The sequence below is a fragment of the Trichosurus vulpecula genome, chromosome 2 (genome assembly GCF_011100635.1).
Source record: "Trichosurus vulpecula isolate mTriVul1 chromosome 2, mTriVul1.pri, whole genome shotgun sequence".
Taxonomy (NCBI): Eukaryota; Metazoa; Chordata; class Mammalia; order Diprotodontia; family Phalangeridae; genus Trichosurus; species Trichosurus vulpecula.
This window is the reverse complement of record NC_050574.1, coordinates 396,432,193-396,504,281: the sequence shown is the minus strand read 5'-3', so window position 1 is coordinate 396,504,281 and position 72,089 is coordinate 396,432,193. Positions and strand designations below refer to the sequence as shown.

The following is a 72,089-nucleotide window of genomic DNA, read 5'->3' as shown; positions in this document are numbered from 1 at the left end:
AGTTCTAAATACTCCTCTTTATATCTGTTTTCTAGAGATGATATAGCCCCATATTGGCTCTACAATGTGTAATCTATGTATGAAAACCAAGACGGCCAACTTGAAAGAGGTAAATGTTTAACAGATAAAAGGAAATCATTATTTTACACAGCAGGTTGCAAATTTAGGTGATGATTGTCATAAGAAGTTATAGAAACCAAAATTATAAATAGCTTCAAAAGAAGATTAAATAAATTCATTGATGAGAAATATCTTGTAATGTGGCATATAAAATGGATAATTTAAATTGCATCAAATTAAAAAGATTTTGCACAAACAAAACAAATTCAGCCAACATTAAAAGGAAAGCAGAAAATTACTGGGGGGGGGCAGGGGGGGAAGTGGAATTACAGGAAGTTTCTCTAATAAAGGCCTCATCTCTCAAATATATGGAGAGCACAGTTAAATTTATAGGAGTATGCTGAAAACTAAATATGTTAAATAAATAAATTTTAAAAAATAGGGATAATAACAGAAAAAAATAAATAAATAAATTTATAGGAGTGTGAGTCAGGGGCAGAGCCAAGATGGTGGAGGAGAAGCAGGGATCTGATTGAGCTTTCCCCCTAAACCCCTTGGAATACCTGTAAGAAATGGCTCTAAACAAGTTATGGAGCAGCAGAAGCCACAAAATGACAGAGTGAAGCAGATGTCCAGCCCAAGACAATCTGGAAGGCCAACAAGAACGTTCTATCACACCATACTTGGAGCAGAGCACACCCCCAGGTTGGCCGTAACTGCATAGACAGAACTAGAGCAGGCCTCAGGCCACTGAATCACTGGTAGCTATGGTGGTTTTCAGACTTCTCAACCCACAAACACCAAAGACAGCTTCAAAGGTCAGTGGGAAAGTTTTCTCACCTAGGTGGGAGAAGAGTGTGGTCTGGACACAGCCCCAGCCCCAGCCCCAGTTTCAGGGAAGCGGCAGCCACTGCTGCAGTGACAGCTGCTTCTAGAGCTCTCAGCCTACAGACAGTGGGAGAACCGAGTGGCTGATCTGGGTTGCAGTCCTGGGTGGTGGTCCTGGGGAAAGGAAGAGCACTGGCATGGTGGAGCTGGTAGCAGCTGTGAGAGAGGGAACCCTCCTCACAGGTCCAGGGCAGAAAAGAGTATTTATAGTTGCTCACATACTGGAACACAGGCCAGGAGAGGAGTTAAACACCTCTCTTTTAATCATAGTACTTTGGATGAACTGAGAATTTACAGGTCCCTAGAGATATCTCTGAAAATAGCTGCACAAAACCCCTGAACCTTGGGGCAGTACACCCTCTACTTAATAAAGAGCTCAAAAGTCAAATAATTGGTTGGGAAAATGAGCAAACAGGGGAGAAAGAATAAAACTATAGAAAGTTACTTTCTTGGTGAAAAGATGTTTTCTTACATACTTACTGATGAGGAAGATCAAGGCATGCAGCCAAAGGAAGACAACAAGTTCAAGTCTCCTACATCCAAAGCCTCCAAGAAAAATATGAAATAGACTCAGGCCATGGAAGAGCTCAAAAAAGAATTGGAAAATCAAGTAAGAGAAGTGGAGGAAAAATTGGGAAGAGAAATGAGAGTGGTACAAGAAAATCATGAAAAACAAGTCAACAGCTTATTAAAGGAGACCCCCCAAAAATACTAAAGAAAATAACACCTTTAAAAATAGACAAACCAAATGGAAAAAGAGATCCAAAAAGCCAATGAGGAGAAGAATGCCTTGAAAAGCAGAATTGGCCAAATAGAAAAGGAGGTCCAAAAGGTCACTGAAAAAAATCATTCCTTAAAAATTAGAATGGAACAAAAGGAAGTTAATGGCTTTATGAGAAATCAAGAAATTGTAAAACAAAACCAAAAGAATGAAAAAATAGAAGATAATGTGAACTATCTCATTGGAAAAACAACTGACCTGCAGAATAGATCCAGGAGAGATAATTTTAGGATTATTGGACTACCTGAAAACTGTGATCAAAAAAAAGAGCTTTGACATCATCTTTCAAGAAATTATCAAGGAAAACTGCCCTGATATTTTAGAACCAGAGGGTAAAATAGAAATTGAAAGGATCCACCAATCACCTCTTGAAAGAGGTCCCAAAAGGAAAACTCCTAGGATTATAGTAGCCAAATTCCAGAGTTCCCAGGTCAAGGAGAAAATATTACAAGTGGCCAGAAAGAAACAAGTCAAGTATTGTGGAAACACAATCAGGATAACATAAGATTTAGCAGCTTCTTCCCTAAGGGATCAAAGGGCTTGGAATATGATATTCCAGAAGTCAAAGGAGATAAGATTAAAACCAAGCATTACCTACCCAGCAAAACTGAGTATAATATTTCAGAGGAAAAAATGGAATTTCAATGAAATAAAGGACTTCCAATCATTCTTGTTGAAAAGACCTGAGCTAAATAGAAAATTTGACTTTCAAATACAAGAATCAAGAGAAACATGAAAAGGTAAACAGGAAAGAGAAATCATAAGGGACCTATTAAAGTTGAACTGTTTACGTTCCTATATGGAAAGATGATATTTGTAACTCAAGAGACCTTTCTCAGTATTAAGGTAGTTAGAAGGAAGGAATACACACACACACACACACACACACACACACATGCATGCACGTATATACATATATGTATCTGTGTGTATATGCATGTGTATATATGTGTGTGCATGTGTATACATATGTGTGTGTACATATGTGTGCATGTGTGTGTGTGTGTGTGTGTGTATCGACAGAGGGCACAGGGTGAGCTGAATATGAAGGGATGATACCTAAAAAATAAAATCAAGTGTTGAGAGGAATATTCTGGGAGAAAGAGAAAGGGAGAGGTAGAATGTAGTAAATCATTTCACATAAAAGAGGCAAGAAAGAGCTTTTACAATGGAGGGAAAGAGGGTGGAGGTGAGAGGGAATAAATAAGCCTTACTCTCATTGGATTTGGTTTAGGGAGGCAATAAAGTACACACTCAATTGGGCATGGAAATCTATCTTACCCTACAGGAAAGCAGGGGGGAAGGGGATAAGAAAGGGGAGATAATAGAAGGTACAGAAGATTGGGGGAAGGGGGAAGCAAACACTTTTGTGGAGGGACAGGTCAAAGGAGAGAATAAAATAAATGGAGATCAGGACAGGATAGAGGGCAAATATAGCTAGTCTTTCACAACATGACTGTTATGGAAGTCTTTTGCATGACTACACATGTATAACCTATAACAAACTGCTTGCTTTCTCAATGAGGGTGGGTGGGGAAGGAGGAAGGGAGAGAATGTGGAACACAAGGCTTTAAAAATGAATGTTTGTAATGGCAAGCAAAGGAGGACATTTTGCTGTTTTTTCTTTTGAAGTGCTTCTCAGCACTAAGGTAATCACGTGCCTTTGATTGAGTCTTGCCTTTGAGTCAAGAGTCCTTGGTTGGACACATTATACATACTCTAAGGTTAGCATTTTGCTTTGGGGCTCAGTCATTGGAAGAGTGTTCATGTGATTTGGCCAGACGAGACTCTAGGTAGCTGTTAAGGAGCTCCCAGGCTTTGAAAACCCAGATGTTGGTGCTTCTCTCTCTGGTAACTATATGTATTGCTATAGTCAGACAGTTAGAAGGCTGTCTGTTGATTTTTTTTTTTGTAATTTCTGTTTGTATTTGCTCTGAAGCTCAGGGTGCTGACTTTTCCCCCTGGACTAAGTGAATGATATATGTATGTTTAATTAAAATAAGATTGTTGACTTCTGAAACAGCTATCTTTCCTTAGTAGAGCAGATCTAAGAATCTGCACTAGCAGCCATCCTGGGTATGCCAGTGTGGTTGCTGTTACAATGTTAAAAATTGTTTTTACATGCAACTAGGAAATAATGTATATAGGCAATGGGGTATAGAAATCTATCTTGCCTTATAGGAAAATAGAAGGGAAAGGGATAAGAGAAGTGTGGGGGGGGGGGTAATAGAAGGGAGGGCAGAATGGAGGAAGGGCCAGTCAAAATACACATTGTCCTGGGATGGAAGAGAGAGGGGAGAGAGAGGGAGAAAATTTGGAATTCAGAATCTTATGGAAGTGAATGTTGAAAACGGAAAATAAATAAATTTATATAAAAAAAGAATGAGTCATTCCCCAAATTGATAAATGGTCAAAGGATATGAAAAGGCAGTTTCCAGATGAAGAGATCAAAGCTATCTGAAGTCATAAAAAATTCTATGAATTATTATTGCTTAAGGAAATGCAAATTAAAAACAACTTTGAGACACCACCTCACACTTATCAGATTGGATAATATAATAGAAAAGGAAAATGATAAATGTTCAAAAGATTGGGGAAAATTGAGACACTCATGCACTGGTGGTGGAGTTGTGAACTGATTTAACCATTAAACCATTCTGAAGAGCAATTTAAAACTGTGTCCAAAGGGTTATAAAACTGTGCATACCCTTTGATTCAGAAATACCACTGATAGGTCTGCACCCCAAAGAAACTTGTTAAAGTTAAAGTACCAATATGTACAAAAGTATTTATAGCAGCTCTTTTTATGGTGGCAACAAATTAGAAATTGAGGGGATGACCATTAATTGGGGAGTGGTTGAACAAGTTATGGTATATGATTATGATGGAATACTATTGTACTATAAGAAATGATCACAATGCTTTCAGAAAAACCTAGAAAGACTTACATGAACTGATACCAAATGAAGTGCGCAGAACCAGGGTAACATTGTGTGTGATAATAGCAATATTGTACAATGACCTACAATAGCTTAGCTATTCTCAGCATTACAAAGATCCAAGACAAATCTGAAAGAATTATGATGAAAAATGCCATCCACTTGCAGAGAACAAACTGATGGAATATTAGTGTACATCAAAGCATATTTTTTAAAGTTTATTTTTCTTGAGATTTTTTGTCTATTTTCTTTCACAACATGACTAACATAGAAATATGTTTTGCATGCTGCACGTGTAATAATGTCTATCAAATTGATTGCCTTCTTAATGATGAAGAAAGAGAGAGAAGGTGGGAGAGAATTTAAAACTCAAAACTGTAAAAAAAATTGAAGTTAAATAATTAGTTTTATATGTAATTGGGAAAAATAAAAAATTTTTAAAATCTTTTTAAAAGTGGGGGGTGGGGTGGTGCTAGAGCCTAGATGGTGGAGTAAAGGCAGGGACTCATTCTAGTTCTCCCCCAAACTCTTCCAAATACCTTTAAAATTACTCTAAACAAATTCCAGAGCAAAAGAACTCACAAAAGACACAGTGAAACAAATTTCCAGCCCAAGACAAGCCTAGAAGGTGGATAGGAAAGGTCTGTTGCACCAGGGTTAGGGAGGGGTTCAGTCCAGCACAGCACACATCAGCACAAACTAGGTCCAAGAAAGTCTGAAACAGTCCTCAGGGCAACTGAGTCACTGGCAGCAGTGGCAGTTTCCAGACCTCTCAGCCCACAGAGAGTAAGGAGGTCAAACAACTGGTCAGAAGAAGATTAAAGGGGTCTCTTTGCTACCATTGGGACAGCAGTCTGCTGCTTTGCCCATATTTAGATATGAGTAGCAGTCCTAGGTTGAGGAAGAGCACTAGCATAGCAGAGCTTGTGGCAGCAGTGGAGCAGAGACCCTCCTCACAGTTCCAGGGCAGAAAGGAGTGCTTGTGGTTGTTCACAGACCAGAGCACAGGCCAGGAGTGGTAAACACACCTCTCTTTAGATCATACCACCTTGGAAGAATTGAAAACTTATAGGTCCCTAGAAGTATCTTTAAAAATAGGTGCACAAAACCCCTGAAGCTTGGGACATTGTGCCCTCCACCCTTGAAGTAGAGCCCTACCTTAACAAATAGTTAAAAGTCAACTAACAGGCTGGGGAAATGAGCAAACAATGGAAAAGAAACCCTCTGACTATTGAAAATTATTATGGTGATTAAACAGGGGGCGGAGCCAAGATGGTCCCATGAAAACAGCGTCTTACCGGAGCTCTCTCACAAGGTCTGTCAGATTCCTATAAAAAAGTGAATTTGAGCAGATTTGAGAGAGTTAGAAACTGCGAGCAGTCTGCGTGGGGCAAATTTCCAAGCCAGGAGAGTCTGAAAGGTCGAAGGCACGAATCTGTAGGCTCAGAGAGTGCTCAGTGCGGAGCTGCTCCAGACCAAAGTGGAAGCAGCGGGAAATCCACGTGGGAGACAGGCCGGGAGAAAGCTGGGCACCCGGAACCTGCGGCGATCCCCAGGCCTCCCAACACAGGATGGCAGTCTGTGGAGGCGACAAGAGGCAGCGCAACGCCACCAGCCGAATCCCGAGGCTTGCAGCTCGAAGGAATGAAACGCGGTGTCTTGAACTTCAGGGAGACATAATGGCCAGGTAAACGGCTGTAATCCCTCCCACCCTCACCCAGAGAATTCCTCAGGGGAAAAAAAAAGAACGCTGGAACAGAGGAGAAAGAAGTGGGGCTTCAGTGGTCAAATAGTAGAAGTTCATTAGTCCCAGAGGGTCAGAGCTGGCAGGGGTCAACACCAGGAGCCCAGACATAATCTTGCTCCCCCAAGGGAAGTGACAGACATCAGCTCAAACAACAAACAGCTGAGACCATTGCTGAAGAGCAACAGTGCTGGAGAGCACCCATAGGGAGTGAGACGCCAGGGAGCCAGATCCCTCCCCCACACCTCAGGAAACTGAAGGCTATAATTCTAGACTCACAATCCCCAGAATAAGAAAGCTGGGACAGAGAGCCCTGAGCCCCAAAGGCAGATATTTGTTGTAAAGCCAGGAAAAGGCAAACCAGCATGAAGAAAAACACAAAAAAACTGAGTACGATAGATTCTTTTTATGGAGACAGGCAGGATCAAAACACCAATATGGAAGAAGACACCAATGACACTGTAGATACATCTGATATCTCAAAAGGTAATGTGAACTGGTCTCCAACCCCAAAAGCACTGCTGGAAAAGCTAAAGGAGGATTTTAAAAACCAAAATAGGGAGCTAAAAGAAAATATGGAAAAAAAGATTGGCGAAATGGCTACAGAGATTCAGAATCTAGAGAGAGAAAACGACACCCTGAGAGGCAAAATTAACCAACTGGAAAAGGAGACTCAAAAGCAAAATGAAAACACTAACTCATTAAAAATTAGAGTTGAGCAAGTGGAAGCTAATGAATCTATGAGGCACCAAGAAGTAGTAAAACAAAATGTAAAGAATGAAAAAATAGAAAAAAAATGTGAAATATCTGATTGGGAAAACAACTGACCTGGAAAATAGATCCAGGAGAGACAATTTAAGAGTTATCGGTCCACCAGAAATCCATGATGAAAAAAAGAGCCTTGACAGTATCTTCGAAGAAATTATCAAAGACAACTGCCCAGAGGTCCTAGAACCAGAGGGCAAAATAATCATTGAAAGAATTCACCGATCACCCGCTGAAAGAGATCCCAAACTAAAAACACCAAGAAATATTATAGCCAAATTTCAGAACTATAAACTAAAGGAGAAAATACTGCACTCAGCCAAAAAGAAGCAATTCAAATATCGTGGAACTACAGTCAGGATCATGCAGGATCTCTCAGCTTCCACATTAAAAGACAGGAGAAATTGGAATATGATATTTCGAAGGGCAACGGAGCTGGGACTACAACGAAGGATCAACTGCCCAGCAAAACTAAGCATACTTTTTCAGGCAAGGAGATGGACATTCAATGACATAAGGGAATTCCAGACCTTCCTGATAAAAAGTAAAGAATTCAACGGAAAATTTGATCTCCAAATACAAAACTCAAGAGAGACATAAAAAAGTAGCCAGGGGGGGAAAACTCCCACAAACCTTATTAACCAATAAGGGCAGGTGGTTGCATCTTTATGTGGGATTATATCATTTTATGTTTGTTTTATATATATGTCAGTCTTGAGAATGGTACAGCTATTATAACAATTGAAAGGGATACACATAGATTGTGAATGCCTGTATAAATTAACTGATGTAAAGATAAAAAACATAAGTAAGAGATGTAAAGGGAGGGCTATGAGAGAAGAGGTAAGGAGGTAGTAGAAAAGGGTAAATTACACCAAATGAAGAGGCACAAAAACATATTATAGTAGAGGGAAAGAAGGGAGGGAGAAGAGCAGAATTTGAGCTTCACTGTCATCTGATCTGGTTCAAGAAGGGAATAACATACCCTGATAAGTTTAGAAATCAAACTTGACCTACGGGAAGTAAGAGGGGAAGGGGGGGGGGGAAAGGAGGGGGTGGTCAGAAGGGAGGGGAGAAGTAGCAAGTGGAAAACTGTAAGATAAGGGAGGGGAAGAAAGAGGGAGGGTAAACTGAGGAAGGCGTCAGTCAAAAGCAAAACTTTGTTGAGGAGGAGAAGGGGAAAGGGAGAAATAAAAGCATAAACAGGGGGAAATAGGATGGAAAAATAGACACAGATAGAAATCATAACTCTGAACGTGAATGGAATGAACTCTCTCATAAAACAAGCTGATAGCAGAATGGATTAAAAACCATAATCCTACAATATGCTGTTTACAAGAAACACATTTGAAACAGGGGGATACACACAGGGTAAAGGTAAAAGGCTGGAATAAAATATATTGTGCCTCAGCTAAAGTAAAAAAAAGCAGGTGTAGCAATCCTAATCTCAGACAAAGCAAAAGTAAAGGTAGATTTAATTAAAAGAGATAAGGAAGGACATTATATCCTGCTAAAAGGCACCATAAACAATGAAGCCATATCATTGTTTAACATATATGCACCAAGTGGTAAGGCATACAGATTCTTAGAGGAGAGGTTAAGGGAGTTACAGGAAGAAATAGACAGCAAAACTATAATATTGGGAGACCTCAACCTCCCCCTTTCTGAACTTGTTAAATCTAACCTCAAAATAAATAAGGAAGAAGTTAAGAAGGTAAACAGAATTTTAGAAAAGGCAGATATGATAGACCTCTGGAGAAAACTGAATGGGGATAAAAAGGAATATACTTTCTTCTCAGCGGTACATGGCACATACCCAAAAATTGACCATGTACTAGGGCATAAAAACCTCACAATCCAGTGCAGAAAGGCAGAAGTAGTCACAGCACACTTATCAGATCATGATGCAATAAGAATTATTTGTAACAAAGAACCATGGAAAAATAAGCTAAAAATTAATTGGAAACTAAATAATCTAATTCTAAAGAATGAGTGGGCCAAAGAACAAATCAGAGAAACAATTAATAACTTCATTCAAGAGAATGACAATAACGAAACAACATACCAAAACTTATGGGATGCAGCAAAAGTTGTTCTTAGGGGAGGTTTTATATCCCTAAATGCTTACATGAATAAATTAGGGAAAAAGGAGGATCAATGATCTGGGCATACAGCTGAAAAAGCTAGAAAAAGAGCAAATTGAAAACCCCCAATTAAATACCAAATTAGAAATACTGAAAATCAAAGGGGAGATTAATAAAATTGAAACCAAGAAAACTATTGAATTAATAAATAAAACAAAGATCTGGTTTTATGAAAAAAAAAACAATAAAATTGATAAACCTTTGGTCAATTTGATTTAAAAAAAGAAAGAAGAAAATCAAATTACCAGTATCAAAAATGAAAAGGGTGAGTTCACCTCTAATGAAGAGGAAATCAAAACAATAATTAGGAATTATTTTGCCCAACTGTATGCCCACAAATTTGACAACCTTAGAGACATGGATGAATATCTACAAAAACATAAACTGCCCAGGTTACCAGAAAAGGAAGTAAAATTTCTAAATAACCCCATCTCAGCAAAAGAAATTGAGCATGCCATCAATTAACTCCCTAGGAAAAAATCTCCAGGGCCAGATGGTTTTACACGTGAATTCTATCAAACATTTAAAGAACAACTAATTCCAATACTTTGCAGACTATTTGGGAAAATAGGTGAAGAAGGAGTGCTACCAAATTCTTTTTATGACACAAATATGGTACTAATGCCCAAACCAGGTAGAGTCAAAACAGAGAAAGAAAATTATAGACCAATTTATCTAATGTATATTGATGCAAAAATTTAAAATAAAATATTAGCAAAAAGATTGCAGCGACTTATCATGAGAATAATACACTATGGCCAGGTAGGATTTATTCCAGGAATGCAAGGCTGGCTCAATATTAGGAAAACTATTAGCATAATTGACCATATCAACAACAAAACTAGCAGAAACCATAAGATCATCTCAATAGACGCAGAAAAAGCCTTTGACAAAATACAACACCCATTCCTATTAAAAACACTAGAAAGCATAGGAATAAAAGGAAAACCTTCCTTAAAATTATAAATAGCATCTACCTAAAACCATCAACAAGCATTATTCGTAATGGGGACAAGCTAGATGCATTCCCAATAAGATCAGGGGTGAAACAAGGATGTCCATTATCACCCCTATTATTCAATTTGGTACTAGAAACATTATCTGTAGCAATAAGAGAAGAAAAAGAAATTGAAGGAATTAGAATAGGAAAAAAAGAAACTAAATTATCACTTTTTGCAGATGATACGATGATTTATTTAGAGAATCCTAGAAAATCAAGTAAAAAACTACTTGAAATAATAAACAACTTTAGCAAAGTTGGAGGATATAAAATAAACCCACATAAATCCTCAGCATTCCTATACATTACTGACAAAGCCCAACAGCAAGAGATAGAAAGAGAAATTCCATTCAAAGTTACTGTAGACACTATAAAATATTTGGGAGTCTACTTGCCAAGACAAACCCAGGGCCTATATGAACATAACTATGAAACACTTTTCACATGAATAAAGTCAGATCTAAATAAATGGAAAAATATCAGTTGCTCATGGTCAGGCCGAGATAACATAATAAAAATGACAATTTTACCTAAATTAATCTATTCAGTGCCATACCAATCAAACTACCAAAAAATTATTTTACTGAGCTGGACAAAATAGTAACAAAATTCATCTGGAAAAACAAGAGGTCTAGAATATCTAGGGTATTAATAAAAAGAAATGCTAGAGAAGGTGGCCTAGCCATACCAGATATTAAACTGTACTACAGAGCAGCAGTCATCAAAACTACCTGGTACTGGCTAAGAAACAGAGATGTGGATCGGTGGAATAGGATAGGAATACAAGATGGAGAAGTCAACGACTAGAGCAATCTACTCTTTGATAAACCCAAAGAGGCCAGCTTCTGGGCTAATAATTCACTATTTCACAAAAACTGTTAAGAAAATTGGAAAATGATAGGGCAGAAACTGGGTATAGACCAATATCTTACACCATATACAAACTGTTAAGAAAATTGGAAAATGATAGGGCAGAAACTGGGTATAGACCAATATCTTACACCATATACCAAAATAAAGTCAAAATGGGTTCATGATTTAGGAGTAAAGGCTGATACTATAAGTAATTTGGGAGAGCAATGAATAGTTTATTTATCAGATTTATGGAAAAGAAAAGAATTCATGACCCAAAAAGTGATAGAGAGCATTACAAAACGCAAAATGGATAATTTTGATTATGTTAAATTGAAAGGTTTTTGTAAAAAAAAAAAAAAAGCCAATGCAACAAAAATTAGGAGGGAAGCAGAAAATTGGGAGAAAATCTTTACAATTTGTATCTCTGATAAAGGCCTCATTTCTAAAATATACAGGGAACTGAGCCAAATATATAGGAATACAAGCCATTCCCCAATTGAGAAATGGTCAAAGGACATGAACTGGAAGTTTTCAGAGGAAGAAATTAAAGATATCTATAGGCATATGAAAAAAATGCTCTAAATCACTACTGATTAGAGAAATGCAAATCAAAACAATTCTTAGATACCACATCTCTCCTGTCAGATTGGCTAAAATAACAAAGCAGGAGGATGATAAATGCTGGAGAGGATGTGGGAAATTTGGAACATTGTTACATTGCTGGTGGAGTTGTGAGATGATCCAGCCATTTTGGAGAGTAATTTGGATCTACGCCCAAAGGGCCACAAGAATGTTCATACCCTTTGACCCAGCAATACCACTTCTAGGGTTGTATCCCAAAGAAATCACACAAGAGGGAAAGGGACCCATATGTACAAAAATATTTATAGCGGCTCTTTTTGTGGTAGGCAAGAATTGGAAATCAAAGGGATGCCCGTCAATTGGGGAATGGCTGAACAAGCTGTGGTATATGAAGGTAATGGAATACTAGTGTGCCATAAGAAATGGGGATGATACGGACTTCATAACAACCTGGAAAAACCTACATGACATAATGCTGAGTGAGCGGAGCAGAGCCAGGTGAACATTGTACACAACCACAGATATATGGATTCCATGAGGACCAACCCTGACAGACTTCGCTCTTCTCAGCAACACAAGGTACAAGGACAACTCCAAAGGACTCATGATGGAGAATACTATCTACATCCAGAGAAAAAACTATGAAGTTTGAATGCAGATTGGGGCACACTTCATGCTTGCCTTTTTTTCTTCTCTTTTGTTTTTATTTTGGGGGGTTTTTTTGGTTCTGTTTCTTCTTTCTCATGATCCATTCCATCGGTCATAATTCTTCTCCACAACTTGACTAGTGTATAAATTAATTTAATGTGAAGTTATACGTGGTAGTTATATGAGATTCCGTGCTGTCTTGGGGAGGGAGGAGGGAGGGAGGAGAGAAAATCTGGAACTCAAAATTATGTAGAACCGTGTGTTGCAAACTAAAAATAAAGAAAAAAATAAAAAAATAATAATTTTATAATAAAAAAAGAGATTAAAAAATTTGGAAAATGCAGTGATAGAAAATAAACAGGAAGGAGAATAATTTTAAAAGATGAAATTATGAAAGAAATTTTATCAATGCAATCTGAGGAAGATTTAGGAAGCAGAGGTTTAAATAAAAGCTAGAAAACTCTTTGTAAAAAAAAAGAAAGTTATTATGGTAACAAGGAAAATAAAAATACACATTCAGAAGAAGACAACAAAGTCAAAGCTTTTAAGCATCCACAGCCTCCAAGAAAAATATGAATTGGTCTCAGACCATGAAAGAGCTCAAAAAGGATTTTGAAAATTGAGTAAGAGAAGTAGAGGAAAAATTGGGAAGAGAAATGAGAGTGATGCAAGAAAATCATGAAAAACAAGTCAACAGCTTGATAGAGACACACACGAAAAAACAATGAAGAAAGTAACACCTTAAAAAAGCAAACCAGAAGAGAAATGATCTTGTGAGGAGAACTCCCCTGAACACTCAAAGCAAGTGCTTAATAAATGCTTGTTGAATTCAATTGAGGTGGCCAGTCAAGATGGCAGAGTGAAACCAGGGACTCACCTAAGCTCTTCCACAAACTCCTTCAAATACCTCTAAAAAATGAATTTGAACAAATTCTAGAGCAGCAGAATCCACAAAGAGACAGAGTATAGCATCTTTCTAGCCCAAGACAACCTGGAAGGTTGACAGAAAGGATCTGTTGCAACAAACTGGGAGAGGAGCACAAGCTAGCACACAGGCTGGCCCAGTGTACACTCAACTATAGCAAAGCTGAGGCAGAACACAGCAGACTGAATCACTGGCAGCAGTGGTGATTCCCAGACCTTTCAGCACAGGAGAGGGGTCTGTGAGAACTGGGTGAGAGAGAAGTGCAGTCCTGTACAGGGCCTGAGGCAGCAGCCGCAGCTACTCCTGGGGCTATTGGCCCATAGACTGACTATTTGAAAGTCACCTATTTAAACTTCCAGGAGCCAAGATGGCTGAGTAAGCAGTAAGTCACTCTCACCCTCCCTTGTTGACTTTGAAAAACCCAGACAATATTGCCCCAGGAAAAATCCTGGAACAGTAGAGCCAGCAGAAAGACAGGGTACAGCAGTCTTTTAGCTAGGGAGGCTAGGGAGATTAACAGGAAAGGTAACTCTTGCTGTGACTGAAGGGGACCAGTACAGAATGAGAGTGTCCCAGCAAGCCAGCAGCAAGCCCCGCCTCAGCAGACCAGCAGGACATCCTGAGCCCCAGGGTGGAGGAGCAGGCAAGCACCAACACCAGGCACACACCACCTCCAGCTCAGCACCAAGTAAACTACCAGACCACTACGACATCCAACCACCAGCACCTGAGACCTCAGAAAACCAGTAACCAGGCCTTTATCCCCCAGCACAAAAAGTCTGAGACAGTGCCCCCTGGTTCTCAGAAGCAGAGATCATATTTGAAAGCCAGAAAAAAGGCAAACAACACGTGCAAGAAGAATCCAAAAAGAAAAATCAATGACCATAAAGAAATATCTTGGTGACAGGGAAGATCAAAAACAAACTAGGCCAAATGATAAAAGAGGTCCAAAAAGCCAATGAGGAAAAGAATGCCTTACAAAGCAGAATTGGTCAAATGGAAAGAAAGGTCCAAAAGCTCACTGAAGAAAATAATTCCTTATAAATTAGAATGGAGCAAATGGAAGCTAATGACTTTATGAGAAATCAAGAAACAATAAAACAAAACCAAAAGAATGAAAAAATAGAAGACAATATGACATATCTCACTGGAAAAACAACTGACCTGGAGAATAGATCCAAGAGAGATAATTTAAAAATTATTGGAATATCTGAAAGCCATGATGAAAAGAAGAGCCTAAACATCATCTTTTAAGAAACTATCAAGGAAAATGGCCCTGATATTCTAGAACCAGAGAGTAAAATAGAAATTGAAAGAATTCATCAGTCACTACCTGAATGAGATCCCAAAATGAAAACCGCCAGGAATATTAGCGCTAAATTCCAGAGTCCCAGGTCAAACAGAAAGAAACAATGCAAGCCAGAAAGAAACAACTCAAGTACTGAGGAGCTACAGTGAGGATAACACAAAATTTAGCAGTTTGTACATTAAAGAATTGGAGGGCTTGGAATATGATATTCTGAGACCAAAGGAGCTAGAATTGCAACCAAGAATCACCTACCCAGAAAAACTGAGCATAATCCTTCAGGGGGGAAATAGACATTCTATGAGATAGAAGACTTTCAAGCATTCTTGATGCAAAGACCAGAGCTGAATAAAAAATTTGACTTTCAAATACAAGACTCAAGAGAAGCATAAAAAGGTAAACAGGAAAGGGAAATCATAAGGGACTTATAAAAGTTAAACTGTTTATATTCCTACATGGAAAGATGGTATTTGTAACTCACAAGACCTTTCTCATTGTTAAGGTAGCTAGAAGCAGTAAATATAGACAGAGGGTAGAGATGTGAGTTGAATATGATGATACCTAAAAAATAAAATAAAGGGGTGAGAGAAGAATGGACTGGATGAAAGAGAAAGGGAGAGGTAGAATGGGGTAAATTATCTCTCATAAAAGAGGCAAGAAAAAGTTTTTACAGTGGAGGGCAAGAGGGGGAGGTAAGGGGAGTGAGTGAACCTTACTCTCATCAGAATTGGCTCAAAGAGAGAATAACATACACACTCAATTGGGTATAGAAATCTATCTTACCCTACAGGAAAGTAGGAGGGGAAGGAGATAAGAGAAGGAAGCAGTGGTGATGGAAGGGAAGGTAGATTGGAGGAGGAGATAGTCAGAAGCAAAACCCTTCTGAGGAGGGATGGGGTGAAGGGAGAGATATTAGAATAACCTGGGGGTTGGGATAGGATGGAGGGAAATACAGTTAGTCTTTCACAACATGACAATCATGGAAGTGTTTTGCATGACTACACATGTATAACCTACATTGAATTGCTTGCCTTCTCAGTGTGAGGGTGTGGAGAGAAACAAAGGGAGAGGATTTGGAACTCAAAGTTTTAAAAAGTGTTTTTCCATGTAACTGAAGAAAAATAAAATGCCAAATATAAAAATTAAAAAGAAATATCTTGCAATGGCCCAAATGCATGCTGAACTTTTCCTTAATCTCTGACCTATACAAAGCCCTACTGTTCTTTAATATTATAATTTTAGTTATAAATGATAGCAAAGATAAAATATTTTAGAAAGATTAAAAAGATAATGGATCTTGCTATATCCTAGAATGTCATCATATGCCACTCACTCACTTCTCAATCACTCAATACCAGTCTGGATTCCTTCCCTACCACTCAAATCAAATTATTCTCTTTAAGTTACCTCAGGAACTCTTAACTGCTAAACTCAAAGGCCTTTTCTCAGTCTTCATCCTTTTTGGCCTCTCTGCAGTACACAACCCTCTTGACTACCTGCCTCACCAGGGATAATTTTTGTGACACTGCTTCTCCTTTGTCTTCCTCCTACCTGTATGTATGAACTCCAGCTCCAGCTCAGGCTCTTTAAATGAGTTATTACCCATATTCTCTATTCTAGGAATGGAGGTGCCACAAGGTTCTATTGAAGTCCCTCTTCTCTCATTTCTCTACACTATTAGGGTTATCATCAGCTCTCCCAATATGTGATTATATCATGTTCTATCTACCATTTTTATCATTGGCCTGGATAAAGGCATAAGAGGTATTCTCATCAAATTTCCAGATGACATAAAACTGGGAGGCATAGCTAACACACTGGATAACCAAGTCAGTATCCATAAGAATCTTGGCAGAGTAGAGTATTGAGGCGATATCCTCAAAAACAATTAATAAAAAGTATCATTCTATTAAAATGAATATTTTTTTTATTTTTAGAGGCCATTATTTATTACTAGGATAATGATGGCAATGGAGAAGTGCCATATGCCACAGTGGAAAAACAAATCTGGAACCTTCCATTTGTTTAGTGAGTCCTGCAACACATCATTAATTTCCTTTTCTCACAACTTCTCTTTAGTCATTTTGCTTCAGATATGGTGTCCTAGTTCAGTATCACCGAAAAAAAATGTTACTTTCCAATACTTCTCACAGTTTACTAAACATAGACCTCAAACTTTTTTTTCCTCCTGGAACTCTCAGAATAGTACACTGGACAAAACTGACATTGTGGGAAGGTGATTTTTTTAAGTAGTCTAAAAATATTTTTAAGAAAAAAAAATTATATCATGGCAACTATTCAATGGTTGACACTCTACTAGGGACTGGTCCAAATCCATGTCATCTTCTACTGGACTAAATACTGTATTTGGATCACTGGGTCTGCTGAAAGATATACAGGACTACATGGAACCAGACAGCTCCTTCTTGGCTATTCAACTGAGCAAACTCTGGAATGCTGGCAATTCCAACAGTGTTTGGAATAAACAACACTCAAGAAATTTGCTCCAGAAATGCCTGCCTGAAATAATGGAGTATAAATAATCTGGCTATAGAGTATAAAGCACCCACTAATGAAAAATCCATGTCTCATTGAGGGGATCATCTAACACAGGCTACTTTTAAATCCACTGGTCAACCAACCACTGTCCAAGGAATGGCATAAAATCATCCTCATGGGAAAACAATTTGAAGTGAGAAGTGTCTCTAAAGAACATTTCCATAAGATGGCAGAGTAAAGGCAGGGATTTGCCTGAGCCCTCCCTCAAACCCCTCCAAATATCTTTTTTAAAATGACTCTAAACAAATTCTAGAGCAGCGGAACCCACCAAAAGACAGAGTGAAACAAATTTCCAGCCCAAGACAAACCTAGAAGGCAGACAAGAAATGTGTGTTGCAACAGGGTGAATGGAGTGGGTTGACTGAGCCCCAGCAAACCCAGAGCAGGCCTCAGGGCAAATGAATCCCTGGTGGCAGTGGCAGTTTCCAGACCTCTCAGCCCACAGATGCCCAAGACAAGTTAGAAGGTCAGCAGGAAAGGTCTGTTGTACCTGAGTGAGAGTGGAGCACAGTCTAGCACAGTCTGTACCAACAGAGCCCTGGCCCCAGTAAAACAGGAGCAGTGGGAGTGACTAAATCAGCAGCAGTAGTGGCTGCTTGGGGAGCTCTCAGACCATAGATGGTAAGGGGGGCAAACAACTGGTCAGAGGGAGATTACAGAGGTCTTTTTGCTAGCATTGGGACAGGACTCTGTTGCTTTGCCCATATTTAGATATCGGTGGCAGTCCCAGGTTGAGGAGGAGCACCAGCATAGCAGAGCTTGTGGCCATAGCAGAAGGCCTGTAACAACAATGTTGCTAGCAGCTGTTGTAAGGGTGAAAAGACCAACAACACCAGCACACAGAAGGGCTAGTTCTTTGATCTGCTTTTCTAAGGAATGTACCTTTAAGGGGTTAACAGTCTCACTTTAATTAAACATACATATATCATTCACTTAGTTCAGGGTAAAAAGCCAGCATCCTAAACTTCAGAGCAAATAGAAACAGAAATAACAAGCCTTCATAATACAAACAGAACAAGCACAAATCATTAGACAGGCTTCTATCTGTCCATAGCAATACATACAGTTACCAGAGAGAGAAGCACTAACATCTGGGTTTTCAAACCAGGGGGGGTTCTTAACAACAGCTTCCCAGAGTTTCATCTGGTCAAATCACAGGACACTCTTTCAGTGAGTGAGAGTCCCAAAACAAAATGCCAACTTCAGATCTTATATATACCCTTCTCAGGGTCAGAGGGCATCAAAACCATGTAAGTCAAACCTATGCGAATTAGGCTTTCTTGTTTCTTAAGCAGGTGAAAGACTCCTGACTCAATCAAAGAAACAAAGGACAATAAAAAGTCCACTTTGCTTGCAATTACATTTAAAAGGCAAGACTCATCAAAGATACTTGACTACCTTAGCATTCTAAAAGAGAAAACAAAAAAGTCCAACCCTAATTACCATAACAGGGTCTACCCTCCTCACAGTTTCAGGGCAGAAAAGAGTGTTTGTGGTCACTCACAGACCAGAGCATAGGCCAGGAGAGTGGTAAACATCTTTCCTTAGATCATACCAACTTGGAAGAACTGAAAACTTACAGGTTCCTAGAAGTATCTCTGAAAACAGCTACACAGAACTCCTTCTACCCTGGAAGTAGAGCCCTACCTTAACAAACAGTTAAAAGTTAAGTAATAAGCGGGAAAAATAAGCAAATAACAGAAAAAAAAGACTATGCAAAGCTACTGTGGTGACAAGGAAGATCAAAACACACATTCAGAAGTAGACAACAAAGTCAAAGCTCCTACATCCAAAACCTCCAAGAAAAATATGAATTGGTTTCAGGCCACGGAGGAGCTCAAAAAGGACTTTGAAAATCAAGTGGGAGAGGTAGAGGAGAAATTGGGAAAAGAAATGGGAGTAATGAAAGAAAATTATGAAAAATGAGTCAACAGCTTGGTAAAGGAGGCACAAAAAAATACTGAAAAAATAACACCTTAAAAAACCGACTAGGCCAAATGGTAAAAGAGGTCCAAAAAGTCAATGAGGAAAAGAATGCCTTAAAAAGCAGAATTGGGGGCAGAGCCAAGATGGCACTGTGAAAGGAGAGAACTACTGGAGCTCTCTCACAAATTCTATCAGATATGTCTAAAAAGGTGAATCTGAGCAGATTTGAGAGTAAGAAGCCACTAGTAGACTGAGAGGGGCAGGAGTGCTGGGTGCATGGAACAGCACCAGACCACACCAACTGGGAACAGCAGAAAAACCCAGCCAGTGTGCCAGTCTGGGAGAGCTCCAGGCAAGTGAAAGGCCAGAACAGGACAGAAGTACCACCTATGGCAGCAATTGAGCCCCAGGCCTCTCAGCCCAGGACATGAGTCTGTCAGAGCTACAGGAGACACCAGAGCAGAGCCTGTGGCCATGAGAGGAACTACCCCAGAGGCCTCCAACCCACAGTCGAAAGGTTTGAAACTTGCTTTCTTGAACTTCCGGGAGCCATGATGGCCAGGTAGATTGTCTCTCATCCCTCCCTTCCTCACCCAGAGGAACCAGAAGTGGGGCCTTTTTGCTAGAGAAATTGGGGAGAGGGCCCTTTTTTTGCTGGCAGAATGAGACTAGTACAGGAAGAGAGGTGTCCCAGCAAGCCCCACTTCAGCAGAACAATGAGAGTTACTGAGCTCCAGTGAAGTGGAGCTAGCAAATGTCAACACCAGGACCCCAGACATGCCTTTGCACAGCCAGGGGAAGTGGTAGACACCAGCACAGACAACAGCCAAGACCACCCCTGCTGTAGAGCAGTCCTGCAGAAGAGGAGAGTTCCAGCAGCCAGACCACCCCTCCTCCATACCTCACAAAACCAGAGGCCATACCACACAAAGCCAGTGAACAGGCCCACAGTTCCCAACACAAGAAGCTTGGAACAGAGCTTCCTGAGCCCCAGAAGCAGAGAACCACTTTAGAAGCTACATGCCAAAGAGATCACACAGATGGGAAAGGGACTCATGCACAAAAATATTTATAGCAGCTCTTTTTGCCATAGCAAAGAATTGGAAATCAAGGGGATGCCCATCAGTTGGGGAATGGTTAAACAAGTTGTGGTATATGAATGTAATGGAATATTATTGTGCTATAAGACATGGGGAAGACACAGACTTCATAATAACCTGGAAAGACCTACATGATATGATGCTGAGTGAGTGGAGCAGAACCAGGAGAACATTGTACACAACTACAGATATATTGATTCTGTGATGACCAACTTTGATAGACTTGGCTTTTCTCAGCAATACAAGGTTCAAAGGCAACTCCAAAGGACTCATGATGGAAATAGCTGTCTACATCTAGAGAAAGAACTATGGAGTCTGAATGAAGATTGAGGCAAACTATTTACTCTCCTTTTTTCCTTCTTTTTTGTTTCTTTTTTCTCATGATTCATTCCATTGGTCATAATTCTTCTTTACAACTTGACTATTGTGTAAATAAGTTTGATGCAAAAGTATATGTGGAAGATATATCAGATTCCATGCCATCTTGGGGGAAGGGGAGAGGGAAGGGAGGGGAAGAAAATCTGGAACTCAAAAACATGCAGAACTGAGTGTTGTAAACTAAAAATAAAAAATCTTAATTTAAAAAATAAAAAAACCTAACTAAATAAATAAAGCCAAATTGGCTAAATGGAAAAGGAGTTCCAAAAGCTCACTGGAGAAAATAATTCCTTAAAAATTAGAATGGAGCAAATGGAAGCTAATGACTTTATGAGAAATCAAGAAACAATAAAACAAAACCAAAAGAATGAAAAAATAGAAGACAATATGAAAAATCTCATTGGACAAACAACTGACCTGGAGAATAGATCCAGGTGAGATAATTTTAAAATTATTGGACTACCTGAAAGCCATGATAAAAAAAGAGCTTAAATATCATCTTTCAAAAACTTATCAAGAAAAACTGCCCCAACATTCTAGAACCAGAGGGTAAAATAGAAATTGAAAGAATCCATCAGTCACTGCCTAAGTGAAAACCCAAAATGAAAACTGCCAGGAACATTAGAGCTAAATTCCAAAGTTCCCATATCAAGGAGAAAATATTGCAAGCAGCCAGAAAGAAACAATTCAAGTATTGGGGAGCCACAATCAGGATAACACAAGATTTAGCATCTCCTACACCAAAGGATCTGAGGGCTTGGAATATTATATTCTGAGAACAAAGGAGCCAGAATTACAATCAAGGATCACCTACTCACAATACCAATCAAACTATCAAAAAATTATTTAACAGAGCTGGATAAACTGAGCATAATCCTTCAGAGGGAAAATAGACGTTCAATGAGATAGAAGATTTCCAAGCATTCTTGGTGCAAAGACCAGAGCTGAATAGAACATTTGACTTTCAAATACAAGACTCAAGAGAAGCATAAAAAGGTAAACAGGAAAGGGAAATCATAAGGGACTTAATAAGTTTAAAATGTTTATGTTAGTACATGGGAAGATGATATTTGTAACTCACAAGACTTTTCTCAATGTTAGGGTGGGTGGAAGGAGTAAATATAAACAGAGGGTAGAGATGTGAGTTGAATATGAAGAGATAATATCTAAAAAAAAATTAAGGGATGAGAGGGGAATGTACTGGCTGAAAGAGAAAGGGAGAGGTAGAATTTGGTAAATTTATCTCTCATAAAAGAGAAAAGAAAAAATATTTACAGTAGAGGGGAAGATGGGGGAGGTAAGGGGTGTGAGTCAACCTTACTCTCATCAGAATTGGCTCAAAGATGGAATAACATAAACACTCAATTGGGTTTAGAAATCTGTCTTACCCTTAAGGAAAGTAGGAAGGGAAAGAGATAAGAGAAGGGTGGTGGTGATAGAAGGGAGGGCAGATTGGGGCAAGGGGTAGTCAGAAGCAAAACAGTTTTGAGGAGGGAAAGGGTTACAGGAAAAAGTGAATAGAATAAATGATAGGAGAGAATAGGGTAGAAGTTAGGAATACTAACTGGAAAACTGTGAAAAAAAATTTTTGAAGTGAGTTCCTCTGATTAAAGCCTCATTTCTCAATTATATACAGAACTGAGTCAAATTTATAAAAAATAGGAGACATTCCCCAATTGATAAATGATCAAAAGATGGGATCAGTTTTCAGATGAAGTAATCAAAGCTATCTATAGCCATATGAAAAACTACTAACTTACTAATGATTGGAGAAATGCAATTAAAACAGTTCTGAGGTACTACCTCATACCTATTAGACTAACTAATAGGATAGAAAAGGTAAATGAAAAGTGTTGGAGGGGATGTTGGAAAAATGAGACTTTAATGCACTGTTGCTAGAGTTGTGAACTGATTCAACCATTCTGTAGAGCAATTGGGAACTATGCCCAAAGGGGGATAAAACCATGCATACCCTTTGACATAGCAATACCTCTAACAAAAAGGAAAGGGACCTATATATACAAAAATATTTATAGCAGCTCTTTTCTGGGGGCAAAAAATTAGAAATTGAGGGGATGCCCATCCATTGGGGAATAGCTGAACAAGTTGTGGTATTTGAGTATGATGGAAAACTATTGTACTCTAAAAAATAATAAGCAGGTTGCTCTCAGATATACTTGGAAAGATTTGCATGAGCTGGCACAAAGTGAAATGTACTGTGCACAAAGTGACAGCAAGATTGTAAGATGATTAACTGTGAATACTTTAGCTATTCTCAGCAACACAAAGACCCTACACAATTCTGAAGGCCTTAATGATGAAAATTGCCAAGCCTCCCCAGAGAAAGAACTGATAGTGTCTAAATACAGATTTGAAGCATATTTTTAACTTTCTTTATTTTTCTTGATGTTTTTTCCTTGTCTATGCTTTCTTTCACAACATGACTATTATGGATATGTTTTGCATGACTATACATGTATAACCTATATCAAATTGCTTGCTTTCCCAGTGTGGGGGTGGGGGAGGCAATGGAGAGAATTTGGAACTTCAAGATTTAAAAAGGAATGTTTAAAGTTGTTTTTACATGTAACTGGGGAAAAAATAAAATACTGAAAAAATAAAAAATGAACTAGAAAAGAAGAACATTTCCTACCCATCTAGCCATAGACAAAATGTCAGTAAATAGAATCAATCTGGGACTAGGAACTCTGTACTTTATACAGTTCTATTGAGTAAGGAGACAAATTGTAAAGACTCGAAGAAGAAACTGATCCGTATGTGCAAAAATAGTTATAGCAGCTCTTTTTTTGTGGTGGCAAAGAATTGGACATTGAGGGGATGTCCATCAGTTGTGGAATGACTGAACAAGATACAGCATATGGTTGTGATGGAATATTATTATGCTATAAGAAATGATAAGCAGGCTGCTTTCAGAAAAACCTGGGAAGACTTATATGAATTGATGCAAAGTGAAGTGAACAAAACCAGGAGAACATTGTACACAGTAACACCAATATTGTAAGGATGATCAACTGTGAGTGAATTAGTTATTCCCAACAACACACAGATCTAAGACAATTCTGAAGGACTTATGATAAAAAGGCTATCTACTTCCAGAGAAAGAACTGAAGGAATATGAGTGCAAATCAAAGCATACTGTGTTGTTGCTTTTTTTTTTCACTTTCTTTGTTTTTCTTGGGTTTTGTTGTGTGAGTTTTCTTTCAGAACATGACTAATATGGAAATGTTTTGTTTGACTGTACATGTATAACCTTTATCAAATTGCTTGTCTTCCCAATAATGGGGGAGGGGAAGGAGAGTGGGAGAGAATTTGGAACACAAAATTGTAAAAATTGAAGGTTAAAAATTGTTTTTACGCTTAATAGGGAAAAATAATTTTTTTATAAAATTTATATTCATTTTAAACTTAAATACAAAATGAGAAAAAAAGAACATTGCCATGTACACAGCAGAATATAAGAGAGAATTCAATACAAAACAATTTACATTTCAAGAAACCTACATAATAAATACTAAACATTGTTTTCAAAGCTACTCAACTTTCCTCTGCTTTTGTTCTCTGCTGTGCACTTTTTACTTTATTTTCCCTCCCTCTACCCCCTCCAAGAAGGGTACAATTAAATGCAGATATAGATATATATATATATATATACATATTTACACACACATATACATATATAGAGATAAGCATATACATGTATACGCATATACCCTTATACACATATGTGTAATATGCATATTTCCACTTGTCATCTCTTTTTCTGAAAGTGGATAACATCTTCCTTCATGAGTCCAAGTCTTCCCATGTTTTTCTAAATCAAGCAGCTCATCATTTCCTACACAATAGCAATATTCCAACCCAACTATATCCTATCTGAGTGGTTGTCTATGAAAGGTTTTTTCCCCATTTTTCTGCATTCCTTCTATCTTTGGCTATGTTGGTTTGATTTAGACCAGAAAATTTTAATTTAAGTTATTCATTTTATACTTAGGAATTATTCGTTTTACATTTTAACAATTCTCTCACCCTAAAATACGGTTTGTGTCTGATACTGCTTAATCTGCTTCTTTTACATCTTTTTCCCCTGGTTTCTTTGAAATTTCTGACTTTTTCTTCTCCCAAATAAGCCTTTTTTATTATTTTTTTTAATTCAGTAAGATAATTTTTCAGTGGGGCAGCTAGGTGGTGCAGTGAGTAGAGCATTGGCCTTGGAGTCAGCAGGACCTGAGTTCAAATCTGGCCTCAGACACTTGACACATTTACTACCTGTGTGACCTTGGGCAACTCACTTAACCCCAATTGCCCTGCCTTCCCCCCTCAAAAAAAAAGATAATTTTTTAGTAATTTAATTGAGATGGCAATTGAATAAACAGATTAGCTAGGTAAAATTGTTCTTTTTTTATTACATTGGCTTTACCTACCCATGAACAATAAATATTACTTCAATTATGTGGATCTGGTTTTATTTGTATAAAAAGTGTTTTATATTTATCATTCCTGTGTCTGTTTTGGCAGGTATGCTCTTAGGTATTTTATATAGTGTAGTTTTTTTAAATGGTCTAAAACAATGTTGAATAATATTGCTGACACATAGTTTAGTTTCCTTATTTTTCTCTTTTGATTAAATCTATTTTAGCTTTAATTTTGTCTGAGATCATGATTACCCCAGCTTTTTTCAAAAACATAACTTCTACTTATGCCCTTTATTTTATATGTGTATGTCTCATTTTTATAGCATTTCCTGAGAGCAACTTATTGTTGAATTTAAATTTTTAATCTGCTGTTTCTGTTTTATGGGTAAATTCATCCCATTCATATTCTAAGCTATAATTACTTATTGTACTTTTTCCTCCTTCCTATTTTTCTCACTATCTTCTCACTCTATTTACCCTATCCTTCCTCTCCTTTTTGCTTTCCTTCTACCTGCTACTTTATCCTGCTATTCCTTAACCTATCCACCCCTCCAAGAGTTCCTCTCTTATCCTCTCTCCCTCATCCCTTTGCCTTCTTATTTCATTCTGAATTTAGAAGAATTTTATACATACATATATATGCATATTTCCCTCTTTAAGCCATTCCTGATTAGAGTAAGGTTCCAGCACTACCTACCCTCACCTCTACTAGCTACTTCTGTATCAATTTTTCCTTTTATGTATGAGATAATTACTGCTTTTTATCTCTCCCTGCACTGTTCTTTTAAAGAATCGCCGCATCAGACACAGCTTGGCCCAAGCCTTTCTTTCAAACTAACCAAATAATGATGACAGTCATAAAAGTACTCATAACATTCTCACATATAAGAAGTAAACAACTTAACCTTATTGAGTCCCTTATAATTGGTCTTTAATGCTTACCTTCTATTTCTCCTGGATCTTATATGTTGAATTTTCCCTTAAGTTCCACTGTTTTCACCACAAATACCTGATAGTCTTTCAGTTTGTTGTGTCTATTTTTTTTATTTAGAATTATACTAAAGTTTTCTGGGTTAAGTTACCCTTGGTCATAACCCCAGCTCTTTATCTCTATGAAATATAGTATTCCAAGACCTACAGTCCTTCAATGTAGTAGCTGCTAGGTCATGTGTAATCCTTATTGTGGCTCCATGATATTTAAATTGGTTTTTTTTCTTGTTGCTTGTAATATTTTCCCCTTAACCTAGGAGCTTTGAAACTTGACTATGATATTCTTACAAATTTTGCTCCTTGGATCTCTTCCAGGTAGTGATTGGTAGATTTTTTTCTGTTTCTGCTTTGCCCTCTTGTTCTAGAACTTCAGGGAAGTTTTCCTTGATAATTTCTTGTAATAGCATGTCAATATTCTTTTTTTATCATAATTTTCAGATAGTCTGACTATTCTTATATTATTTCTCCCCAATCTGCTCTCTAGATGAAGATCTTTCACATTTTCTTCAATTTTTTCATTCTTTTGATTTTGTTTTATTATTTCTTGGTATCTTAGAATGTCATTAGCTTCCCCTTGCCCAGTTTTCATTTTCAAGAAATTGTATTCTTCCATAAATTTTTGATTCTCTATTTCTAGCTGGTTGACTTTCTTTTCATAATTATTTTGATTTTCTTGGATTACTCTTATTTTTTTCTAATTTTTCCTCAATCACTCTTACTTGATTTTCAAAGTCCTTTATAAGTACTTCCAAGAACTCTTTTTGTGCTTGGGACCATTTGACATTTCTCTTTGAAAAAGAAGTGTTTTTTTTTTTAGCTCCATTATCTTCCTCTGAATATGAACCCAGATTTTCTCTATCCCCGAAGTAGCTATATATGGTTGAGTTCTTTCTCCTTTGCTTACTCGTTTTTATTTTTATTTTGTTTTTAGCAGCTATTAGCATAATCAAGTTGGAGCCCCAAGGAATGGGGAACGATGCCCCAAAGCTCAGATCCTTCTTACTGTTATTTTCTGAGGTCTGTCCTGCGGCTCAACCTTGGCCTTTTCTCTCCACCCTTTGGGCTGTCTGCAGCTTGGGCCTCCAGCCATGCCGTCCCACAAATGATTTTGCTCCCTGTGGTCCCTCAGGTGGCTGCAAGCTACAGTTGTCCTCTCTGCTCTTGAACTGAAACCAGGTACTCTACTCTCTTGCAAGTGCCTACAGCCAACAGGGTCCCTGCCCTCTGCTACTACACTCACCAGGTGTATGCTAGTTCCTTCTCCCGGTAGCCACAGCCCAGGACACGTATGGTCAGCACAGTTGTGCTTGGCACTCCTCAGTAGTGGAAAATCCTTCAATCTTCTCCTAATCAGCCATCAGACCCCAGTACTCTCTGTGAGATGAAAGTTTCTAAGGCTGAGGCTGCAATCCACCATCCACTCCCACTAATCCTAGGGCTTGTTGTTTGTTGATTTTTCAGAGTTGGCCTGGAGCTATTTGCACTTCACTCAGGCTGAATCTCTGCCCCTGGAGGTCAGGTCTTTCCTGGGGTCTTCTTAAATTGTCTTAGGAGGAAAACTGCTTTACCTTTACTTTTTTTTAATTTCTGCTGCTCTACGTTTAGTCTGAGATGATGTTCTCTTTTCTGTGGAGAATATTTGGAAATGCAAAAGTTTTCTGGCACTGCTCCACGATCTTCCCAGAATCTTCTCCAAAATAAAATTTCAAAATTTTAAAAAGGATGCATCAATCTGCACTGTTGATCATTATGTTCATCAGTTCTCTCTCTGGAGGTGGATAGGGCTTTTCATCATGGGTCTTTTGGAATTGTCTTGATCAAAGTAGCTAAGTCTTTCATAGTTGATCATCCTTACAATATTGCTGTTACAACTGTGACAACGTTATCAATCCAAGTCTCTTCTCTCTACCTCCACCCTACTCCACTTTCCAAGTATGCAGTCTATTTCCTCTGTCAACAAGTTTCTTCTGCATAAAACCTATAACATCAAGGACATTTAGTGTGTATCATAAAGTAACAATGGACCCAATTTGTTGAGGAAAGACTCATGATATAAGAGTGAATGGGCAGCAAGCAAGGGGCTTGGGAACCCTATTTGTTGGGAAATAAGATGTAGTACTCGTGTCTTTATAAATGTATATTGATGAGGATTATTTTTAACATATGTACTACTGGTGATTAAACACACATGTTATTAGGGGAAAGAACTGATACTGACACATTGATTATAAATACTAAAAAATAAAAAAAAATATGAAGAGAAAAGCCAAATATTTGGTTTGACTATATCTGGGTGTAGCAGAGGTTGAATTGGCCTGTAGAGGCCATCTCATAGAATTTGCAATTGGAGTTCCCTTGGAAACTCCTAGGAACATATGTGACTAATTATTTCAAGGCTTTAGAGATGAGAAACTTCCTTCATGCTAGCAGGATGTGATACACAGTGTTGAAAGAATGTGACATTTGGGCATGATTGTGGTATACCCAGAGTGGTCCCTTGGTCATCTTCCTTCCCCAACCCCATAACCCTGGCAGGAGGACAGGTACTGTATGCCTTTCTCTTTGACCTCCAGGTGACATCATGTGACTTCAAGCCTTCCAGTGAGATTTAAGGCTTGTTCCTTCTCCAATCCAAATCCATAGCAGCCTCACTCATGTGGCAGCTAGTAAAAAAAAAAGTTTCAATAAGGTAAATTTATGTCTGGGCTTCTCACTGACTTTTCTGCTTTTGTGTTTGGTCTTTCCTGATTTTAGAGGAATGAGTATCTACCCCAAGATGTACATATCCAAGCCCAGAGTGACCTTGTGAGTTAGAAAGGTCCAAAGATACTCAGCCCAACGAATGGAGTTGGTGGGCAAGAGGGGAAGCCTCTACCTTGAAGAGGATGACTACTAACGAGAGGATCAGCCCAATCCTGATGTTATAACAGCTAATATATACATAGAGTTGCACGAAGAGTGCAAGGCCAAGGTAAAACATAAAATGTCTAATCGTCAATCTCACTAACTACTTTGTGCTCTGATAAGATTAAATATCAGCCTCCCAGAAGACTATAACATTTGTAAGCTAAGAAATTGGATTCTGTTTTAAGTTTGTTTTTGTCAAATGTATGCTTATAAATATTGTATGTTTAGTTTTCTTTTTATATGTAGAAAATAAATAACTGTCCCATAAGTGATTCATATTTTACATTGAATACCTACTCTCTTCTTTTTTAGAGAAACCCTAGAAATCAGCTACAATGTAGGAAATAAGTAAATTTTTCCCTGGAGCACCAGGGTTGGCGTTTAAGTGAGCCAAAGGCATGAGAATAGGAAGCCTCTTCCCTCTTTTTAAAGAGCTAGATTCCCCCAAGACTGCATCCAATCCAACCCACACACCTGGGTCCAGATCAAAGGGGTCTCTTAGTGGAAAATTGAGTAGCACACTATTCCAGCCCCAACCCCAGCCCCAGTGAGTCCTATAGCAGTTCTCGATAATGGAAAATATGCCAGTTACAGCAACTTGTATAAATTCCTTATCATTTAGCCTAATTATCATATAGCACAATAACAAATTAAGTTGCCATCAGATATGTGAGACTAATTTTGTTGTAAGTTTTATTCGATTACAATAGTAAATTCTATACATATATGTTCAGTTTTCATAGTTTATTGCCCATGCAACATGGTTGTCTGCTCACAACTTTAAAATATAAGAGATATTGCTGCCAGCTAAACTAACCTCATTAATGAGTATTCTAAATTAGTGCCATGAAAATATAGCTGTAACTACACAGATGATAAAAATAAATAAACTAAATAGAACAATTTCCATCCACCAGTTTTGCTGACCAAATGAATCAACCAATTCTTTAGGTCTCATCCTGTTTGAACACTAGAAATTGATACAATCTAAACTGGATATACTTTTTTATTATTGTTTAAAAGAAAAGGAATGAAGTCTTTCCAATATTTTATCTTTTTAAAAATGTTTAAATCTAACATAGCTATAATTATGTATATTTTCTCTTCCCAATGAGATTAAAAATCATTGAAGACAAGAACCATTATTTATAATTCTTTGTGTCTACCATAGTACTTAGTACAGAGGGCATGGCACTAAACAGAGTCAGTACTCAGGAAATACATGTTGATTGATTTAATGAAGGATACCATGTCTTTTCAAGTCACCTATTAGGAATATGCTCTCACCTCAAAAAAATTGTCACATTTGCTCCATTAGTCATTGCCTCACTTGTTACAGAGGTAGATGCCACTACTTCAGAAAGTTGAATAATTATGAAGGTCTGTACTCTCACAGCAAATATCTTCCTATTAAATCAATCTGGAGAATAGAGACCTCATGTTCATGAAAAGAAGCAGGGAGAGAGTAATAATACCAAATCCTTTGCTACTCCTGTAGTCTTCCATCTAAATATTACACCAAACAAATTTAGCCCATTGGTGGAATTATACTCATTAACCCAGCTAATGATATTCAGACATACACTTGTTTCTCTGGATGGAGAACTCATTAGGTAAGTTCTCTCTCTCTCTCTCTCTCTCTCTCTCTCTCTCTCTCTCTCTCTCATCGGTGCATGGGTTTGTATTTCTTTCTATTCAAACTATTTCCTGGTGTCTGATTTATGATTCAAAGAATGAAAATGTGGACTCCATACTCAATATTTCCTTTTGTTTCACATTTCACTGTCATTTCTAATATGCAGTGCTTCTTTAAATTATGGTATCCCTCTTTATTAACCTAATGCTTTGGTTTTTTAGCATTCTGATAGATTGCCCAACCCAATTCTTCTATTTCTTCATAGGATCTTAATATCTCAAAAAGAAGACTGTTTAAGAGATAGGCTGTTCAAAAAAGGAAATTTACCCCCCTCAAAAAAAATCATTGTGTTTGTGTTCTATTCTCTCCAGTTTCTACATTTTATCCAAAAGTGTTGGGATTTCTTCCCAAAATGCTAATGAAAATGTGTTACTAAAATATTTTTCTCATTTAAAGTATATTTTCACTGAGAGCTGGAAAAAATCCAACTACAAAGATAGAGAAGGAAAAAACCCTCACAACTCTTTTAAACTATAAAACCTACTGTGCAAACTAGTAGCACTTGGCAACACAATTTACACATCTCTCTCCATTTCTAAAAGCTCAAAGTAGGAAAAAAAACCTAAAATTATTCAGGAAAATCTATTGTAGCAGGAGGCAATGACAGTAGCATAAATGACCAACATTAACCATGGTTATCTTTAGCTCATTGTCTTATATTTTTTCCTATAATTACATGCAGTGATTAAATTTAAAACATTTTTCTTTAACTGCTTCATAAAAGACAATCTAAAAGAGCTCATCTTAGTTGTGCAAAAATATATTTTTGGCTAATTGAGTATTTGTCTTTCTCCACTTCTCTTTTAAAGTCCTACATTTTAAATCATCATTGCCTTTGAAGGAGCAACTAACCATGAATGTCAGCACTCCAATAGCTGTCAAATTTACTGGCCTAGAGATGGAAACAACATTTGTATTTCATGAGGAAAAGTAAATATTTACGTATAATTTTTCCAAGTGTTCAGATTTAGAATGGTCATAGGAACCATTATTCTCCTTTACTTTGTGTACACTTATGCAATATAAAACAATAAGAAATGTTTAATGTTGAATTAAACCAAGAAAAGCCATGGAATAACCTTTGGAAAAAGCTAGACTAAGACTGTAAAGGCAAGGTTGACTGGCTGATGATTGTATAAACCTTCTGGGTTCTGAAATTCAAGTGGAAATTGCATTTTAGAAGATGATGACTTACATTTCATAAAAACCAATTATTTTCTCTTGAAGGAAAGGGGTTTACCAAAAAAAAAAAACAAGAAAGATATCAAATAATGTGCCAAACAACATCTGATTAGTTTTATACAAATGAAATGCACTGAGTTTGATACCAGAAACCCAAATGACTTGAAAAATATTTTTGGACTTTCAACTAATCCCCCCACCCAAAAAAAATTAAAATTAAAAAAACAGCTAAAAATCATATTATCTCCCAAGGGTAGGAGAATCCAAATGCCAGTCTCATCATTCACTAGGTACCACTATGAGAAAAGTTTCTTGGTTAAGTTTATTGAGGAGATGTATACATTTTGCCTATTACTTTAGCTATCTATACTGCAGACAAAGTGGAAATTCTGCCATCATAAGTATTTTGATGAAATGTGAAGAGTTGAGCAAATAATCCAGGCTCTTTAAGTGGATTTATTTTGCTCGGAATTGTTCCATTTGACTTTTCACACATGCTAGATCTATAATCATGCAATTTCATTTTAATACATTTGTGTTTTATAGAAGTAGGATTGCTTCAGAAAGATGAAGCAGTCACATTTCACCAAGAGTTAGTTCTGTGCTCAGATTATCAACATGGAACACCACTAATTGAAATTAGAAATCACTCAATCTCAAATTAAATTAAGTGGCAGAATTATATAAAATAATTTTGCTAGCATGTGAATGTTTAGTTTTCTAAGAGATGTGGGAAAACATGAACTCTCACCCAGTGACCAAGGAACAGCTTCATGAAATCCAACTGCCTTCACCTAGGTAGCCATTAGCAATGAATAAAATGGGCTTAAATGCAATGAAGGTCATACACATGTATGGGCTGCCATGCCACTATTATTATCACTATTTTGTTTCACTTAAAATGGATAACAATGGAAAGGAATTTAATAGATTATTAGCTTTTCCTTTACAAAAGAAAACCACCACCATCCCACCAAAAAAGTAGCCATCTTAAAAAGCCAATTAGTCTATTTCTTTAATTGGAAAATATATAAGTAAAACAGGTACCAAACTGTAAGTTTTAGGGAGTGATAAAGAAACAGAATAACATAAAAAATTAAATTCAATTAATATCTAAAGCTTTCATATCAAAAAAATTATAGTCATTGCCTAGCCCACAAAAGGAGCTCAGTAAATGTTTCTGTTTCCTATTAATCCTTTTTAAAAATATTGCTAATAAAATATAATAATGATTTGGGTCCTCCCTTCTCCCTTTCTTTTCTTGACCTATGGGAATACATCTACCAAGAATAGGAAAAAAAAAATAAAAAGAGAAGAAGCAGCAAAATGTCCAAAAAATACATAGAGCAAGAAGTCCATGACAGAGTAGCCTGGAAAATGTTTTGTTTATAAATTGTTGTCAAGCTCTGAATAGATTTGTTAGCAAAATACACTGCTCGACTATCACATAATTGAATGCTTTCTAATCATCTTCCTTGGGGAAGAGTTGAGGGTATGTTTTTGGTTTTTTTAACACTTAGATACAAATATTTATAAGTTTATTCATATGTCACTTTTACAAGATGTACATTCATACCATATGATTCAACAAAATACACTCTTTTAACTAGAAGTGAACATGTTTGATGAATTTGTGTAAGAGCATGCTGGCATGACCAAAAAACTCAAAATATTTTTTCCACAATAACAAAGGGATACAAACTTTAAGACCAGTTGGTTTTAGATAGTTTTTTCTTTTCATTTTTTGCAATCCCTGAAATGTCTGTAAACTCAGACAGACTGTATACATAACCCAAACATTGTAATGGTGCTGTAAAATCATACTGGCTGCTCATAAATTTGCAAAAGCAACAGGTTTAAAAATATAAAAATAAATGCAAAGCAATGTCAAATTTACACTCAACATAATTAAAATATCACACATTTAGAAACTTTCAAACAAAAAATAAATAAAACATCCACATACATCAATACCGAGAAACAGAGAGATCTGCCTATCTCTGATGTAATTTCTACATACTATGGGCCTGGATTCATGAAAGTATCACCTTTCAATAAATAGTGTGTTAATAGCTTTGAAATTTGATATTTTCTACATTCCTCAACTGACTTTTCATTAAATATCAAATTTCAATTCAATGTTTATAAATTGCATCAAGTTTCAATGTGTATTGAAAAAAATCAGCCTACTCTTAGACCGATTTTTAATAAATTAGGCACCAGATAAAAATATCAAACTTGTCAACTGAGATACCCCCAACTTGGAGGAAAGTGAAACTTTAGAACTGTGCCTCACAAATTAAAAACTTGGAGTCCTTCTTGGGCCTCAGTTGAAGATGCTGAGAAGGATAGAAGTGTGGTCTCCTTTGTACCCTTAGGGAAGGACTCAGAGGCTATTATAATGATTAAAGGGCAGGAATGGACATGATGGATGCAGAGCAAAAAAAAACGGTACCTTCCCATAAGCCTGGGTCTTATAACTCCCCCTTAATAACAGCCAATCATTGAACCATGAACTATAACACTAGCCTGATACTTTCAAATACTTCGTATCTTTTTAGGTTCCCCCATAGTCACAAAAGATAGAGGTAACCAAGTCAGAAGTTCTGACAAGTTCATGACACTCATCCATCTATTTGGAGTAATGATAAAAATGAGCAAGAAAATACACCTATTACAAGACATTAGACTCCTAAGTGAGAGAGGCAGAGGATTGTTCCAGTGTCTGCATTAAGCAGGGACTATGCTTAAAGTCTCTGCCCATCAAACAAGATGCTGTACCCCTACTCATGTCTATTTAATGAGAGAAGGCATAAATAGATGAACAATCTTCATATTGACAAAGTTGTTTGCCATTGAAGTTGTTTACTTTTTCTCTTTTTTGAGGGCATGGGGAAGGAAAACTTGTATTATTGTTGTTGTTTCTTAGAATTGTATAAAAATAGAATCTGTCACCTCCTTGTGTCCAAGACTAAAGATAATAAGGAAACAATTGGAGGGTGGGAGGAGTAGAGCTAACATAACTGAGGGCTTAAGGTACTATAAGAGCACATACCCTTTCCCTTGGAAAACTGTACTTTTCCCAAATACTGACATTTACATGTGTCGTAGTTCTGCAGAAGCATGCATCTAATAACCATATTCACCAGTCAGATACCCCAAATTAATTAAATACAAGTTTTTGTTTAAAAGGGTTGGTTGATTTGGACTTCATATATGGTGAGGATCATGGACAAGGGAAGAAAAAAATTAGCATATGGGAGAGGGATTCAACATCCACAACATGTAATCTAAATATCAATAAATCCTGCATAAACTAGTTGATTTTATCCTCTATTTCCCCCTTCCCTCAAGTTTACAGATGTTTGAAAACATATATAAACTACTCAACAGTTCAACCAGTTTTGCTATTTCTGAAGACCCATATGATTTTATTGCAGGAAAACTTGAATCTCAGTTAAATTGGCAGTCATGATTTCTTTTTCTCTCTAAGAGGCTCACTGAAATGTTTGGTGTTTCTGTTTCTGTTTCATTTTGCTTTTTAAAAATAATTTTACCTGCTATGTAAAGCAATTAATCCTTTAAAACCAGAAACACCAATTCAGTCCAGTAGACATCTGCCCAAAGTCCCCAGTTCTGAAAGCCAAGGGCTCTTCCTTATTCTCACAGCAAAAATTCATGCAAAGGTTAATAATGTGAACACCATCATTCAATGAGGCACTCCCTTGGAAATTAGTACACCACATATATTAACAGGACCTCTTAGCATTCACTACACTTCTTAACACAAGGAAAATAAAGATGAAAGCTGGGATAGTAAGTCCTGACCATAACTGAATGAATTTCTCAATGGTTTCTACTCAAAGATTTCAGAAAGAAAGAAGAAACTGCTGTGAGCACACCATGTACAATGCCACTCTTGGTGAGCTTTCGGGCCCAAGCAGCAACAGGACTATGCTTCACCAAAAGTAGAATGAGTGCCAAACTCAGCAGCAATATGGCATTTCACTCTTTCAAGCATGAATGCCAAACTGGAAGAAAGAAAATCTAAGTGAAGTGCATCATTCTTATGAACATTTGCTGGCATTCTATCCTCCTAAGTCTTTCAGTGATGCCTGCTTCAAAACATGTAAAAATATAAAGTTGCTCTTATCTCCTTTAAACAAACTGTGCCACCCAGAAGATACTATAACAGACCAAAGAAATAGGAAGTCAGAGGCTACGGTCAATTTTGTTTTCGTAGGATGTGGACTCATTCTTTCCCAGTAAATCTTTCCATTCAATCAGCTTTGGCAATATTACATGAAGTTGATAATAAAAAAAAATCAGATTGACTTACTAGTATTCTTAGACATTAATTTGAAATTTAGCAGTAATAGGAAAACAATTTAGTTATCAGAATTATAAACCCAACTGGACATCATTGACTAGCTGGCCTTAGCTTCAAGACTCATAGAACTAGAACCACTAAACAATTCCATTTTATAGCTTCAGACTCTGCTTTGGCTGGAATACAGATGTGTGTGTGTATGTATGTATGTGTGTGTGTGTGTGTGTGTGTGTGTGTGTGTGTGCGCGCGCACGCACGAGATATGGTTAGAGAAATCTTGTAAAACTTTTTCAGCTTGGGAAAAAATAGACATTTTTGAATACTCTTTCCAACATTTACAAAGTGTGAAGTAGTATTATTACTGCAGTTAGTTACAGCATGAAAGAATTTCAAGATGTATTTCTGAATTTAAAGGAGTTTCAGCTTAAGTAAATTCCTTTCTTTTGTCTCATGCTTAAATAAAAAGTGCTAGGGCGGAGGTGGTTGCTTTTTTAAAAAAGAGAGAGAAAATAGTTGTACAATGTGAGCTTTATACTAGTTTAAATAATACTGCTTCTTTTCAAGCTACATGAGTTTAAAACACTGTTTCTTTTTCTGATTTCTCTCTCTGCCACGTTTATTAGAGTTCTATTCAAATAACAAGGTAAAAAAAATTATCCAAAGGGGAAGACAGTTTTAACAAAGGGATAAAAATGGCAGATGAGACTTATAAATTTTAAGATTTTCAAAAAACATCTACTTTTCACCATGAGTAGGTATAAAATCAACCTTTAAGTTTCAGAAAATTTGATTGGTGGGAAATATTAAAATTCAGCAGGGACAGAAGAACCTTATAACTGACTAAATTGGAAAGATTAAATGCGTCAAGTCCTACCTTATGAAAACAGTTGTTGAAATCAAAACTTCGGTAAATGCCACTGGTACTACCAGGTTACTAAATGTCATGTGTGTGTGTATGTATCAATACATATGTAATATATATACATACACATATATGTATATGTATACATATATACACATACATATACATATATACATATTTTTAAGAGGCCTAAAGGCAGCACTATTTAGAGGATAAGCTTCCATCAATGCAGGCCTTGATGACTAAGGCAAAAAATAGACATCTTGTTAGAGGTAGACAAGTCCAGTACTGCTCTCTCAATAAACAGAACATAATAAATTGATTGAAATAAAAATACACAAAAAAATCAAGTGCATGATTTGGAAACTCAGACACTTTGGTTACATCATTTCAAGAGATTTTTTTCCCTCCCTTTCATACTATCTGCTAAGACGAGTTACTATTTGGTGTCTACAGTATTGGCCAAAAGAATAAAATAAAATAAAAAATACTGGAATTGCCTACCACTACAAAACATTACTCTCTTACTTAAAAATTATTGAAAAAATGTCATAAATAGCTTTTCAGCTTTCTTCCCAGAAATATGGCACGTTAATTGGACTAGGGATCATGGCATCCATCTTTTTCCATATGTGATACATATCATTTTAACCACTTCTAGAGAATCTAACTGTCATTTTGGCAAAGAACTCCAAATGCCCCAGTCCTTTATGCCTGAGCATCAAGAACTAGGTGATCTTTCTTGCAAAGTTGGATATTGACAGAGTAAGAACATACGGCTATTTTTAAAATCTATAATATTTACAGTATTGCACTTTACTGCACATAATTGCATTTCACTAAAATTAATGCTGCATCAGTATTATGCCGTAGAACCATATGTCCATCTTTTTATGTCAGTCATTTTGTTTCTGAATTCTGTAAAACAGCAAAAAGTCAATTCAAGATTCAAATATTTGCAAAATTATAAAGTCAACCTGTTCCTATGGCACAATGCATCTCAACTAGTTCCGGTAATATGGGGTCAAACTGTGCATTAATATTGTTCCCATAATTCAAGTCACCACTAATGGTTACAGCTTTAGCAATTCAGGTCTTTCTCTCCCCCCCGCCCCACCCCTCTTCAAAGGATGTAGCCATTTGAGAGACACATTTTGTTATTGCTGCTTTTTTTTTTCCTTTTTTTTTTTTCTGGAAAGGAAAGTACTGCCTCTTGCCTCAGATCTGAAATTCCACATTTAAATTCAAACCAGTTCCGCTGCAGCTCTTCAATGATGGAAGATATTCATGGCAGTGAAATAATACTGTTGGCAACAAAGAAATGTCATCTTTAATGGAGACCAGCCCCAAGGATCTTTTGTTTAATATATTTTATGATCTTCAAAATGTGTTTAGTTAGACACATGCACAGGGTAGCAAAACTGACAGCAGAAGATGAGTAATGCTGATGTGATCAATTTTGCCAGGGTCAAAATCCCAAAGTCCCAATGTTCACAGATTAGTATCATTTAGGATTTTTGTTGGGTTCCTCCCGCCCACCACCTCCTTATCTTCCCGAAAGTCTTTGTGAGGGTTTTGCTGTTGTTTGTTTTAGCGTATTTCTTTTTTTCAATAAGACGACTCTCAATTAGTATTGAGGCTGATTTCAGGCCCATCACTGCCTCCTGCTTTTAATTGTACTAAGAGCACCAAGCGCCAGAGAGAAGGAGAGATTCGAGCCTAAATTCTTCAGAACCAAGTGGGGTCCGACGTGAGTGAGGAGCCTTTGGGCTCAGAGCGTGCACTCCTGGGACCTTGAGTCTGTCAAAGCACTCGGTGGGGTCTTTTCAAGAACAAAAAGCCGATGGTTTCGGGAGAGCCCAGACCAGGACATTAGGAATGAAGGGAGAACCAAATGGGGACAGGGGCGAGGGAACGCGAGGGGTCGAGTCCCGGTGCTGCTGGCGCTTGGCAAAGGGGGAGGAGAAAGCGAGAGAGAGAAGAGAAGGGGAGGAGGGCGTTCCAGTCCGTTCCGTGTCACACGTGGCGCGGGGGGTCAGAGCCCCAGGGCCTCGGCGTGTTTCCGGGCCTTGAGCCGCAGGTCGGCGATGCTCGAGTTTTTGCTGTTGCTCTTGGCAGCTGCGGCCACCACGGCGGCAGCGGAGGCTGACTCCGCCAAGGAGGCGATGGGGAGCCCGAAGGGAGGCGGTGGAAACATCAGATAGGGGGCGTGGGCAGCCAGGTGGGGATGCAGGTGAGGGTGAGCGTGGGCCACGCCTTCCAGCTGCAATTGTGCCTGGACCTGGGAGGAGGGAGGAGACGGTGGAGGGGGGATTTGAAGAGGAGAAAGAGTAGACAAACAGATAAGGTTAGGGGAGAGGAACTAAGCTCCCCGCTTCCCACCTCCATCCCATATTCCATCTCTTTCTGCCAGTAGGGTCCCAAGAAAGGAGAGGGAAAGGGAAGAAGTAATAGAATTTCGCAACTGGAAAGGGCCATCTACTTCACCCCACCCCTTTTTTCACCTGAGGAAACTGAGGCCCAGAGTTGAGGTCCCATTCCTCCAAATATCTGGCCACTCGTTTCAGAGAGCCCAGTTGTTTGACTACAGCCGAAGATGCAGTAGAGGATGGGAAAGGGGTTGTTACAATTACTGAAGGAGTGTTATCTTTTGTTTTATCCCTCACCAAAAAAAAAAAAAAAAAAAAAAAAAAAATCTCTATTCTGTTTAGCTTTGGCAGTGGAGATGCAACTTCTCAGGGAAATGCCTCTTCTCTGCCCAGTTGGAGACCTTGCCCTTTATCAGGGGAGCAAAAAGAAACCTTCCCCTCCCCCTGGAGATTGGGGTTTTCCAAGTCCCAAGGCAGAAAAAGAAGGGGTCGCTGCACTCTTATAAATCTGCGTCACACCCTGGCCAGCCTCCAGGTCTCCAGCAAACACCCGTAAAAAGAAATGATGAGGCAGGCAGTAACTGATTCTTCGGGGGCACGAGATGGTAAAAGGCCTCCCTGCTTTACCGCTTGACCTCCAAGGGTGCACGTTCATAATCCTTCCTCAGTCTGAAGGGGAGAGGGCGGGGAGGAAGGGGAGGAACCAATAGTTATGCTCCAGAGAGATGCAACCTAGTAAAAACCAAAAATTCGCTTTATTTGACCCTTTGACATTTCAACCTCATCAGTAGCTGGAGAGTGGCCCCAAGGCAAAAGTCACTACACCGCTCTGCTGGGTTAGTGTCCTCAGCAGACAGATTGTGAGGGCATAGGCCTGAGTCAGCAGGAGTCTGATCTTCGAATTAAAGTTTTACCAGATCTCTAAGGCTGCAACACACCACATCCAAGGGCAATTAGGGGAATAGAATCCCAGTGCCTTTCTCTCCACCACATAGATTATCCCCTGGGCCAGGGAACTGGGTGCTACCTAGCTCGACGGTAAGCCATGTTCTTATTAAAGCTGGAAATTCGGGCTCCAGAGCCAGGGCCAAGGATGGAATGCATAAACTGGGAGGCGAATGACACGAACAATCTCGAGGCACATAAGACGCAAAGCTAAAACGAGAACAGGCTGCCTAAACTTGGTGGGGGAGGTGCAAGGAGGGGAGTAAGAATGGCATAATCTTGAAAACCAGAGTAGAGACAGAGAGACAGGGATAAAAACAGAGACAAAGAGAGACAGAGAGAACTCAAGGTAGGAGGGAGGGAGGATGAAGACATAGCAGTCAACTAATATTTCAAAAATGAACTGCCTACTGGCCTTGGAGCCAGCAAGTGCTAAATGGCATTTTTTTTTCAGGGCTGTTTATTTATACCTTTCTAAAAACTCTTTAACCTTTTATAAGGGACCAATAGTTACTGTTTATTTTGGAGCTTCCTTCACCTCCACAAACACATGGGATTGAACAAACTGATTTCAGTCTCCTTTAGGATCCAAATATAAATCTCAAACCCCGCCCTTTCAAAAAAAAAAACCTGGGCATAATTTCTACCATCTTAAATATTTCATTTTCCTTCGACCAATTTTTTTGCTCCAACCTAGGAGGGGAGAAAATAAAAAGGGGGTGGGGGAGTCACTCTCCTCCATGTTGGGACACTGGGAGCAAAGACTAAATTATTTCCACAAAAAAACTAATTTTGCTTGCACCCACACCTCCTGCAGACTCATTCCCCACATCCCCAAATGTGAAGAGTGGGGGGGGGGAGTGCAGAGCTACACGGTCTATACACACAGTCCCCTCATTCTTTGGCTCCTGAAAGGAGGTCCCAGACCAACCACCTCGCTGTGAAAAGAGGACGCTCAATTATTCAGCGTCGAATTTTCCCCCCAGCTCTAAAAGACTAGTTGTGGTGTAGTTTAGGTGGGGAACCTTTTCTTTTGCTTTTTCAGCTATCTGCTTCAAAGAAACTAAGACCTTAGATTTCAGCCTAGCTCCCAGCCCAAAATCCTGGGGTACAAAGATTTGTCCCCCTTTCTTTTCCCTTATCAATTTATTAGAGGATGAAGAAGCGGGGAGGAAAGGGCCATTCTTGGTTTTGTGTTTGTGCTAGATATTTCAAACTTATTAAATTACACTGTCTTCCGTCTCCCTGATGTGACTCGTTTCCTAGTTTTTTTGCCACCTAGGTTGCTTTCCTCTTGTCTACTTAAATGGTCCTAAGAGCCCAAATTATGCAAGAAGAGCGCACTCTGCTCTGGTTAGATCACTACGCAGTTCAGTGGACCCCCGGCACCTGCATGATTTCACTAGACCAGAGGACTTCACCTCTCCCAGAGCGAAGTCTGGGTGGTGCTAACGCAACGCTATTCTAAGTAAATTGAATCTAAAGAATCTCTTCCAAGACCTGTGCTTTTTGCCTCTTTGAGGAGTAGCAGCAAAGACCTTATTTCTTCAAAGCCTCCGATTGGCCTCCTCACTTCGTCTTCCCCACATGCTTCCATGATTTCTCCTCTGCTTGTGCCTGCAAAGGCGGCTTGGGGGAAGTGGCTCGTGGATGGGTGGGATTTTTTTTTATTTTTGTTGTTTTTAGTTTGGTTTGGGGGTTTTTCTTTCCCCTCCAGAGGTAACTTTTGAAGTTTTATAGCGTGATTTTAATACGTGCCAACTTGTATATAAATGCCACTTGTAAAAAGTGTCTCACTTCCTTTCTTTAGACGGCAAATTGAGAAGGGAGAGGAGGGGGTGACGGGAGGAAAGAGAAGGAAATAGGGAAAGGAAGGGAGAGAACGCAATGAGGCAAAGGTTTAAAAGGAAGAAAAACGAACTACCTGTTGGAAAGGCATTCTCAGGGCTCCCATATTAACGTAAGGGGCTACCCTGCAGGCGTCTAAGTGGCTTGTAGTTCCCAAAATAACGCCTGAAAAAAAAATAGATTCCAGGTCAGCAACTGCCATCTTCTCGGATTCTCTACCCCTTTCTCTCTGGACACATCGACCCCATCACCCCTCCTTGCCCTCCCTGCCCCCAAGCCCTAAATCCTCAGTCCCGAACCTGAGAGTCCTGGAACTGAACCACCCTCAATCACCCACCTTTGTGCATCTGATTCTCTTGCTTTCGGCATTTAGCTCTTCGATTTTGGAACCAGACCTGCAAAAAAGAAACGGACAGGTCCTAAGGGCAAGAGGACAGAACAGAACAACATGAAGAGAGGGGAAATCAACACACACGCACACGCTGAGAGAATGAATGGCTCAACTCTGGAGTTTTATTACCCCTTGGTTTCAAAGAGTTGTAATCTCTGGCTCCAGTTAATCTCAGATCCGTTCTCTGTCCATGGAATCTTCCCCCAATTTACTACATGCCATTGGCTACTTTCTTTTTTCTTTATTACAAAAAAGGCATTGGCCTCGATACTTTAAAAAATAAAGTGAAATAGAGGGGGTAAGGAAGGGGTGACCTTCAGAAAGGTTTATTTGGTTCTGATGACTTTCCCAGACCAGAAAAGTTAAGGTCTTTGGTATCAAGGAGTGAGGACAGAAGAAAACAGCCTCTGCAACACCACAAGAGAAAACAGAGATTACTCAGGGCCAAATCCCATCCAACAAACTTCACTTCCTAACTTTACCTACAGCTTGGCTGCCATCTCTTAGGGTCCGTCTCAACCTTTAAGGATCCAATTTAAGATCAGGTAAGGATTTGAAACGGAGTGTAAACAGCAGTGGAGCAACCCGAGAGCCAAATAAATGGGGGTGGGGGAGGGGCACTAATTCCCCCTCAGTTCTCAACAACTATCCAAAGATCTTCCGATGACTTTTTGATACACTCCTTTTAAAAAAAAAAAAAACATAACGAACTTCATCCAAGTTAGATTTCAGGAGTCATTATGCAAAGAAGAGGAAAATGTCAGTGATGCAATAAAAGTTGGTCTCATTCCAATAACCAAAACTAGTTTTAAAAAACCGCTTTCGATTGCCTTTTTGTTTAATCGGTTCTACATCAGCTTAATCCATATCAAACGGTTGCCCTTTAAAAAAAATTTCCCCCCAAAATTGTAGTTCTGTAAAAGAAAGGCATAGGGTTTGGGGAAGATAGTTAATTTCGCAAATCTGGTCTAAAGATTCTGGAATGATTTCCCGAGGCGCCTTCTCTTTATTCCCCTATCCCCCATCTCCCACTGCCCCACCCCTACTCTTACAAAGCTCAGGGTTGCGGACAAACATTAACTTCCATCGCTGATAAAATCTGAAGTTAAATAAACACCTCCAACCTTTGATGTTCTTACACTTGCCAAGCGATCACACGGTTAATTAAAACTAACTGCACTTCCTACAGCAGCTTTCCCCTTCAAGCTTTCTTCAATTGCCTTAATGATGGTCATTTACAACGGAGTAATTAGTGCAAAGAAAGGCTTCCGAAGGCATTAATTACCCAGGGTACTTCAGTGCCTTGCTGGGCTTAAAGTGCTCTTTCTGCCCTCCCTTTCTGACCCGCCGGAACACTAACTGATCTCCCGAATAATACTAAGCCGTCCCCACCTCAGTTAAACCTCAGCAAATCTTGAACTATTTAGAAGACTACAGTCTGACTAAAAACAGTAACTTGAACTTTTCATTCGTTGGACTTTTATACCGTTGTCTCAATCTACAATGAGGCGTGTGCCTTGGAAAGACCTACCGGCTAGTCTGAACACAGTAGAGACATTTTCCCCCTAGGGTTCTATGAACTACAAGGAAAGTTTTTACTATGCTATCTAACAACTACATCCCAATTTTTTTATCCCGTCGCACATTACTCATCTTTACAAAATATCAGGTTTTTGTTGTTTTTTTTTAAGTTTCCCTTTTCTAGGTGATTATTATATGAAATTCGTCCTCAGCTAATGCATTTTTAATGGATTTTGGAATGAGGTGGGAGGGGGAGGAGAGAGAAGCAACATTCGAACAACTTCTGCAATTTTCAAAATCAGGGCCATATTTAAACCTAGAAGGCAAAGCTCACTTTCCCATCAGCCAAAGGAAAAAAAAATAAGATTATGGGAAATAAAAGTGATGAATTAGCCACTGCGTTAAGCGATAATAAATCAGGCTTGGTGTGATTCACGATCAATTCCAATTAGTCATGAATATGCTAAGTAAAGCACAGTACACTGGTTTAGACAGTTATTTCTTCATTAAGGACCACTCAGTGATTTCTTTCACAAATGCTCTAATCTGATTTCCTTTTGATTTCCATTAGAGACAGTGAATAATGACATTTAATTTAGCCCTGCACCATAAACCCAAAGATATTTGTTGTAATTGAATTACCGCCTGCTCCTCACTATGGTCTCATAACTTTCAATTATAACCCTGACAGCTGGGTGATATGAGTTTCCAGTACAACACTAAAAATAAAAGGTTAATAAGGACCAGCTACCATAGGAGCCTCAATTTATTTACAGCAAATTTCCACACTAAATTGAAACTATATCCTTTAACAACAAGGGACAGGCTGTACAGAAAAGGATTATAAAACAATTCAGATAGTATTAAAATATAGCCCTTTTTTTCTTCCCATCATTGGTTTCTGCCCTCCCCTAAGCCCCCCCAACTATTTCAGCATTCAATATATATTTCAATTAATGAATGTTATGAGCACTTTCTGCCTTTTCCTCTTCCTTATTATGTGATTCTTCTACGGTCAACATACAACAATTATTCTTTTATATTTCCATGTATTTTTTATTTACAGTAGTTAATTTTAAATTCACACCTGAATCAATAGCTACACATCCCCCCCTTTTTATTTTAGGGTTTTTCAAGACCTGTAAGGACTTGAGGAACCAATTTTCTGTAACTATGAACATCCTGTTAAGGTTCTGCTCAGTAATAAACTACTGAAAGAAAGAGTGCAGAATTAAATTACAAGTAATTTATTTTTATAGAAACAGTACATCAAGGCCTGGAAGATATTACAGATCCCAAGCAGAAGATACTGGGAGATGACATAAAAGTTGATGTCCCCTTCAGCAAAAGTTTAATCTTTTCATTAATTTATATGGTGCTGTTAGATCAATCTTTCCTGAGAATATAGGCCAGCATGTATGTCCCATCCCTCAGACTGTTCTCTTCCTCCCACTCCTTGCACTATCCCTCTGAAAAGGTCCCTTGCTAGGACATATATTCTATAAGGGATCTTTTCCCTACTTGTTTTTATACAGGATTATTTTAACCAGCGCAGAGAAAAGCCAGCAGCACTAGCTCAGAAAAATGCCTGGAGGAACGATTTATTTAAGCTGGATGTGCCACTTATGCAGATAACTCTTGAAAAGATGGGAGGGAGGATGGGCTAGAATGAGATTGGGAAGGGACACAAGACTTCTTTTGGGAGATACTCAATATTTCTTTTAAATTCCTACTTATAAGGACATCTTATTTTCTTTCAAAAGGTGAGGTAGAAGACATTATTTGCATATAAAGGACAAATAACAAGCTATAGACTGAATAGACACTCTTGGAAAGTTCCTTTGCCCATTCTGGATCCTACAACATAGACTGATCTGATTTAATTTCCTTTTATTTGAAACTTGTCCCCAGGTTTTGTATGCTTTCTTTGGCCCCCTTCCTTCCCCATCCTTCAGTTTTCCCTCAGGAAAATGAGAGACAAAGCGAAAGGCAGATTTTAACCTTCAGGAGCAACAATTCAAATAAAGTGCATTCAAAACCAGAATCGTCTTTTCCTAAATTAAACAATGCAAAAAATATCCGATTTGCCTTTACTAATGCTGGTGAAAATGTAACATGACTGATACTGTGATAAGTACCTTTACAAAAACATACATATATTTCCACACACCAGATGGGGTGATATGAATTCATGCGCCTGCTCTGGGAGTCAGATGGGGACCCTTCTACTCCCCACCCCGACTCTGGATAATCCGGTCCCAAAGAGACCAGACAAGCTTGCTATTCAATATGCCAAGTATTTTCTGCTACTACATGACACCCCAGTGGAGTGGATAAGGGGACAGAAGAACAGAGAGAAGAAAGAAGAAAGGGGAGGAGAGAGAGAGAGAGAGAGAGAGAGAGAGAGAGAGAGAGAGAGAGAGAGAGAGAGAGATTGAGATTATAATAAGGAGTTGTGGAGTAAAAGAATCCTTGGCAATCAAAAGAGTGAAGGGGAGATGAGTGTGAGCCCTGTCTTATCCTGGGTAAGTATCCATTTACACATCATTTCTCCTCACCCCAGCCCACTCCATGTTGTTTTCTACCTCCAAAATTCAGGCCAAACATTAGCACCCCACAAAGCAAACCAGGAGGGAAGAGGAAAGGGGTAAAATAATACATACATACATACATAGATGGATAGACAGACACACGCGTGCACACACACACACACACACACACACACACACACACACTCCAGGTCAGAGCTTCCAAAGTCCTGACCCTTCTGCAACCAGGGAGGGTGAATGGACTGGGGAATGACAGGAGGAAGAGCTCTCCAAGCTGTTGGAAAGCAGCCCAGGTGAGAAAGCATTCCCTGAAACCCATATGACTTACCTGCACCCTAGCTTCAGAGAGTCCCAACCTCTGACTCAGCTCCTCCCTCATAAAGGCATCTGGATAGTGAGTCTCATCAAAAAGTCTTTCCAACTCATTCAGCTGCTCTAAGGTGAAATTGGTTCGGCTTCTTCTCTGCTTCAGCTTGGTCTGTCCATCCTCGTCTTCAGATTTCACATCTTCTCTCTTCTCTTTGCACTCGTAGATCCCTGCCAGAAGGGAGGTGGGGGAGGGGGAATATAAAGCTTTTTTTTCCCCTCAATGTTTCAAAAAGTTCTTTCTCTGTGGAAACATCCCCCACCACTACCACCACCACCACTGCACCACTCTCCTGCTCATTATTACACCTACTCTATTTATTCTCCAAATTCCTAATATTTTTTTCTGGAAGAATGGGGGAGGGGGAGGAAAGGAGGTAGGCTTTGTCTACAAAAGTGGATTACTAAGGCAATTAGCTAAAACTTATCAGGAACCGAAAAGAATCAAGTAGGTTATCTAGTTCAGTCTCCTCATTTCACAGACAAGGAAATAGAAGCTCTGTGAGATGTCATGACTTGCACACAACTGATATGTCATACAAGGAAAGGAGCTGGGGAAATGGCACTTTTGCAATGATCTGTATGTTACAGATGAAAGTCTTTGGCTTAAATATTTATACAATTTCCTAATTTTCCATTTTGCAATTGCAAATATCAGCTAAGATATGTGTATGTACATATGTGTGTTTTGCATAGAATTTTCAATAGCCAGTGTGTCATGGAGGATAGAGCTGAGTTCTGAGTCAGAAAGCCCTGGATTCAAGTCTCACCTCACACATCCACTGAGCAAATCCCTTAACCTCTCAGTGCTCCCAAAAAACTCTAAGACTCCAAGTTGCAGAGATGGTACTTCTTTGCACTAGTACAGGAATTCCCTCCCAAACAGCTCTCTACACCCATAAAATCACAATTCAGTCAAAAACAAACATATTTAAAGGGGGATACAGTGATAGACATAATTTCCCAAAGCAGTCTTAGATTATTCCTAAGTCAGAGAAAAGGAGGTGGCAGTCAAGATCCTGAGACCTACAAGCCTAAAGCAATGAAGAAAAAAAAACAATTTGGGAAAACCATCTGCAACCAATTGCAGCCTAAAAAAACATAGACTCATGCACAGACTCAAAGACACTAAACTGGGAGCTGCACCTTTGGGGGATGCTGAGAGCTATTTATTCACTGTTCTAACTGAATTTACCTTTCTATAGGGTTCTAACCCATTTTAAAGAATTCTTACAAAGAAATCTCTAAAGTAGGAACATTCCCCCTCCACTGATCTGTGAGTTGGTTATATAAATTTAGGCTTTGTTTTGTTTTCTCTCTTCTCATATATTCCCCCCATATACCAGTGTACCAAGAAATATACTTTCCTGTATCCAAAAAACTGTGTATGCTTATCTCTTAGTAGAGAACTAAGAACTGAGTAACTTTTTCGTATTTATGCATTTTGCTTAGGATTTATTTCCCATCCCCTGTAAAATCCATTGCATAAGTTTCAAAAGCACATCAGACTCACTTTTAAAATGCAAGGAAAAAAGCACCATGTGAGAAAGATGCCAGCTATATATACAAGTGTGTGATAAGTGTGTAATAGCTTTTCTCTCCTAAGTCTTTAGTCTGATGACAGGGCGCCACATTTCATTAAGAAAATGCCCACTAAAACAATGTTAGAAGCCAGGAGCAAAAAAAAGATTCATCCTTTTGCTTCCAACTGAGCATCCCCGTGATTGTCTTTGATTTGAAAGGATAATCCCCACAGCTTCAGAAGGTCAAGTTTCTCACCTGCAGCTCTAAGTTCCACTCTTTTCTAGAAAGCATTAAAAATTTGGGACAAATTGGACTAGAAGAGTCCTCAAGGGACTCCAGTATCCAATCTCTCCAAGGAAAAGAAAAATATGGGAACATAGGCGCGCGTGCGAGCGCGGACACACACACACACACATACACACACACTGATTTGGATGATGCCTTTCCCTGGAATTTCTCTAGGTTGCTTTCCATGGGAATTGATCATCAATGATCAATAAAAAATCTCAAAGGAACCTCTTTAAAGGATTACATTTTAAAGCAATATAACATTTATTGTCAATAATAATGGGAACGATGTTCCTGGAGAAGTGAGGGTGGAGTGGAAGAGCTCCTGGGAAGTTATTCTTCTTTCAGTTTTGATTTCAATAATCTCAGAACCCCAAAATGTGAGGCCCAGCAGGAGAATTCAACTCCAGAGGTCATCAAGTGACCCTAACATGAGCTTTTCAGAAAACTAATCCAGTCTCCACCAAGCCTTGAAGACCTAGGACATCCCAGAATCTATCCCAATCCAGCTGTACCCTGGGTCCCAAGACCCTCTCACACAATCGAGTTATGCAAATAAATGGGTGTTCTTCACACACCACTCTTGAAATTAATTATGGAAATGATCCTTCTTTTCTTCCTTCTTTCCTTCCTTCCTCCTTCACTTGTTCATTTCCTTCCTTCCTTCTTTCCTTTAAATTGGTGCTTGATGTACCAATTTAACTCTGAAATTTGCTTTGCTGTTTGCTATCTTTGGCAGATAGGAGGGAGATAGGCTGGAAGAAGGGGAGAATCAATTGGCCAATTCCTTCTGCAGAATCACTGGGGAATGATTGGGAAGAACGACCAATATAAAGATTTGAAATTAGAATTAACTCCTTGATGAATTTAAATAGCCAATCATGTCTCTATTAAAGAAAACCCCTCTGTTTATTAATTCAAATTGATCTGTGTCTATATAGGGAAATACACAGAGTCATGCACGTTCCTCTTGCCAACAGTCGGCATGACTATTTTCTATAATTCCAAGACACTGGAAGGGACAAAATAAAGGCTTTAGAAAGATATACAGATCTTTTAAATGGTTCAGAAACTTTAGGGATTCACTTTGAGATTTAAATAAATAGAAACAAAACTGTCTTAATGATAATACATCCCATAGAAGACATGGCTATGAACCTCACCTTTTCTTCCCTTTAAGCAGAGAAATACAAATAAATGGATTTGTTGTCCTCTGCTTCTTTTCTTTTTAAAATTTAAAACCAATCTATAAATAGCAGTTTAAAAACGTGTTACTGCTCAAAAATTGCTCGGAATTTATCTTTGTGATTAAAAAAAGATAAAAGCGATCCATTCTTTGTGAACACACCTGTTTAGCTCAAAAGACACTTTCTCAAACTTGCATTTTTTTTCCCAGCTTCCAAACCTCTTTCCCTCTCCCCCCTTCAGAATAACATTTTTTGAATAGATAGGATTAGAGAAAGTAAAGGTGAAACTAATTTGACCACGGTCTTGCAAGGTGAAAAAGACAGGACTGGGATGCCCTGGATCTGATAAATTTAAGGTTTGATGACATTATTTGATTCCATGATTTTAGCTTCTTCAGGCCCAAGGAGTTTACGCAAATATACACAGAGAGAAGACATCCCAACTGCTGTAATCCCCTTAAATCAGCCACCTGCACTTAATGCAGCCTAGTCTTTTCCAAGGAGTCTTAAAGATCTAAATTTCCAACGTGAAAGCCTCCGGGTCCAAAGTAGAAAGTTTTCTACTAGAAGAAAGAGCATCCTGATGTCCAGCAAAGCGGAAGACCCGATCTTATGAGTTTGTTTTTAATCCTCCCAAGCTAAGCAATGTACCCTACATCTCTTAGCTATCTAGAATGTACACGGAGAGTTTAAGAAAAATCGTCATTGTCGCTATGGATCTAGCACACTTAAGAAATGTGCGTGTACCTTATGCATGTCGTTGTATATGTTAGGCTAAACTCATAGGGATGGACTCCCTAGGACTCATACACGCACACAAGCAGACACAGACCCCAGGCTCAACCACGAACTGACCACCCCACGGTAAATCGAATTTTTATGCCAGATAAACGCTTGCTCTTCATTCAGCAACAACAAAGTTTTGATTTTAAATATCAAATGAAAAGCCCACTAAAAAATCAAATCTACATTTTCTACTCTCACTTGTTTCCCCTCTTTTTTCCTTGTTTCTCTCCCCTCTTTTCCCTGTCTCCATCACTCCTGCCTCACAGTCCCCCTCTCCCTCTTTCATTTCTTCCTTTCAAAAAAGACGTGCAATTGATTGGCTTGTTCTTTCAGCGGGAGCCGCGGACTTAAATTAATAGAGTTTAACATCTAATTTAAAGCAATCTGTGGAGCTCCGGGGCCTCCCCGCCCGTGGAAAGAGGGGAAGGAGAGCACAAGAAGCAGGCTTCCCGAAGAGGCGCGGGCGGCAGGGGGTCCGGTGGCGCGGGCTCTGGCTCGCTCGCTTACCTTCCGCAGCCCTGCCCGTGCTGAACTCCTTCAGTTTGTCTTTGTCACTCTCTACATGGTCTTTGAAAAGATGCACTGGGCAATGGTTGCTGCTCTCAGTAATGTCCTGAAGGTTAGAATCGGAGTTTCCCAGCTCCCGAGATCGAGCCAACCCACTCTCCAAAACTTCCCTGTATGTGATAGTCTCCTTCTTGCTGCCGCTGCCGCCGCCGCTGCTGCTGCCCTCTTTGCTTTTCTGGTCAAAAGATTTCGATACAAAAGCTGTAAGTTCTTCCATGGCTACCCGGTGATCTTATCCACAGAGATTCACTTGTTTTCAGTAGGAGATCTGGCTGTCCTCCGCACGCTTTTTTTGCACGTAGAAGATGGGCTGTATAGGGTTAGATCACTCCTGCTGTTATTTATGCCTTTCAATTTGAGATCACACTATTTATACATGGCTACCTCAGCCCAACCCCCAGCTCTCCCTGTCTCCAGCAATTACTGACTACTCCACAGTCGCAGGCGGACTCCTAGCAGCTATCTCTCCCCCACCTCCAGTCCAGCAATTGGCTTTCTTTTCATTTCATCACTGTTTGGCATCTTTGCACCTTGGTGAAGGGGGGTAAAGATCAAAATTTTTAAAGGGGAGAGCAAGAGCGAACCAAACAGGTATCTGCATTCTATAAATGGGTTGCAGAAATGAAAGTCATTGGAAGACTTTATTGATTGTAAGGAGGTCCTTGCTAGCCAGCACTGTGAGTAAAACGTATCTAGTTAATAGAATACGTCTTTCAGAATGTCTTCTTGCGATGTAATTTATAGATGCCGAGGGAGCAAGGAAAAGGATGCGCAATAAAAGAGATAATTAATAAAAAGTTGGAGATGAGGATTTTATTGCGATCCTGGCGATCCAGCGTGGTTTGTGGGGTGTGTGTGTGTGTGTGTGTGTGTGTGTGTGTGTGTGCTGTGGGGGCGGGGGTGTTTAATTGTCAAATTGGTCAATGACCAAAATGTGGTGGAAAGGGAGCACCAATTTCTAAATGAACCTTGATTATCGGTTATGAAAGTTTCTGGGACTCTGAGGTCCTGATTGCTGTACCTCTAAGCAGAGTCATCTAGGAGGCATTGCAGGCATTACAGAATCTGGTTTGTGGCTACTGTGTTCTCACCCAGAGATGTTGCCTGGGAAATTTAAGATTTTAAAATGTGTTTTAATAACGTATCGCAAACCAAGTCTGCTGGGTCTTAGTAAGGACTGTTTTGTAAACATGCGCCCCATTGGCAAAGACCGTAATGGTTTTATATGTATGGATTTTAAGTAAGTCGAACAGATGCTGTCATCTCTAGGACAAGGTTGTCAATAATTCGTCTGTGTAGTTTACTGTGGGGTAGCAGCATTTTGGCTTTGCCACGATTCTCTTTTCTGCTTGTGATTTTTCCACCATGTGCTTTGGGATAACCGCTTGTCTAAATTGAAACGTGAAATTAATTTTCAAATCCTGGAAACCGAGTATGTCATTCCATACTGCAAAATTCCATCCGCAAATAAAGTTGAATTCTCTTTCCCTCCCTCCTTTTCTCTTTCTCTTCCCCTCCCCCTTTGGAGTTGAGACAAAGGCTTTTCACATTGGAGGGAATTTTGCGGTTATCGATGGGAGCTCATTTTGCATTTTCTTATGTCAATTCCTCGTCTACAACATTAGTTAATCAGACCACATAATCATGCCCACCCTCGGCTCTGTGAATTTTATCCAAATGAGGTCTCCCTGCCCGAGCCAGGGACTATTGTTTCCTTACCAGGAAAGTGCACGATCACTCCGGGAATTCGCGGAGCTCCACAACCATCAGACTAGTGATGTCTGATGCACTCGGTGGTGCTCACCCCTCCTGAGTGTATACACCTGCACGGGAGGAGAAGGGGAATTCGAGGAAACAATTAATAAGGCTTCCTCGGCTCCCGCCCCCACCCCCTAAGGAGCAATGCTCGGGCGTGGAATTCTTAAAGTTCTCTGGAGGTTATACAGAGCTATCGTTGGGACCTTGGGCTGCGAATCTCCCGGGCGCCGCTAAGCTGAGAGATTTTTCGGCTCTGCTTCGTCCCCCTCGACTTCAAAAGCTACAGACGAGGAAGCCCTCACAACTTAACAAACAGGTCTTTGTCATCGTAGCCCTCTAATCAAAGCTAAAGCTCTTAGATATCACACAGAATTACAAATATCGCCCTCATTCATAATGCATACCAGAGCCTTATTGTAGGTCCGCGGGTATAAATAAAAACGCATCCTCAATAGGGTGGAGGGCACACGCGCAAGCGGGGAGGTGGGGCGGGGGTGGCTGGAGGGTGTGGAGCGTTTACGTCTGGGATCTGAAACTGCTTGGGCTTACCCGGGGACCCGAATTGGAAGATTTGTATTCCCCACCCCACCCCCTCCCGGGCCTATTCTCCACCCCTCCCCCCACCCCCATCCCCCCCAGTCGCTACCCCATACCCAGGTCCCCTACAGTCCACCTCTCTCCAGCCCACACCTACCAGCATTCACACAGACCCACTCTTGGGAATCTGAAATTGAATTCTCTCCTTTCTAGAACAGAGGTTGGGCTCAGGTAGAGAGAAGGAGAAAGAAGGAAAGACAGAATGGGAAAGGGGGGAGAACGGCAGAAAGAAAGAAAAGGAGAGGGAGGGGGGAGAGAGAGAGGGGGGAGAGAGAGGGAGAGAGAGAGAGAGGGAGAGAGAGAGAGAGAGAGAGAGAGAGAGAGAGAGAGGAGAAGAGAAGAGAAGAGAAGAGAAGAGAAGAGAAGAGAAGAGAAGAGAAGAGAAGAGAAGAGAAGAGAAGAGAAGAGAAGAGAAGAGAAGAGAAGAGAAGCCCCAAAAGTTCAGACAACTCAGGTTACATACCAACTTTCTCCAGCAGGATCTCTCTGGGGGGAAAAAAGTTTTGAAAAACATTGTTCCTCATCATTCATTATCAATGGAATATTTCCTCTCTTGAACCTCCTTAACCCAAAACCTTTCTCGATTCTTCCTTTTCTTTCAGTTAAGGTCAAAAGGAAAATACTTCCCTAGAGGACTATGGGGACAATTCCCAAAACTTTATGTTCACAAACCCCGTTCCAGTTTCCCCAGATTAAACCTTCATCTCAATTTCTCACCTCGTTCCATCTTCTACCAACCTAACTTGCACTTGGATAACTGCTTTTCTTGCTCGTGCTACAAAGTGGAAGAAAGGTTACAGTGGTGGCTGTGGAGTCACAAGTCGTGGCTCCCAACCCATAGAGACCCGAAGTGGTCTTTCCCCCCCTTAGTCCCACATCTGGTTGCAAGGCCTGAGAGAGATGCGTCTTGATCCTACGAGGACACCCAAGAGCTCAACTCTACTGGGAGTCCCGCCCCATTCAGGATTTTTTATCTCAGCTATGGAAGGAAGAAAAAGTCTTTCAGAAGTCAAACTAAGTTCCTTCAAAAATCATTTTTTTTAATAGAAAAAGAACGACCCAGTTATGGTGGAGAACTGCTAGAACCTCTCAGGGGAAAAGAAAACAACCCTAATTCTGTATATAAGGAGTCACTTATTATTTCTGGCAAATCTAACCCTTTTCATCGAAACATTAACCATTCATTTATTCGTTCAAGTCGTTCTGGATTGTTCAGCGACTTCGCACCTTTTCCTTCTTTGAGTGTCACACAACTCTAAAACTGAACTTTATCAATTGTCAGAAAGGTGGAAGTTTCTCTTTCCGTCCTTCTTTCCTCCTTTCCTTCTTCTTTCCGTCCTCTCTTTCTTTCTTTCTTTCTTTCTGAATTTGCATCAACTACAGTGGCCTCTGCCCTCCCTCTTGCTGTCTATGCTCTCATATGCACTCACAAAATAGGAACACAGGAAATGTTTTATATTTTAGCCAGGAACGGAGACCTCCCTCCCACACACATTTTCTCGGTTTAAGGCATTTAAGCATTGCTGAAATATGTACATTATGCAATTCTGTATTTACATTTTGCCATACGTAGGCTTTATGGGTCTGGGATTATATACTACTCTCAGGCTAGTCGAAAGGTTTGCTGCAGAATGGACGATTGTTCTAGTTTTATAGATGCCTTGTTGAAAAGGAAAGGAGAGAGAAAGAGGAGGGAGGAAAGGGGGCGGGGGTGTGAATGACATTAAAAGGAAAGATCTCAAGATTCAGAGCAGTAGGGTAGTTGTTTTAATATCTTAAATTAATGTTTTCCACCTACTGAAAAAGCAGTATATGTTTCAGCAAAGTTTGTAGATGGAAATAAAATCACACACTCGACTTTTTTTTTCTCCTTAAAAAAAACTGATGATAATAGTTTCAAAATAGTAAGACTCTCTTGGAGAAAAAGAAGGAAAGAAAGAGAGAAAGAAAGAAGGAAAGGAAGGAAGGAAGAAAAAAGGAAGGAAGGAAGGAAGGAAGGAATAAAGGGGGGAGAGAGAGAGAAAGGGAGAAGGAAGGAAGGAAGGAAGAACGGAAGGAAGGAACGAAGGAAGGAAGGAAGGAAGGAAGGAAGGAAGGAAGGAAGGAAGAAAAGCTAATAAAAAATTTAAGATACCATTTTCTCCAAAACCTAGTTTGTCCAGGCACCTGGTGTACAGGGAAATTCAGAAAGGAAGCCTACAACTATATATACATATACACATACACACTTATGTATGTGTGTATGTATGCATGGTATGTATGTATGTAAGTATACATGTCTATATAGTCTTGCTGTTCTCGGTCTCTCTGCTCTTCCCTCCTCTTCCTCTGTTTCTCTGTCTCTGTCTCTCTTTCTATACCTCTGTCTATGTATCTCTCTCTTATCTTTCTCAGTATCTCTGTCTCTCTCTGCCTGTCTCTCTGACGATTGTCTGGAGACGGCTTCGTTTTGTTTGTTTTAAACTTGAAAAAGTGATGGAAGTCTAACCTATGGACGAGTCTCACTTGTTTTCAGAATGAGAAAAAAACAAGAAATCTGTTTTGGTTTTTAAAGAAAAAGAAAATCATGGAACTCCGTGTTATGGAGGAATAAATGGACAGAGGACATTAGGAAGTGGAGGATGGTCATTTTTTAAAAAATAAATCTTTGTTTTGAAGATGGTAGACGGTTAAAGAAGCGAGTACCTGGAAATGGGAGAATGCTGAAGAATTAAGACTCCTGCCCCTGCTTTCTAGAACTGGGTGAAAAAGCTGCGAATTTTCTAGTGTCCTCTCCGCTCTTTTCTGCACGCCTGCGCACACACACAAACAAACATACATACTTCTGAGTCCGCTGGAAGTTGAAAGACCACGTAGTTATTCAAATAAAGGTTAACCTCCCCTGAATCCCCTTCGCGTAACTCTACGCTTTTCATGCGTTCAGGCCTAAGATCACTTCCACTATGGGGTCAGGGCATAGAGTGGAAAAAAAAAATCAGTCCCCTCTGGAAATCCCAGGCTCCCTCACTCTCTTTAAAATGCAACCTTAACATAAAGCGCCAAGTTTTCTTGTCCAGTCCAGGTATGCCAATGAGCTAACCTTACACAGGATAGAGTTTTACAGAGAGAAATTGTATGGTCCACGAGCATAGAGTGCCTGGAGAGGAGTTATTCTTCTGTTTAAGAACTGGAAATGGGAAAAATTTTGCCCTACCTCCTCCCCCGCCCCCCCCCCCACACCTGCGCCTACATACTGTGTGAAACGCACCTCACGTCTGTGCCCATAAAACTTCGTTATTATGGCTATTGGCTCCCTGACCCGGGTCACTGATATATCGAAAATACTTAAACTTAAAGCTACAGGATGCTCTAATTCTCCTCTTGATTTTGGCTATGCACCCAGTAAATCAACTTAGATGAGAACTGTGTGCCACATAACTCACCCGGGGAACATACTGTCCGCCATTGTCACAACAGGTATCAATAAACTAGTTTATTTGGGCATAAAGCTCTCCAGTGTTCGCTGAAGGTTTCAAGAGAGAGACCTCGGGGAACAATTATTTAGGGTAATATCAATAAGTACTATCCTTTCTCTATCTTCAAGACGACTGAAAGATCATTCAGGGTTTTCCTTTCAGTGAATCAGAGAAATATTTATGAATGGGCTTTGTAGTTGACAGTTTTCCTTATTTTCAGGGCAGAGTGAGTAGTTAATGGAGTTTCATATTCGGAAGGGGAATAGTTCTTCTCCCCACTCCCACCCCCATGCCCATGCCCAACTGTATGCTTGCAAGAAAGATTTTAAAACTTTTAGTCAAACGAACGAGGCTACCCTCTCCCAAACCTATATTGAATTGCTTCTAATCAAAATCTATTTAATTAGCTTTTAACTGAAGGCAAGGATGTTGTTTCCCTCCCTCCCTCCCTCCCTCTCTCTCTCTCTCTCTCTCTCTCTCTCTCTCTCTCTCTCTCTCTCTCTCTCTTATTCTTTCCCTCTCTCCTTCCTCCACTCCCACCTTTCCTCCTTCCTCTCCCCCTCCCATTTTCTGAGACAGTAATCATGTACACCAAACGTTTCCACTTCACCAGTATACTCTTGAAAATTTTATTGGATTGCATGAAAATGAGTATATATTTATATTATGTATATTTCAAACAATACCTTCCCTTAATCTGGCTCCATTTTAACAGCACATAATTCCAAAGACAATTTGTATTAATAATGGTGGAGGCAGTGTTAATGGTTTTCAATTTTTGAGTATGTTTTTAGCGACTATCATCGCCCCCCCAACATTAAATATTTATAAGTATTGATCCAAGGTTTCAGGATTTTACAGACGTCTTAACACATTTCATACAGGAGATTTTTTTTTAATTTAGAAACCTGCCTCTGTATTCCCTTTTATGCTGTTTATTGATTTAAGCAAACATCCGTGTTTCAAATGAGGAGCTAATAGATTTTCATTAAGCCAGGCTCTCTTAATCCAGATTGTGAATGGATATGATTGATCTAGTCTACAGACTCTACAAATATAATATTAATAAAGTGCTTGTAATGGCAGGATTTGCTTTTCTTTCATTAGGGAAGGGTAGTGGTGTTTTTGTTTTCATATTCTCTCAACTCTTTCTGCTACAAATTTAAGTATTTATTTTGGGGCCAATAAAACAATTCATAGGAGGGAAATTCATCTTGAGCTGTACATATCCAACCAGGAGGGAATTGTATTTGTTTTGTGGGTCACTTCGATGGAATTTTCTTTCCTTTTTATTGTTTACCTGCCTTATACTTTTGAAGCATATGGTGAGAATTAAAACCTTTTCCTTTCAGATCTAATCACAAAACCTTTATTTTATGTTGTTTTTTTTTCTTAAGGAAAACATTTTCTTTATGAGGAACAAAACAGTTTTCCACGAAAGGACATCTAAAAGTGAACATATTATGGAGGTCACCACTAAAAAACAATAGGTTGATTTTCATTCAGAAAGGGCCTGGATGTTATGCATAGTATATTATACTTGATGAATAAATTAAAGCATTTACCGTGAGCAGTTTCTACCATAATTAATGTAGTGTGAAATAAATCTTCCCGACATATTTTGGATTTCATTCCAATTTCTGGCAAAAGCCACACAGAGAAGACATCTAATTCAAGCTGTTCCTTTTTCTTCCCTCTACACCTCCCACTTCTCCACCTCCAGCTGCCCCATTAAGGTTCATTTTGTTAATGGAGGATTGCATTTTGTGGAAAATCTCCATAAACACCTAATTTGTTTTTTTTTTAATCTCTTTTAATCCTCCTCTCTCAAAATACAAGTGAAAATGGTATAAAAAAAACCCAATATCCAAAAAAAGAAAAAACAGTACATGAGACTTTTTGCAAGAAATATTCCGTGCGTATGGTGAATCATCTCAACAAAAAGTTATGTACTGATAAAATTTTCTACTGCCAAAATCTATATTGCTATTAGCCACACAACTAGCACTTTTGCAGAAACAGACAAATGGTTATTATTCCCTCAGTAATGTGCTGGGCATGGTACAATTTAGTGCTCTGCAATAATGATTAATAAGTCAAAAGGGCATATTTTCTTCTATGGTCTACAGCTCAGGGGACTCTTGGGGGGTATGTCTTTGACATGAAGTAGGAATATTTACACATATGTATGGAGTTAGCAAAAGAAAAAAGTCAATGAATAACTCAGTGATACTTTTCCAGTTATTTCCCAGTGATTATTTCAATGAACTCTTATAGTTTCCGAGTTCACAAGGAAGATTTACTGAATTATTAAGATTTCTAGTGGAAATACAATACAGTGGAAAATTATCATCTCTTGGGAGATTGCATATCATTTGATATCAACTTCCAGATGTTACAAAAATCTAGTACATTAACGTTTTCCTTGTAGGAGAAGGTGTTAATTAATTATATAATCACTCAACTAGACAACTATCTCTTTTCCCTTTCTTTCCTTCAGCAAACTGTAAGTAAAGTTGTGAAATTGTTGTAATGTGGAATAATAAGGAAAAAGTCAAACCAGAAAATGGTTTAATACAGAGAGAAAAGGATAATTCGTTTCCCCAGGAGAAAAGTGCGGGGGTGGGGGGGCGGTCCTTGAATTATTTTCTAACCTATTATCTTCTGTACATTAACTCTCCCAAATCTCCTTCCCCTTTACCTCAATCTTATTTATTTCCCCATCTCCCAATCTTTTTCACTGGCTATCGGGGATTTGTTTAGTATAGGGGGATAGTACCGAAGCGTACCAGCCAAGGTTTATATATGTATGTGCTGAATGGCAGTTTTTGAAACGGCACTAACTCATACTTTATTTTGCCGGTTCAACTCCAAAAACAACAACAAAAAGTTTTCTGAGATATAGAGAACCATACGATATGCATATTTTATTCTCACATGTAAATTATGACGATTATACTCTGTGCTGAATTCTTAGAATCGTAGCGTTGAAGATGAAGAGGTCCTTGGGGATCATCTAGTGACTAGTCCAATTCCCTCTTTTAAAGATGTGGAAACTGAGAGCCAGAAAGAGGACCGCCTTGATCAAGCCTCCAGCTAAGTGGAGGAATCCCCTAGAGCTCTGGTCATCCCGGGTCTTGTCACTACTGCCCTGTAATTGCTGTATTAGTACTTTGATGCCTTGAAGGCCTCGGATGAGCTTCGCTTCTTTCTCTCTACCTTTCTCCTCCTCCGCTTCTGGTTCAGCGAGTGAAAGTTAGTGAGGTGCAAAGGTTGACTGTGGAAAGCGAGCTGCCTAGCATTTCTGTGTGGACGTAGACAATAAACTGGGGCGAGTAGCGGGTGAAGAAGTTGTATAGCAGAGGATAGACAGCTGACTTTGAAATCAAAACGTGGGTTCAAATCACGCTGCTAACACCCACTGACTGGTTTTGTCAACCTGGTAAACTCTCTTCGTACCTTGGACAGAACAGTTGAGGGAGTTTCCTCATCCTATACCAATAAAATCACAAAACCAGAATAATAATTAAAAAAAAAATTAGCAGGTAAGTCAAATGCTGCCCTAGGAGGCATCGTATAAGGGGGTGGAGAGAGGACAGGGTGGGGCGAGATATGGGTCAAGGTCAAGACGGAAAAGAGTCACTGAAAACAGAAAGTAAAGTTATAAAGGCAATAGGGATCCCCCTCCCTTTGCTATATGCTAATTTGTGAAGTCCAAAGAGTGGCGCGGGAGCAGTTGCAGGAGTGGGCCCCGCTTCTGGCCTGGTCAGACCAAACTCGGGGAGGGAGGTTGAGGGGTGGGGAGGAAAGAGGAGGGCCAGTTTCTGCTTCAGGCCCTTTCCACCGGCAGCACAGCCTACTGGCCTGAGGCATGGCTCAGGGCGAGAAAGCTCAGCTCGACCTGGCTGGACAGAAGCCAGGAGCCCACCTTGGAGCTCAAGTCTGCGCTTTACGAGCCGCGGCTGGGGGTGGGGGAGGGAGGGAGACGGAGGGAATGAAGAGAGGGGAGGAAAAAAAAAGAAGAAGAGAGAAAGTGAAGAGGGGGAGAAAGAGAGGAAGAGGAGAGAAGAGAGAGGGAAGTGGGGGGGAACGGAGAGGGAGCGAAAGAGTGAAAGGGGGGAAGGAGAAGAGAAATAGAGGAAGAGAAGACAGAGACAGATGGGAGAGGGGGAGGGGGGATCTAGGGAGAAAGGGAAAGGAGAGAGATTATGTGTGTTGGGCAGTTGGTTTTGTTGTTGTTTGTTTTTTGGTGTTTTGTTTTGCTTTTTGCCTATCCCAGTGGGCAGCGTGGGAACCCAGTGGAACACTTAGGGTGGCTGTGATGAGCTTGCATTAGCTCCAGTTTGGCACTGGCACACATAAAGAGAATCTATTTTTACGTGTCCAGGCAATCTATCCCACCTCCACGACACCCCCACCCTGGAGATGGAAACATCTCCCTCCCCCAGAGTCCAACCTGACTGGCACAGAAGCTGCTATTTCAAAGACCAGAAGTTTACAGGTTGAGAAAGATCAGAATCACTGTTAGAGGGCCTTGCCTAGGGGTTGTGCCAGTTTGGAGGTTCAGAGCACCAATTGCTCCTTTTTAACCAAACCCTAGGGGGTGTCAGGTAGACAATTCTGGCAGTTTGATACAGCAACATCTAATGTCATATCCTGATGTCAGGTGTCCCTGACAATCTAATATAGAATTCTGTTCTTTGTCTTAGTTGTCCTAAAATCTTGATCTCTACCCCACCCCCAGCTCTACCCATCAGACCCCAAGAGTGGGAAAGGGGAAAAGGTGCACTTAAGACTCAAGACTTGGGCAGCTAGGTGGCCCAGGGGATTGAGTGCCAGACTTGGAGTCTGGAAGACTCATCTTTCTGGGTTGAAATCTAGTCTCAGACATTCACTAGCTGTGTGACCCTGAGCAAGTCGCTTAACCCCCTTTGCCTCAGTTTCCTCCTGGGTAAAATGAGCCAGTGAAGAAAATGGCAAACCAGTCCAGTGTCTCTGCCAAGAAAACCCTAAATAGGGTCGTGAAGACTTGGACACAACTGAAGAACAAAAGACACAAGACAGAGGCCATTACCAAAACAAAAACATGGTATTGTAATGAGTCTGGGCTGGACTCAAGAGACTCAAATTCCTATCCTGTCTCTACCACTTAAAACCTACAATCTCTTGAGCAAGTGGTACAGTGAAAGGAATGCTGGATTTGGAATAAGAGGACCTGGGTTCAAATTTCAGCTTCAACAATTATTGCATGTGTTACTTTGGGCAAAACTCTTCAACTCTCTGGACATCAATTTCCTCCTTTGTAAAATAGGTAAGTAGGACTACATGACTGCTAAAGGTCTTCTTGCTCTAAATTTACGATTACATGACCTCTTTTCCTAATGACTAGCGAGTCTTGGATTGGGAGGCAGAGATATTGGTTTCAAATGGATATTCACTTACTACCTACATAGCTTGAGAAAGTCACTTAATTTCTTTGGCCTTGATTTCCTCATCTTCATCCTTCCAGCATTACAGGAGTTAATTGACCTGCAAGGTTCCGTTCAGTTTGAAATCCATGATCCTATGATTCCACCATCAGAAGAAAAAGGTCTAAAGAGTGCCTAGAAGAAAGAGGGAGTTCAGAGAAGGAGGAGGAGACCAAACATCCATTTCCTTAAGGTGTACCTTCACCTTTGCTTTAGAAGGACACTAGCCTAAAAGACTATTTTATGGAGGATTCACATAGGGCAAGTGCTCACATGGTGGTCAGAAGAATCGATACAAGGACACTCTCAAGGTTATGTGACCACTGGCACAGGACTACCCAGCATGATTCGCCCTCATCAGAGAAGGTGCTATGCTCTATGAACAAAGCAAAATTGAAGTAGCTCAAAAGAAAATCGAGAGATGTGCAAATTGAGGGAATCCACCCCAAATGTTCACATGGATTATTTGTTTCTGACCTGTGGTAGAGCCTTCCGAGCTCATAGTGGTCTGATCAGCCACAGTCAGACACACTGTAACTTGACTATAGCATAGTGATGTCATTTTGGTCCTCTTCGGGAAGGAAGGACAACAACGAACAAGAAGGAGCTCATCTGTACTCTCCCTTCTTTCCCCTTGAGGACACAATGTAATCCCAGCACTTCTACTTAATCTTCCCTTCTAGCTGAAGGAAGTCCTTCATGTTATATATGCACACACATATACATATATAGAAAGACACATAGAGATATATGTGTGTATATGCATAAGTATACATACATATGAAATGGATATCTCTCTTCTGACAGGGTCTTTTCCCCTCCTCCTGCAGTTCAAGAATAGAATCCACAACTTCACCCAGTAATAGCAGAGGCTGACAGCAGGTTTCCATGGAGCTTTGGGTTGTACTTACTCTCATATGATCCCTACAACTATCCTGGTAAGTACTACGGATATAATTATCCCACTGTTCCTGATGAGGAGGCTAAGGTTAGAGAGGTTGTAACTTGCTCAACTCTAGTCAAAGAGTTGATACTATGGGTCAAACTCAAGTCTCTCCTGACTCTCCTTCCAGGATCCCTTCCACTTTACCGGACTATCTACTCTCCTTTGATCAAAAAAAAAGATACCTCAACAATGGACTGAAAATATAAAGACTATAAAGGCTAAAGGTCTTACTCTTTTTTTAAAATAGACCATATGCTCTCAGCCCTCAGGCCCATGGCTTCTTGACATTAGGCATAGAACCTCATTGTGTTCTTATAAAGTTACGAAATCAGTTTGTCCCGAGTGTCAAAACTGTATTGATCTAAGGACCTTTTCTGCATCATATAGAGACCTGTTAGAACATTAGATAATAGCCCTAGAGCTGGTATAGAGCTTAGAAGCCATCTAGTCCAGTCCTCTAATGTTTCAGATGGGGAAACTGAAGGTCAAGTGCATTTCCCAAGGTCACACAGGTTGTTAAGTATTGGGAGAAAGATTTGAACCCAAGTGCTAAGACACCAGAGCAAATACTCTTTCCCTAGTTTGGAAGACCCCTATTTTCCCCAAGGCTATACTCTTTCTTTCATTGGCATTCAACTTTTTGTAGGTCTTTCATAAGAATTATATTATGATCATTTTACAAACTGCCCCTTGCTCCACCCCAGCACATGTACTTTGAGACCATCTACTCCAGAAGCAAGAGTATAACAGTCTTGGCTCAAGATGTTGTCTCTCTCCTGTTGTAAAGGGCAGAGCAAATTAAATACCAATTACTGCAAGCAGTAAAGTGCTTTTATTGCATGAACTCTAGTTAAAATAGCACAGAATGGTTTTTCCCCCTTTGGAGGAGAAAGGAAAGGAAAGAGCCCTGGAGCCAAATCATGCTTATATAGGGTGATCTCTTGAACAGGAGCCAAGGCGAGGGGGATGTTTTCAGTTACATAATACAGTGAGGCAAGTTGTCAGTTGTGGGGATAGTGGTTACCATGGCAGGCCAACTCCCATTTTTTTTTACAAAGAAGGTCATATTGTGTGGCAATGGGAGCACTATCAGGACTAGGAAAGGGAAACCTTTCATCAAGGTTTTATGTGGCTTCTATAAAAAAAAGCATTCATGTTGCATGTTACATTTAGAATGTAATGTTTACCATCACTTTTACCAGTTGTTCCTCTCAGTCATCTTGTTGGGTGGTTAGCTATTGCTTTCGCCCTTTGACCAATGATGTAAACTAAGCTATATAGGGTCACACTGCAAGTAATTGGGGGAAAATTGGCATCAGACCTTACATTCTTTGAAAATACAGGTTGGCCCAATTGACCTTCAACCACAGGCTTGTCATGGTTGAAGTCTACTAGAAAGGCACTTTGAAAGCCTATATTCGTTTTTTTTAAATTGATTTGGGGAAAATGGGGAGCACACTCTTTAAGTGTGTGTCAACATCATGTTATACACGTGATGCTGTCCTAATTCAGTGATTTCCAATCTTTTTAATCCTGATATCTTCCTATAGCCCCTCAAAAAAAACTATTATCACACACACATTCACACTCACACACGATACATCAGAACCTAGAACAGAAGCTGAGATAACGTAAAGTTACATCTGGTTTCTATTATGTGTTATATCCATTTTCTAGAATTTTCTCTTTTTCTCATTGGATCATATATTTAGAGCTGGAAGGGACATCAAAGGCCATCAAAGTTCATCTAGTCCAACCCCTTTAACTTACAGATAAGGAAACAATTGGGGTCCAGGGAGGTAAATGACTTGCCCATTGTCACACAGGTGACAATTAGAGGCAAGATTTAAACCCAAGTCCTCTTCCTCCTGTGCTCTTAACACTGTATCACATGCTGTTTCTCGGTCTGTCTCTGTCTCTCTCTCTTTGTCTCTGTTTCTCTGTCTCTATCTTTATTTCTCAGTGTCTGACTCTCTGTCTCTCTCTGCCCCTGTCTCTCTTCTAATGCAGGTATATACATAAACAAAATGCTTATGACATCAATAAAAATAAGAAATGGCATATTGGTCACAGAAATCACCATAGTTTGCATCTTTGAGATGTTTAACAAGTAACTCTTCTCTCATTTCAGCAGATGATCATTCTTTCTTCACTTAGGGTAAAACTTACACTTTGGTCCTTTCCTAAGAGATAAATAAAAGAGTGCCATAGATATTTGAGTCAGATCCCTTTATCATTTCAAAGGTTCTAGTCATTCCTTAGAATCATTTCCCCAGGAATCCAATTTTCAGGCTTCACATTTACAGGGCACTTTAAGGTTTGTAAATTACTTTGTATATATTATCTCATGATCTTCACAAGTCCTGTGAAGTGGGTGTTATTGTCAGACCCCTTTTATAGATAATGAAACTGAGGACCAGAATGTTCAAGTGACTGGTCCACGGTCCCACAGTTAGTACATAAGTGTTTGAAGGTGGGATTTAAACCTTTAAAAGGTATTCCTGATTAAAGTCCAGGGCTCTGTCTATTAAGACAGGCTGCCTCTTTTGAACAACCTGTTGGTGTGACCTTATTGTTCTGAGTTGAACTGAAATGAACTCAGAAAACACCTACCGAACACTTAACATATGCCTGCATAGAAATGAACTTTAGGTAATTGTCAAACTAGATCTCACAGAGCAGAAGCATTAGAAAGGTGGTGGTTGTTCTTCCTAAATATAAAAACTTTCACTAGTTTCTTCTAGAAAGCACCCTACTAGTTTTCTAGCATGCCCATTGATTCAGTTTTGTTTTCTTTCTGAGTCCCTTGACTTTTGTAGTTTTGTGGAGACCAGATTGCTATGACAACAAAGAGCCATTCCAGGCTAATTACCTGCAAGAAGAGAGGCTTTCTGTAGATGAATAAAATCTATGAATCCTTGAAGACTAGACTTGACTAGACTTAGAAACGCAAAGGAAGCTGAAACTCTGCCATGTGTTCTTCAGTCATTTGAAATGTTTCTTTCTCCTGCCATGCAAGTTTGAAACTTCCAAAACAATCTTTTAAAGAATGATCTATTTTTGTTTGCATATGAAATTCTCTTTTTAAAAAAGTGCCACAGGCAGAAAATTTGGGTCCCGTATTATGTACTTCATGAATGACAACACAAGGAATGTGGCCTCGTTAAAATGGATAATTGCTGTAATTTTTTTTCAATTTGTGAGAATTTGGCAGACATGCTATTGTTCCAATAGGATGCCAGATGCACCTTCTTCACATTCAAAGTGACAGATTTGGATTAAGAAACTGGTGGCTTCTTCATGACATAAGTGTTCTGCCTTCATCTGCTGATCAACCTTGGAACCAGAGCTTGTAGGCAAGTGAGTACGGATTATTCGGCATACTGATAGCTGTCCTTTGCCATAAATCAAGTTTTATCAGGTGACCGGGACTTTAATATGTACATATTGCCTGCAAATGAGGGAGATTACAAAGAAAGGAGTAGCTAAAGAATAAGCAACTTCTTAAAAAAAAGTCTCATTAAAAAAAAGGCCTTGTTAAAGCTAACTACTGCTCTAAGACTTTTGAAATACCCTTTACATATTTGCTTAATTCTCTGAAATGAGATACATATATGCATACATACACACATAAATTACACATAAAATAATTCTATGCATATTTGAAAAAGAGACAAAGAAAGAATCTAGATAGCAGTGATCTATTTTGCTCTAGGAGAAGATGATAATGAGACTTTCAATCTAGTAAAGACAAAATAAAGTTATTGTACTTAGGTGTTAAATGAGCATTCCTATGATCATGGAATCACTTATATGCCAGTGAAAAATTTCGTAAAATACTTTAAAAAACCACCTTTGATAATGTACATAGGCATATGGATGCAAGTAAAGATTCTAAACCCTTTTCCAGGGGATATAACAATGAATAAATGGATTGTGTAGTATACACATACTTATATATATATATGTAAACATATCTTTTAAAATCCTCCTGTGCACAGCTATGGAAACACCTACATCAATCATATGTATTTTCCTTTCCTTCATGGTAATTGTCCTGCATAACGAACAGAAGTAAAAAGATCCTGACCTTGGTTATGTGTTCATTTTTTCTAGAGAAGGACACACTTTTGCATCCCCATTTGGCTGGGGGATGTTTTCACCATCTTTTTGAAGCCCATCAAGTTTTGTTTTCCTCCTCACCCAAACTAATTACTGGCCTGTGCACTCAGTCAAACCCGTTACAGAATTTTTTAAAGCCAAAAGAGTTAAATAGAAATGAAATACCTTAAATATTCCCACTTAAGCTGCATGCAAATAAGTGTTCAGACCACCTTATTTTTAGTTAACAGATAAAAAATATTTTATTAGAGAAAGAGAGAAACATTTCCTTTTACAAATGTGTATATCTGCCCATACAGACACATTAATACTCACCCAACCAAATGCCTAGGGGATTCTTGGTTTTGTTTTTTAAATTGGCTCTTTGCGGCCTCCTTTTCATTCCTTTGGGTATGTGTGAGCAGCTGTAGAAAGCTGTGAAGCTAGCCAACAGACCTTGTGTCCCCCCCCCCCCAGATGTCAATTAGTTTCTCTAGGGCTTCCTTTGGATTCACTGGGTCTTGAGACCTCCATGTGCTGACTTATTTGTAAATCATGAGTTATTCACTAACTCCATGTTATTAATTAGAAGATTATCAGCTTTCCATGGTTAGCTAGCTTGTGTACTTTTGGTGGGAAGTTCCAGTTACTAAACACAGAGAAGCAAGATTCTGTTTGTTTCTATGATGGGACAACACTGCTTTCTCCATTAACTAACAGTTGGAATTATATGAAAGGGGTCTGTGATCCTGAGTGTGTTTCCAGACTCCTGTAACCCAGAAAGCTCCTCTCTGCAGCTGCACTTCTAGGTTGGTAAAGGCTGGCCAGCTGTTCATGGAGAGGAGCCCAGTGAGGAGGCCAGAGGTCTTATGCAAACGTGCAAAGAACTAGTGTCAAGCGTTAGGAGAAAAAACTGAATAAACCCTGTTGGCAAGTACCAAAAGGCAAGGAACTGGGCGCTAACAGGGAGCCGCTAAGCACATTGCCTCTAGACACGGTTGCCTTTTAAACTAGTTAAATTTAACTGGCTAAAATCTCTTGGGGGAAATACTGTAAATGAGACAAAAATAGAGCAGTTCCTTAATTTGTCATTTTTCTCAGTTACATGTCCTGGTTCCTTCCGATCTTATCTAGCGCCTGAAACATTTGCACAGAATAAGACACATTTGCATTAAGCCAAGTTCATCCCCTATCTTCATTTTATGCCCTCCAAACATGCAAGAGGATGATGAATGAGAGGAAAAAAGACACAGCGTCAAACAGGGTTTCTGCTTTTCCTCTGTTGTCTCAAGTTTGGGAGCAGTGCTACCTGAGAGCGGGGAGCATCAAGCTAATCATTAGGGGAACATAAGATGGAACTTATTTCAATACCCAGAAAATTTAGGCTGACCTGCAGCCGATCTCTGCTTACTTGATTTAAGTAAATTAAGAAACCAAAGGAAAATCCAAAAGGCTCCAAGGGACAGAATGGTGCTAGAAATTTGAAATTCATTTATAGGTCTCCCTGGTAAGTCTGGCTCAATGTAAAGAGAAAAGCAAAATACAAGTTGGTGAAGAAAAAAAAAAACAGTAAACTTTGTAGATCAATCCAGATAAGCCATCCAACCTTGCTATTCTTTAAGTTTTTATTAGGCATTTTCAAAGAAACTGACCATAGTTTATGAGCACAGTGGTTAGAGCTCTGGACTTGGAGGCAGGAAGGACTGAGTTCAAATCCAGCCTCAGACATTTACTGGGTAAATCACTTAATCTCTACATGCCTCAGTTTCCTCATCTGTAAAATGAGAATAATAATAGCAACTATATTCCAGGACTGTGAAAATCAAACGAGTTAATGTGTAAAGTGCTTCGTAAACCTTCAAGTGCTGCATTAATGCTAGCTATTATTAACATCTTCCTTTTAACTTGATTTAAAAAAAAATCACAGGGCTATTAAAAAGAGAGAGAGAGAGGTGGGGAGAGTCCATCTTTTCTTATCAATACAAGCAATATCCAAAAATTCTTTACAGACACAGGAAATTCAGATTGCCCACTGAGGCTGATTGTCTGCTTCATTGAGAAAAACAAGGCTTTCAGAAGGCTTGTTGGAAGGGGATTGTGAGAAAAGATCTCTGTCTCGGTCTCTCTCTGTCTCTGTCTCTCTCTGTCTCTCTCTCTCTGTCTCTCTCTCTCTGTCTCTCTCTCTCTCTCTCTCTGTCTCTGTCTCTGTCTCTCTGTCTCTGTCTCTCTGTCTCTGTCTCTCTCTCTGTCTCTGTCTGTCTGTCTGTCTGTCTCCCCTGTGCCCATCTCTATCTTTCTCAGTTTCTATGAATGAGGTGCCCAGCCCATCAGCTGACTTTTCTACTCTTGTCCTCAGCTTACAGTTACTGAGAAATATGACCTGAATAGGTCAGGAACAGAACTAGAGAAGTACAATCTTCTGCAGTACATTCCAGAAGTACTTTAAAAAAATCCACAAACATTTCTATTTATGTCATTTAACAACACATTCATTTCTGAATCTATTAAAGCAGCTGGGTGGTGTGGCTGAGGGAGCACTGGCCTGAGAGTCAGAAAGACCTGAATTTGAATCCTGCCTCAGTCACTTAACTAGCCTTGTAACCCCAGGCAAATCATTTAATGTCTCTCAGTCTCAGTTTCCTCACCTAAAAAATCACAATGCTAATAATAGCATCTATCTCACAAGGTTGTTGTGAGGTTTCATGAATGAGATCATTCAATGAGATAATAGAATGTTTTACAAAACTTGAAGTGCTACATAAATACAAACTATTATTATTTTTATATCTTTCCCCTACCCTGCACATCTTACCCTTGTATCAAAAATTTTAAAAGAAGGAAAAGTTCAATAACACCACCCGACATATAGACCACGTCTGGTGGTACATGTGATATTCCAATCTCATTTGTCCCTCACCTCCACAATAAAGGGAGAGAGGTTCAGGAATATTTCTTAAGAACTTTTCTATGCTGATGCTTAGCATGAAGAAAAATCTTTTCTTTGTCTTTGCTTTAGAACAGAATATGGCTGAGATAGTGGATAAGGCAATCATTGGAGGCAGTGAGACCTCAGGGAATCATATATCTCTGAGACTTGGAAGGAGATAACAGACAAGCTAAGTGACATAGAATCAACCAACTAATTAGTGGCAAGACTAGGCCTAGAATTCAAGTCTCTTGGCCAGAGATTTTTCCATTAGGATATTTCTTCCACCTTCATGGCAAAATATAACAACATGGTGTTGACTAGTCATAAGTCAGGGATATATTACAAAAGAACACATGAGTCCATTTCCGTTAGAACTAACAACTCCTGAGCTATAAAGAGCAGCTTCTTGTTTTCATTGTTTTGATCACCCTTGCTTCTGAACATATTGTTCCCTCCTCCTCTGCCCAGAGAGTTTTCTTTTATAACAAAGAATAAAAAAGAAAAGGGGGGAAAATGTTCAGGAAAACTAGCCAAAATATCAACTGAATATGGCAGCGTGTGTGTGTGTGTGTGTGTGTGTGTGTGTAAATATTTGTGTGTGTGTTTATGTCTATGTGTGTGTCTGTGTTTGTGTGTATATACATAAACACATATACATATGTAAAATTTTTATACATATATATCCATACATGCACACATATACGTATATATGTGTGTATGTTAATATCACACCTCTTCAAGAAAGAGAAAGATGTACATTTTCTCACTTGTTCCTTAAGGACAAAGTTGATCTTTATACTACACTGCCTTTTATTTCAAGCAATGTATCTCAAAAAGTGGTTTATTAGAAGAAACAATGGATTTAGGAGTCACGAAACCTCTAGTCCAATCTCTGCTGCTAACTAACTGTGTCACCTTGGTCAAATTATTTAACCTACTGTGACCCCCAAAATAGAATTTCTATGAGGATAAAATAATGTGAAAATGCTTCATAGAACTAAACCATGCAACATCCTGTAAAATACTATGAAGTCTCTTACGAGTCAGTATAAGGGGAATCACATCCAAACTGCCTCTTCCTGGAAGGAGAACCACCACCAAATTCTCAAGAGAAACTAGTTGATGGCATAAAGAAAAAGAAAGGAATGAATTGTAATGGCTCTAATACAGGATATTTTCAACACTCACAATGTCAAATCCAATATGATAAAGAGATAAACTCTAACTAAAGAAAAAAAAAGATTAACTGTGCCTTGTTTCTTTACATAATACTGCCTCACTGAAGAAGACTAAAAATCTTTGTAATTATTTCAACAGAAAGTTCTAAATAAATCCCGAGAGAGGGAAGGATAGGCATAGACCACAGCAAAGCATCTTAGAAAGCAGCATGATGTGATAGAAGAAGCACAATACGCAGAGTCGGGAAGCCTGGATTCAAACACTGTCTCAGATACTGACTTTAGACAAGTCACTTAACCTCTTTGAGTGTCTCAT

At 39.2% G+C, this 72,089-nt stretch overlaps 1 protein-coding gene across 2 annotated transcripts; it reads right to left on the bottom strand.

Moving 5' to 3' along the window:
• Window positions 1-38,191: 38,191 nt before the first annotated feature.
• Window positions 38,192-51,770, bottom strand: SHOX (short stature homeobox). 2 transcript variants are annotated; one of them, XM_036747498.1, is made up of 5 exons: window positions 51,282-51,770; window positions 46,952-47,160; window positions 42,500-42,557; window positions 42,239-42,327; window positions 38,192-39,281 (listed from the first exon to the last, which is right to left on the bottom strand). In XM_036747498.1, exons 1-5 carry the CDS (start codon window positions 51,556-51,558, stop codon window positions 39,036-39,038), a joined length of 879 nt encoding a protein of 292 aa, XP_036603393.1. In that variant the 5' UTR covers window positions 51,559-51,770; the 3' UTR covers window positions 38,192-39,035. The 2 variants fall into 2 exon arrangements, with proteins under 2 accessions (XP_036603393.1, XP_036603392.1); XM_036747497.1 differs by having other exon boundaries at window positions 39,036-39,281; window positions 42,236-42,327; window positions 51,282-51,558.
• Between the last annotated feature and the right edge of the window lie 20,319 nt (window positions 51,771-72,089).

Coding starts and splice junctions, on each gene's coding strand:
- SHOX (XM_036747497.1), bottom strand. CDS start 51,558: ATGGAAGAACTTACAGCTTTTGTATCGAAATCTTTTGACCAGAAAAGC. Junction 47,161..51,281: donor CACGGGCAGGGCTGCGGAAG/GTAAGCGAGCGA, acceptor CCCTTCTGGCAG/GGATCTACGAGTGCAAAGAG. Junction 39,282..42,235: donor GAATGCCTTTCCAACAGGTA/GTTCGTTTTTCT, acceptor CCCTCCTCCCAG/GTCCAGGCACAATTGCAGCT.